At 40.2% G+C, this 72,089-nt stretch overlaps 1 protein-coding gene across 1 annotated transcript; it reads left to right on the top strand.

The window, feature by feature from the left end:
• The first annotated feature begins 11,136 nt into the window (after positions 1 to 11,136).
• On the top strand, positions 11,137 to 46,754 carry slc7a11 (solute carrier family 7 member 11). Its single transcript, XM_030739871.1, has 12 exons — positions 11,137 to 11,528; positions 15,505 to 15,631; positions 22,259 to 22,374; positions 28,306 to 28,431; positions 30,155 to 30,254; positions 30,485 to 30,529; positions 32,770 to 32,893; positions 40,918 to 41,021; positions 41,279 to 41,375; positions 43,285 to 43,434; positions 43,621 to 43,798; positions 45,814 to 46,754. Exons 1-12 carry the CDS (start codon positions 11,249 to 11,251, stop codon positions 45,867 to 45,869), a joined length of 1,503 nt encoding a protein of 500 aa, XP_030595731.1. The 5' UTR covers positions 11,137 to 11,248; the 3' UTR covers positions 45,870 to 46,754.
• Positions 46,755 to 72,089: the final 25,335 nt, after the last annotated feature.

The following is a 72,089-nucleotide window of genomic DNA, read 5'->3' on the forward strand; positions in this document are numbered from 1 at the left end:
TTGAATTACCGTAATTATGCAACAGTTTGTCCTATCGGAAAAATCCAGACGGTTCCTGAAAGCTGAGAAATTACACTTCCCACCAACATAGGGTTATTATGATAGTTGTTGCAGAAAATCTGTGAATGGTGAGACATTTGAAACACATGTCAGCAACAACATGTTCAGCTTTAAATTAAGGGAGACTGAGCAGCTTGTGTTTCGATGGGTCTCCAGCAAATCCAATGTTGGTATTTGGATTTGTCTGTTGTGTGGCGTTAGGCTCAATGTATTTTGCATCAAGCGTCCAAAAGTGTCCTGAATGTCTGCAAGATTGACCACCAAAGAGTTTATAACAGCGAAAAACAGCAATAATAACAGCACTCAGAAGTACAGATTTAATTAATTTCTTACCAACAAAGCGAGGAGTCACTGTGAGTCACTGCGGATGGTAATAAATTGAGTTCAATCTGATGATGTTACTAGTTACTGTGTATCAGCTAATGTCAGGCTCCAGAGTGCTAAAAAAAATCACACTTTTTCTCTGATAAACAGGTTGATATTACATTCTCATGTCATATAAAAGTTTATTCGCTCAGTGTCTGAGTCGTTGATAACGTTAGATCCACCTCGAAGAAAGTTTCAGCAACGCTGGTTAACCGTAACTAACTGGGTAAAAACAGAAGTGGTTACTGATGGAGGACCAATTTTTCAGCAGACTGTTCATTTTTTTTTTTAACAACTTTATCAATTGTACAAACATTAAGACATATGAAATGACTTGATGATTTTACAGTTAAAAGCTCTGGTACAGTGGAACAACAACAACAACAACAAATAAACAAAATCGCATTCAATTAGCTAAAAAATAAATAAATAAAACAAAATAATTAACATTAAAGGGCAACTTAGAGTTTAGCAATGTCAGGGCTTTTCTCGTAACTTATATTCTTCAATAATATTGAATAGCATTTTAGCTCTTGTATTTTCCATCTTTTTAAGAGCTTTTATATATGACAGAAAGCCATTGAAAAAAGCATAGAAATTAGGGGTAACTTTCATAAACTTGGACTTATGTAAAAATGCTTTCCCTAGAATCAGAATGGTGTTTACTAAAAAGTCATCGTTTTCATTGTCCATAATAAGACCGTAAATTAAGTCCTTTTGACAAAATATTTGTAACCGAGGTAGGAAACAGCCAATCATAACTGTCGAACCACAAAGCTTCAGAAAACATACAACGAACAAACAGATGATCAGAAGATTCAATATCATTTTCACAGAATATACAGCAGTTCATTCATGCAAAAAGTCATTAGATGGGTAGATTCCATTCAAAATCTTAAAATGAATTTCTTTTGCCTTTGGAGCAACAGGGAATTTTAAGTATTTAGTACTTAAAGTATAAATTGAGTTTTTGGGAAACATTTGAGAAACTGAGTTCTTATAGGTCTGAGTAGGATATAAAGTGTAGCAGAATAAGTTTCTAAGTATTTTGTTTGGGATTGAAATTTCAGTAAAGTCACAGTTTCCAGTTAGTGTTAATGGAAGTTGAGGAGAGACCGGAGTGGAGGCTGTTAATAATCCAATAATCAAACTCCAATCAGGAATTGCTTTGATTATAGTTCTAAATATCTCAGCATTACAAAGATTGCAATATTTAAGACAGAAATCATTATAGGATAGAATGCTTCCAGAATTGTCTGCTAAATGAATTGGTGACCAAACACCTTTATCCAACTTTATCTTGTTGCACAGCGATTTACCTCTGACAGTGACACAACTGTTATTCCAAATCGGTGTATTGTGGGGAGTGAAATTATGATTATAGAGAAGTTTCCAGTACAAAAGGACCTGCTGGTGAAACAGAGATAGTCTCTGGATTGAGAAATCACATTTAAGTGGAAATTCAATGCCACCTAGCTTCTTAAAGATTTCTCTGGGAATGTGAAACCAAAGATTATCAGAAGTTAAGAAGGATTTTAACCAATTAATTTTCAGAGTCCCATTCATAAAATCAAAGTCAATGGCTTGGAGGCCTCCTATCTTATATTCTTTGATTAAAAGTGCTTTTTGATATAGTGGGCTTTCCTTCTCCAGATATAATCAAAGTTAACCTGATTGATTTTTCTAATTGCATATTTAGAGATTGCCATTGAATATGCTGGGTAGATGCATCTTGAAATACTTTCCATTCTGGTTAAAAATATTCTACCCATCAGGCTAATATCCCGCAATAACCAAGAGTTAAATTTAGATTGCAATTATCTATTATTTTCCATATGTTCATATTTTCCATTTCAATAGAGCCATTGGATATATGAATTCCTAAATATTTCACTGTTGACTTTATGAGTGTACTGAATGCTTCTGTTAAATGAGTTGGATGAATAGACATTAACTCGCACTTATTCAGTTTGAGTTTTAAGCCAGAGGCTTTAAAGAATATATCAATTAGTTTCAAAATCTTTGGGACTTCTATTATATGTTTCATAAAGATTGTTGTATCATCAGTAAGCTGGCTAATAATTATTGGCATCCCAATGACATCCAGAGGAGCCACATTTGAGTTTTTGATAAATATTGAGAGCATTTCCACAGCAAAGGTGACATCGGATAGACATTCTACAGCTTTATCTAATTCATTATAAAATCAGCATCACATTGTTTTTGGAAAATCATCATCAATGCGAGGAATAAGGTTATGTATATGACTGAAGAAGGCCAAACAATTTTCATTAGAGAAAGATGAGGAATAAAGTTGACTGTAAAAAGCTAAGAACTGCCTTAGTGATCAGAGCAGGATCTGTCACTACCTGTCCTTGTATAGTCAAGGCTTTAATTAAGTTTCTTTCCTGTCTTCTCTTTTCCAACCGACAAAAGTAAGAGGAGCTTTTGTCCCCATCTTCTATCCATCTTGCTCGAGATCTAACATAGGCCCCTTCAGCTTTTTCAATATTAAAATATGTTTAAAATACGAGAGTACTCTATTCAATTTGGGAAAATCCTCAGCAAGAACAGTAAATTAGAAGAAGGTAGGATAATCAAAGAAATAGACACATTGTAACAAGATGACACCCTCTGAAGAAGATAAGCAGAAATTACAAGCTCTCCAAAGTAAACTGGATGAAATCTATATTACAAATGGCGGATGCTGGTTTCGATCTGGTATGCTTTTGGTGACATCAGAGGTCCAGTTGTGTCTCTGTTCTGCTCCAGCTGCTGCTCCGGTTTCCTCCTGTAGCTGTCCTCGCCTTGCCTTATTCTCCTTTTCACTTCTTTTGGACTCTCAGATCTTCTTCGCCCCCTGTTCTAAAAACCCTCTTCTTTAATCTTAGCAGGACTTTTAGCTCAGGGGTCACCCAAGGCTTGTTGATGGGAAATGCCCGTACTTTGATGGAGGGAACAGTGCTCTCTATAGAGAAACTGATGGAATCCGTGGTGCAGTGGGTCAGCCTGTGAGCGTCCCGCAGAGTGATTCCCAATGTGTGGCTTTGAAGCCATCCCTCACCTGGCCTCCTCTGACCTGATCTTCACAGATTTCACTGCTGGTGGTTGTTTATTCACCGTGGGGTGTAGTTTGGAAGTAGATGTAAAAGGTTGTGATCAGAATGGCTGAGTGGGGGGGTATGAATCCTTAATGTTTGCATACAGTAACTCCAAAGTTTTATTGTCTCTGTGTGGCATTTCATGTAGTTGGTGGGGAGGACAGAGGACAGGGAAGCATGACTGAAGTTCCCAGAAATGACAAAAAGTGACTGTGGGTGGCGAGTCTAACTGAGACCGGGCCACGAGCTCACATGCAGCTTTTGCATCTGCTGAGAGAAGAATAAGCACAGTTATTGTGATAATTTGTGCTACTGTAGCTGCTTAGAAAGGTAAATGCTAACAGCTAGCACTTCTTGTTCACAAACATATCCTCCTTCCCTTCCTCTTACAACCGTAATGCTGTCCTATCCAGTCGAACAAGCTGAAAGCCATGCAGAGTGATGAGTGGGTCTCTAATAATAATGTTTTACCAAAAATAATCAGTAGAGCTTTGTTTAGGTTTTTAAATTGAAATAACCTGCTAATGTGAAATTTGTGGGTCTCTTAAACTAGATTGTTTATCAAAGCATCAACTCCCAAGGGCATCTTAACAGATATGCAGACAGCATTATACACTCACCAGCCGTACACCTGTTTAACTGCTTGTCTATGCAAATATCTAATCAGCTGGTCACATGGCAGCAACCCAATAGATTTAGGCATGTAGAAATGATCAAGATGACCTGCTGAAGTTCAAACCAAGCATCAGAATGGGGAAGAAAGGTGTTTTATGTGACCGTGAGTACGGCGTGTGTTAGAATCAAATGGGAAAATGTATAAGGACAGCTTTGGCTGGGCTCAGCAGGCCAAGAGATAATTAACTGCTTGTTTGAGTGTTTTTATTACAGCTTCACACACAACCTTGAAAAAAGAACAACTCATGCTAGAGGAGCCAGCAACATGTGAACTTTTTTTCAACAACTATGAGCTGCCAAGAGATGAAGACAATGATTCACAGAAGGAGGGTGTGCAGGGCGATGCAGGAAGACATCTTCCTAACCATGTGTGGACTGATGATTATGTGAAATCACACATGAATAAGAGCAATCAGTGGGACTGCCCTAAACTTTCTCTCTGATTATAAAACTTTATCAGTGGATCAATCAGAGTCTCCGGTGTAGTCATTTTCTTTAAAAGTGATGTCAGTGGATTTATCTGACAACATGGTTGTTGTTGCCTGACAGGCTGGTATGAGTATTTCAGAAACGGCTTATGTAATGGGATTTTGCTGCTCAGCCATCTCTAGGGTTTACAAAGAATGGTCCACTACAAAGAAAACATCTGGTGAGCAGCTGTTCAGCAAATCGTTTTAGTTCAGAATGCCTTGCCGATGCCAGAAGTCAGAAGAGAATGGCCAGTTAGCTGTGAGTGAATAGGGGAGCAATAGTAATCCGAATAACTATTCATTACAACCAGCGTATGCAGAAGAGCTAAAGCAGGTGAAAACAACACTGGATACAATTCCCAGTAAAGCTGTTTTGACACTTTACCTGCTTCTGTTGTCAAATGCAGCCATGAATTCATATGAAAGTCCTGATCCCTGTCTCCTCTGCTATTCGTTGAATAAAGTTGAATAATCTCTGGGAAACTTTTGTTGCACTTCTAGTAACATAATGAGTTATTGGCAACATTTGTCTGTCTCACTAAGCAAACTGAAAGTGAGGAGTGTAGAGAACCCAGTGGGAACAGAGAACAGCAGAGACTCTTACATTTAGCTGAAATTAAAGTACAAATGGATGAGATGAGCCCTCGAGGTATTGTTGCTAATGTCACAGGACTGATTTCTTGTTTTTTTTTGTTTTCTATCAAACCCTGGCTGCCGGAGTTTTCTGCTTTGTGCCCGCACGATAAGCACCTTGAGGCGACTGTTGTGATTTGGCACTATTATTTTAGCACGTTAAACACCCTATACATAAGTAGGCAAGTTTTTTTTTTTATTTCTCAGAGTAGGGAGTCTTTAAACTTATTTCTGTTCATCATTCACATTTTTGTGGCAGTACGATTTAAAAGGCATGCTGGACGCTGACACAGTTACAAATGTTTGCACCTTTCAGAATGCTCAGAAAATGCTGATTAACTCTCTGCGGTCTGGGGTATAACCCGCCATTTTTCTCTACTTTTGATGTTACCTTTCTATTTCACCTTAAAAACTGTTTGCCTGCCTTGTTTGGTACAGTTATTTTCAGCACAACCTCACATGTGTGAGTGTACAGTTATTTCTTTCATTTTGACATACTGTATTCACACGCTGGACCGAAAATCACAGAGAAACATAAAATCCAATAGAGAAAAGTTGAAAACCACAAACAGTTTTCACAAACTATTTTTGCAACTTGTAATTTTTAAAAACGTATGTACAAATTTAGAAAACAAAAGAGTTTTATAGAACTATTTACATTAAAACGCAGGAAATGCCACAGGTGTTTTTTTTTGGTACTATTTACTGAACAATCAGGTGTCACAATAAGATGCCACACAAATTATATGTGCCACTCTGAAAAACAGTTCCTGTCTTTTTGGCCTATAATCTGTTAAAATGAATGATATCAATGCGGCAGAAGTTGCAACAAATATAACATCACAGCTCTATAAAGATAGCTGATGTGGCCAAAAGGACCAGGTTGATTTTAATGTAGATACAGTAACGCAGTCATAAGGATACTTGTACAGGTCATTTCTTTATTTTATTTATAATGCCTTTATAAATCCTGTTGACTACAGTCTACTTACTAATATAAGCAGAGACATTACACATCAGAAACACATAAAAACAATCAGTTTTTCTTTTTCTGAAATCACCTTTTGGCACAACACCATCAGAGATGAACATTTGCAAAAGAAAATGTTCAGTTTGTTTGGCTCCACATGTTTGTGTGTGCAGATTTTTCTGAACCTAATCAAGAACTGCTTGAGATCAAGACTGACTCCCACCATTTTACGCACTTCTACAACTGCTCTGGAGCCAGACCTGCCCTGTGTGTCCTTCACATTAGTGTCAGTAGCTCATCTGTTGCTCTGTTATTAGAATTACAGAGCGGGATTTTACAGTATCTACATGTTACAAGTTTCAGTTGGAAATTCAGAGCTTCATTTGGTTACTTCATGTTTGTTTGCTGCATGGAAATGAAAGTATTAAATAACAATATTTATATGCATATTTTATTCATTAAAATAATATCATCAGGGACTGTTGCCCCTCAGGGACGTTCACATTGTCAAATCTGTCCCTCCTTGAAAAAAGTTTGGACACCTCTGCTGTAGAGGGAATGGCGTCTCTCTAACTTAGAAGATGCTCATTTAGCCTGGAAAAAAGTTTGTTTCTTTATAAAAAAAAGCCCTCCGTAAAGCTAGGACATCTTACTACTCATCATTAATTAAAGAAAATAAGAACAACCCCAGGTTTCTTTTCAGCACTGTAGCTGACAAAGAGTCAGAGCTCTTTAACTAGTGATGACCTCATGGATTTCTTCACAAATAAAATTTTAACCAGTAGAGAAAGAAATGATTCATAACCATCAACAGATATATCTTTGTGTACAGCTACTTTCAGTACTGCTGATATTTATTTGACTCTTTCTCTCTCATTGATGTTTCTGAGATAACTTCAATAGTTACTTCACCCACACCATCAATGTGTCTATTACTGTCGATCCCATTGCTACAAGACTTCTCAAAGAAGTCCTGCCATTAATAATGCTTTGATCTTTAATTTGATCAATCAGTCTTTATTAATGGGCTACATACCACAGGCCTTCAAGGTGGCTGTAATTAAACCTTTACTTAAAAAGCCATCACTTGACGCAGCTGTCTTAGCTAATTATAGGCCAATCTCCAACCTTCCTTTTCTCTCAAAGATTCTTGAAAGAGTAGTTGTAAAACAGCTAACTGATCATCTGCAGAGGAACGGTTTATTTGAAGAGTTTCAGTCAGGTTTCAGAATTCATCACAGTACAGAAACAGCATTAGTGAAGGTTACAAATGATCTTCTTAGAGCCTCTGACAGTGGACTCATCTCTGTTCTTGTCCTGTTGGACCTCAGTGCAGCTTTTGATACTGTTGACCATAACATTTTATTACAGAGATTAGAGCATGCCGCAGGTATTAGAGGTCAGATGACACATGCCGATTAGTTAAAATGCAGGAATATCTTAAAGACATAAAGACCTGGATGACCTCTAATTTTGTGCTTTTAAATTCAGATAAAATGGAAGTTATTGTACTCGGCTCTCAAGGGCTGGATCAGGTAACCATGAACCCTTAATCATTTATGCTGCAGTAGGCCTAGGCTCACCTCTTTGCACTCTCTATGAGTTTATACACCACTGTGCATTTAATCATTAGTTAATATTAATCTCTGTCTCTCTTCCACAGTGTATCTTTTGTCCTGTCTCTCTCCCCTCAGCCCAACCAGTCACAGCAGATGACTGCCCCTCCCTGAGCCTGGTTCTGCTGGAGGTTTCTTTTTGTTAAAAGAGTTTTTCCTTCCACTGTCACCAAGTGCTGCTCATAGGGGGTCATCTGATTTTTGGGCTTCTCTTTCTATTACTGTATGGTCTTTATCTTACAATATAAAGACTGCCGTTGTGATTTGGTGCTATATGAATAAAATTGAATTGAATTGAATGTCTGCTTGCTCGCAGTATTTTTTGCCAAAATGCATCACATACAAAAATGCCCTTGCTCAGCAAAACCTGAAAACCACAGAGGACAAAACAGGAAATACATTTTAAAAACCAGGGCAGAAGAAAAAAAAAATTAAATTGTATCATTTAATATTCATACGTCCTCATATGACAACTTGCTAATCAGGTGAAAGTGGGGTTTTCAATAATGGCCAGTTCAGTATGATTGATAGGTACTGCTACTGTATCCGACAAATGATTCTAAATGAAGGCTGTGATAATAAATCAAGGCTGTTTGTCCATGTTTTGGTTGAAGTGGTTTGCTGGTGACCTTGTGGATGTTTAAATTTTGCTTAATCATGTCTTTTTGTCTTGTCCACAACAGGCTGAACCTGTTCTTTCTGGCATCGAAGAAACAAGTGGGAAAAACTACCCTGCACTGAAAATATTCCCCAACAAGTGCTCCAGTTCTTCCTGTTTGATAAGCTAACTCTTTTAGAAAGTTACTAAGACATTTTTAAATGAACATATGTATTGACATTGCTGGAAAGAGTCCAATAAAGAAGTAGAGTTTTTTTTTTTTTTTATTGCATGACTAACTAAATGTAAAAGTACTGGTGTTAAAATAATGAAGTATTTTCAGATTATTGGTTAACATTGCCAGTAATTAACTTTGATGTTTAAAGCGTTTTAGACTGCAGACATTAGCAAGCTGACCGTGTGGTGTGTAGAGTGAGGACCCATTTGCAGGACTTCAGTTGTAGCTTGTGTTGTAGCTTGAGGAGCATATAAACTGCATTTGTAATATTTATATCTGCATATGTAATGACTGAACTAAGCAGTCATGCTTAAGCATCATCATACTGTATATTGTAGAATGGCTGTTTATCTGTCTGTGATTTTAGTAGAAAACCATTGCACTGAGGACATTTCTGCCCTGCAAGAACATTTTGGCCAGTGTTAGAATGCTGTGCAAAAGTCTTGAGCCAGCCTTCATTTCTTTATATTTTGGCTGGAAAATGGGAACTGGTGGCAGCAGTTTAGTGAAACATATGCAAACATGCATGGAAATAAAGTATACAGTCAATATCCGAGTTTGCACAATTCTGATGAGCTTGAAAGTCAACATGTTGCATGACCACCTTCAACACAGCCTGAACTCTATTAAGCAATTTTTTAAAGTAGTCTTCAGGAATCGTTCTCCAGGCTCCCTGAAGGACATCCAAAGCGCTTCTTTGGATGTCGGCTGCTTTTTGTTCCAGTCTCTGTCAAGATGATCCTGCACTGCTTCAATAATGTTGACGGCCAATCCATGACTGATAGTGTTCCACTGTGTGTTTTTCAATCCGGGTCATCTTTTACTGTACTGGCAGTGTGTTGGGGATCACTGTCATGCATGCCTTTCAGATGGTGGATCAAAATCTGATGGTAGTTTTCTGTGTTCATAATTCCATCAGATCTCCAACACCACTGGCTAAAATGCAGCGCCAAACCACGACAGAGCCTCCACAATGTTTTACAGATTGCTGTAAAAACTCACTGCTGTACTGCTCTCTTTACCTCCTCCATATATACTGAACCTATATTGGTACCTAAATTCTATATTTGGATTCATCACACCATCAGACCTGTTGCCACTGAGGTTCAGTCCAGTTCTTGTGCAATGTGGCATACCTCAGCCTTTCCTCCCTGTTTCCCTTCCACTGAGAACATTTCTCTAGTAAACAGTAGATCTCTCAGGTCCTGTGTCAGGTTTGTGCTAAAATGTTTTCTCTATTCCTTGAGGACCTTTTTAAGCACACACTGCACACCCTGCTGAGATATGTTTTATGAGCTTTTTGGAAATCACCTTGTTGGTGCAAAAATCACATTTTATGTGTGTCAAACTGTGTTAGCTTTGGCATTTGTCATGGATTAAACCGAAGAAACTGGAGCAAATAATGTGCTTGTGCAACCAGTTGCTAGTAACAAAGTGCTTAAAGATACAATTTAAAATGGCATCATTGCTAAGTTGTCTGTTATGTGTAGAAACAACGCTGGTTCATCCTTTAAGTTAAGTGCATTTTTATGCTTGAATGATTCATAACTCAGAGCTAAGTGGTTGAAAATGGTCAGGTACAAAGACCGGACTAAAAATGAGTGAAATGTCCAAAGATCTGTCAAAGACAAGCAAACTGGTGCTCAAATTTTAGACAGTCTGGCTCCTCTCTGGGAAAATATAAAGAAATGAGAGTTGGCTCAATACTTTTGCACAAAACTGTAGTTTTAGAGTTGAGGTTAGAATTAGGATTAGGTTAAAGGTAAGAGCCTTCACAGCAGCCGTATGTGTTCAGAGACCTGTGTGTGTGTGTATGTGTGTATGCACACAGTGGATCAGGTTTTCTGATACCTCCCTAGTTTCTGTTCCTTGGAGTACCACACCCGCCTCCACACAAAGCTGTTTGTATAGTGTTGCAAAGTTGCTGTTGTTACGTGTAAGCTTGTTTCACCTACTTGCCTTGAATGAAATTATCCCAGGACAAATTAGAGAGGTTTGTTGTCACGTTAAAGCTCAAAAATCTGACCACACAAACAGAGCAAGGAGTTGAATTAAAGGAGGAAAACTGACAATAGAGAAATTAGATAAGGAGCAGAGATCAGGAAATAGGTGAGGTTGCACTGAAAACAGGATACTGCGTTGTGATTACATTGCACCAAACAGAGTAACACGTCATTATAGTGAACCACAGCTTGGAAGAGAGAAGGAGGGAGTACAGGAATCCACACACAGGGTGAGACAGCAACCACAGCCAGAATGAAAAGAGAAAAAAAGTTTAGTGATTTCAGAGAGTTGAACAGTAGAGGGTGGGGAGGCAGGTGGGAGGGGTGGAAGGGGTTGGTGGGTGGGAGGAGAGAGAGAGAGAGAAGCTTCTCTGGCCTTTAGTTTTAAATCTGAGTTTTGTAACTTTATCAGTCACAGAGGCTGAGGAAATCTAAACTCAGCCAAAGGGATAGCTCTAAAGTCAAACACAATCCACTGCATAAACAAAAAGGAAGCGTGGTGGGCACTGTGTAAAAAGATGACTGCAAGATCTACCTCTGCTCACATAGATGGAGAAGCTGTAGCAAATGGACACAAAGGTTCCTCAAATGGGACAGATACTGGGAAACTGAAGGATGAGAACGGCAGGAAGGTGGAACTGGGGAAGAAGGTGACCCTGCTCCGAGGTATCTCCATGATTGTCGGGACCATCATCGGAGCCGGCATCTTCATCTCACCAAAGGGAATCCTGAAGCACTCGGGCAGCGTGGGAATGTCCCTGTTAGTGTGGATTGCGTGCGGCTTGCTGTCCCTCTTTGGTGAGTTGCTTTAGAGGTAAATCAGCAGTGCAGTTCTGAGAGCAGCTTCACTGAGTCAGTAAGATGCTGCTGGAGGTTCAGAAAAGTGTTTTCTGTCTGTACACAGATTTACTGAGACACAAAAACAAATTAAGAGAAATAATAACATAAAAAGTCAAATGAAAAATGATAAAGTTGAAATGTAACACTCACTGCCAAAAATACTCTTTCATTAGTCAAATGCTAGGATAACTGGTTTTGTGTTAAACTTGGTATTTCACAGTGTAAGTTCAGCCTGTGACGTGTGATGCTGCAGTAATGTAAATATTAGCTGTAGTTAAGGTCTTAGTGAAGTTCCCATATTTGCTTCCTTCAGTACTACTACCAGTAAGTGGCAAAAACAAAATTACAAAATGTACAAGAAAAACAAATATGATGAAATCATGTATTTTAGAACATTACAACACATTCATTGCAACATCACTTTTTAGATCATTGCAACACACACACATTATCTCTTTATACAACATTAGGCCATTTCTTCAAGACCACATATAATAAGAACCATGCTATGGCTTTTAATCAACTAAATTATACAAGACATGTGCAAGAAAGACATCCTGATATATTTGAGTCACTTTTCAATTCAATTCAGTTTTATTTATATAGCTCCAAATCACAACAAACAGTCGCCTCAAGGTGCTTTGTATTGTGGGTAAAGACCCTAAAATAATACAGAGAAAACCCAGCAGCCTAGGCCTATAGCAGCATAACTAAGGATGGTTCAGGGTCACCTGATCCAGCCCTAACTATAAGCTTGATCAAAAAGGAAAGTTTTAAGCCTAATCTTAAAAATAGAGAGGGTGTCTGTCTCCCGAATCCAAGCTGGAAGCTGGTTCCACAGAAGAGGGGCCTGAAAGCTGAAGGCTCTGCCTCCCATTCTACTCTTAAGTATCCTAGGAACCACAAATAAGCCAGCAGTCTGAGAGCAAAGTGCTCTGTTGGGGTGATACGGTACTATGAGGTCTTTGAGATAAGATGGGGCCTGATTATTCAAGACCTTGTATGTGAGGAGAAGGATTTTAAATTCTATTCTAGATTTAAAAGGGAGCCAATGAAGAGAAGCCAATATGGGAGAAATATGCTCTCTCTTTCTAGTCCCTGTCAGTACTCTAGCTGCAGCATTTTGGATCAGCTGAAGGCTTTTCAGGGAGCTTTTAGGACAGCCTGATAATAATGAATTACAATAGTCCACCCTAGAAGTAATAAATGCACGAATTAGCTTTTCAGCATCACTCTGAGAAAGGATGTTTCTAATTTTAGAAATATTGCGCAAATGCAAAAAAGTGGTTCTACATATTTGTTTAATATGTGCATTGAAGGACATATCCTGGCCAAAAATGACTCCAAGATTTCTCACAGTGTTACTGGAGGCCAAAGTAATACCATCCAGAGTAAGTATCTGGTTTGACACCATGTTTCTAAGATTTGTGGGGCCGAGTACAAGAATTTCAGTTTTATCTGAATTTAGAAGCAGGAAATTAGAGGTCATCCAGGCCTTAATGTCTTTAAGACATTCCTGCAGTTTAACTAACTGATGTGTGCCATCTGGCTTCATTGATAGGCAAAGCTGAGTATCATCTGCATAACAATGAAAATTGATGCAGTGCTTTCTAATAATACTGCCTAAGGGAAGCATGTATAATGTAAATAGTATTGGTCCTAGCACAGAACCCTGTGGAACTCCATAATTAACCTTAGTGTGTGAAGAAGACTCCCCATTTACATGAACAAATTGGAGTCTATTAGATAAATATGATTCAAACCACTGCAGTGCAGTACCTTTAATACCTATAGCAAGCTCTAATATCTGTAATAAAATGTTATGGTCAACAGTATCAAAAGCTGCACTGAGGTCCAACAGGACAAGAACAGAGATGAGTCCACTGTCAGAGGCTCTAAGAAGATCATTTGTAACCTTCACTAATGCTGTTTCTGTACTGTGATGAATTCTGAAACCTGACTGAAACTCTTCAAATAAACCGTTCCTCTGCAGATGATCAGTTAGCTGTTTTACAACTACTCTTTCAAGAATCTTTGAGAGAAAAGGAAGGTTGGAGATTGGCCTATAATTAGCTAAGACAGCTGCGTCAAGTGATGGCTTTTTAAGTAGAGGTTTAATTACAGCCACCTTGAAGGTCTGTGGTACATAGCCAACTAATAAAGACTGATTGATCATTTTTAAGATTGAAGCATCAATAATTGCAAAGACTTCTTTGAACAGTCTAGTAGGAATGGGATCTAACAAACATGTTGCTGGTTTGGAGGAAGTAACTATTGAAGTTAACTCTGAAAGATCAACTGGAGCAAAAGAGTCTAAACAAATACCAGCAGTGCTGAAAGCAGCCGAACATGAAGAATAATCTTTGAGATGGTTATGAAAATTTTTTTCTCTAATGTCTAAAATTTTATTTGTAAAGAAATCCATGAAGTCACTACTAGTTAACTTGAAAGGAATACTCGGCTGTACAGAGCTCTGACTCTTTGTCAGCCTGGCTACAGTGCTGAAAAGAAACCTGGGGTTGTTCTTATTTTCTTCAATTAATGATGAATAGTAAGATGTCCTAGCTTTACGGAGGGCTTTTTTATAGAGCAACAAACTCTTTTTCCAGGCTAAATGAGCATCTTCTAATTTAGTGAGACGCCATTCCCTCTCCAGCTTTCGGGTTATCTGCTTTAAGCTGTGCGTTTGTGAATTATACCACGGAGTCAGGCACTTCTGATTTGAAGCTTTCCTTTTCAGAGGAGCCACAGTATCCAAAGTTATACGCAGTGAGGATGTAAAACTATTGACGAGATAATCGACCTCACTGGGAGCAGAGTTTAGGTAGCTGCTCTGCACTGTGTTGGCACATGGCACTGAAGAGCATAACAATGAAGGAATTAGATCCTTAAACTTAGTTACAGCACTTTCAGAAAGACTTCTACTGTAATAAAACTTATTCCCCACTGCTGTGTAATCCATTAAAGTAAATGTAAATGTTACTAAGAAATGATCAGACAGGAGGGGGCTTTCAGGGAATACTGTTAAGTCTTCAGTTTCTATGCCATATGTTAGGACAAGATCCAGAGTATGATTAAAGTGGTGGGTGGGCTCCTTTACATTTTGAGAGAAGCCAATTGAATCTAACAATAGATTAAATGCAGTGTTGAGGCTGTCATTCTCAGCATCTACATGGATGTTAAAATCACCCACTATAATTATTTTATCTGAACTTTTGTAAAGCACAGTTTTGCAAAGGTTTTGCAAAGGTTTTGCAAAGGTTTTGCAAAGGTTTTGCGCGTCACTTCAGTGACTCTTCTGCTTCTTGGCTGAAGCCACCGAATCATCAGCAATACATGTGAAGGGTGATGAGCACGCTCAGATTATGAACCAACTCCCCCCGAGGCACAGAACTACAAGGTCTGCAACAGCCCCCGATTCACTGGGTCACTTGGTAATCTGATGGTCCTACTTACAATAATACATCTGGTTCAACACCATTATTATGTAACCTTGTGTAGACATGGAATGGGAGAAAACCTTATTCTAATAAATAAATATAAAATATAAATATTCTAATAATTGAAGGACACACCTGGATCAAAAAAGACTCCAAGGTTGCTCACGAGGCGACTGTTGTTGTGATTCGGTTCTATATAAATAAAATTGAACTGCATTCAAAGAGTCTGCAAATCTTTTAGATTTCATGCTGTAATTAAATCTCCAATCACTTCATCCTTAATACCCTTACTTAACTACTTCATACACCCCTTATTTCCTATTGCCTGAACTTGTAATTAAAATTTGCCCACCTATATGTTAATTTAAGTTATGGACTGGGACACAGAGAGTGTACATTTCTTGAGACTGAGACAGTCTAACAGGCCTGGAGCTGTCATGTGTCTTCCTTCTTGTTTCAGAGCTAATACTAACATGTCACCTCTGTCACTGCAGGAGCCCTGTCCTACGCTGAACTGGGGACTTGTATTCAGAAGTCTGGTGGCCATTACACATATATAATGGAAGCATTTGGACCTCAGATGGCTTTTATAAGACTATGGGCTGATCTCATTGCTATAAGGTAACACTTTTCACCTTAAATCAATTCTATTGAACCTTTAATTCTACAAATTATTATTTTTATATTATACTGGCTCATGTCACAATATGCAATGACACAGATGTTGCTTGTGGTGACAAGAAACATGGTTTGCTGTTCTAATAAAGCCTCAGTGCATTACGTACTCAGCAGCAAACAGAGAGACTGACAAAACCAGGCGCAGGTCGAGAGTTGGTGGAGACGAAAAAAAAAAAAGCTAAACAAGAGGAAATATTGGATTTAGGTGAACATTAACGTGACGGTCGTTCCATCGCAAATCAGCACGGGCCTTCTGCTCAACCATATGATTTGCATTAAAATTTTAATGGTACAGACTTTGAACGTACAGTCATTTCAGAGAAATTTTAACCTGATATATCAAATACAAATATATATATATATATATATATATATATATATATATATATATATATATGTGTGTGTGTGTGTGTGTGTGTGTGTTTGTTTGTTTTTGAAAAATGGTCCATCCACACATTTTCAGGGCCTTTTCCCAAAACTTTCATCAATCATTTAGAAAATGTCAGATAATTAGTTGACTAATATATGAAAAAAGGTCCAGCACACCTACAAAGTCTCACATTTCAGCGCACATTAGTAAAAAAAACTTCACATTGCAAAAGAAAACTCAATTAGAATACCTGCATGATCTCCAAGGCAGGGATATGCAAAATGAAGTCTCTTTCTGTGCTGTGCAGCTCTACTGAAAACCCTCACAGGACCAGTGGCCTGTGGTGACTTTTACAGAAAGGCAAGCAGAGACTATACTGCTTTGCAGTGAGATTTCTGATTGGTATAGTGCTGAATTTCTCTACTTATAACTCCGTACTCTCATTATAACTCAGAAGATAATTTTGTTAAGGACGTGCATATTTTTCATTTTTGAGACCTACTGCTCTGGCGGAGTCTGATAATTCGGGAAAATTTAAAAGATGCTGTGGAGCTTGAACTGTAGTGATAAATGAAGGGTTCAGTGGGGTGGCTACCCACAGAACTGTCAGAGAAAGCAGCAGAGGGGCACGCTTGAGAAATATTTAGTTTTAAATAATATTCCAGACATTATAAAATACTCATTAAAGCAGCCAAGCGTGTCCACTTTGTCATAAATTTGACTTTGATAGTGGGCTAAGCTCTGTGTCAGTTTTATCACCATATAAGAATTTTATTGTCTTCCAGAGTTTAAAGAGGTTGCTGAGATTGTTTGAAGTCTCCATAAGAAAATGATCAGCTTTGGCTTTTCTGTGCATGCACTGCACAGCTGCCTGAATAGGGGGGTTTTTGGTTGGTTGGGGTGATCGGTTTTTGCCCAAGCCTGATGGTGCTCACGGAGTAGGTCAGATCACAGGTAAACCATGCAATTCCACAACCTTTAATCCTACATTGTTTCAGGAGTGTGAGCTTCATTAAAGAGGGTGATGCACTGCTGACAGCTGAGGGTGTTCTATAGCAAACACCAACTCAACTGTGATGTGTGAAGGGTTTCAGAGAGCGCGAGATCAAGTGCTAAAATCTCAGATTGCGTACTCACTGATTCAGACAGCAGCACATTTACATGGAACTTGTTTTTGGCAAATACAGCCACACCCCTGCTTCTTCTAGGTTGGTCAGTTTTATATATATTATACCCATACTAACACCTGAACTTGTAATTGATTTGTTTAACCAGATTTCAGATAAAAGAGTAACAACTACGTCAGTACAATGTGCCTAAACACAATCATATCCACCTCAGCACATAAACTTTAAAACAGGCCTGCCAATTTTAAAAAAATGAAATCATCTGAGGTGTTAAAACATCAGTGGAATTGGGGTCTGGATTGGGATTAACATTCCCAAAAATAAGAAGTAACAGAAAAATTAAACACTTCTGCTTAAAAGATTCTCTTTAGCATTTTTAAAGAGTTTTGGCTATCATAAAATCATGAAGTCTGCTTAAAGAAAAAGTAAATTTGTCCTGAAGGACCATGATGCAAATCATATAAGTCAAATCCATAAAGAGGAAGACTATAGACACAGGCAATGACTTAATGCCCCGAGCTCCATTAGATGTGAATGATACATGTGATGCAGCATTAAAATTTAAAAGTGCTGCACAGGAGTCAGAAGTTCTGCGGCTTTCTGTCAGGGCAAGCAAGGCAAGCACTGCTTATCTAGGGAAATCAGAAAAAAATAACAGACATCAATTAAAAGTAAGTTGATCTCTCTCTTTTCATCTCAGACAACGTTCTGTCATTTGCCTCTGGAAGCAGAATTAACACAGCCTGACACCAGAGCAGCTGAATCTGTGTGGGGCAGGCGACCCATTAACAAGCTGTCAGGCTGAGAGGCCAGCAGGCTGCAGCAGGTTGTTTGCATACGGCCATTGTAGATAAACCTCCGCTTTTTGATGGGAGACTAGCGTACTAGACAAGCTGCCGCCAGCTCTGCTTTCACTGCTCTGAGATCAGTTACAAGCTGTGCTTGCTGTGGGAACAGAGGTAGCATTAGCAAGTAAGCTCAATAAACTCCCATTTATCGTCAGAACTGATGAGTTTTCAGGACACCATGTGCGATGTCAGAAACTTTTAATAACTTGTTCAGCGAGTTTTAAAGATGGAGAAGGGAACTCCTGCCATGTTTAAGAAAACAGGCAAGTTGAGCTGGTGTAGGCTCCAACAATCTGATTTTAGGTGAGAAATCACCTGCTTGAACAAATGTGCAGCTTAACCAGTTGCTTTGTTAGTACACCACCTTCAGTTTTCACTCATATTTAATCCCACTGTACATACTGGCAGTTAACCACATCACACAGTGCTCAAACCTTTTACTCAATATACTTTTTAAAATCAAGATGTAGGCCTGTGTTTCTGAGCTGATTAAAAGCTGCTGGGGTCTTCGCAGGACAGACACGACAAACCTATGATTTCATAGAATATGATGAATTACTGGAGATTAAATTACTGTCAGGGAGTTTTAATCTAGTCCAATTTGTCTTCAGAGGGGTGTAGTAACTGCTTGCCTTTCTGTAAAAGTCACCACAGACCGATCCACAGAAAGAGACAACATCATCTTGCATATTCCTGCCTTGGAGATCATGCAGGTATTCTAATTGAATCCAGGTCAGTTCCTTCAAAATCTAGCCTGTGCTTTCGATCCTCCCCTTTGAATGATGGCATCACAAGTAAACAGGAAATCACCTAGTGAAGAGCTGTAAAATAAAAAGCTAGAATTCTGGGCTTGTCTGATATAAAACATGTAAAATGATAAAATAAAATAAAATGAATAAAAATAAAAACTCCAGACAGTGTTGGAGCAAGAAGAGAGCACTTTTCCTTTATCATATAGGCCATTCAAACATGTTTGGCGCCCAGAAAGCAGGGAGGCTTCATGGCCAAAAAGTGACAGCAGAGCAGCTTTCTGGGCTCATCTGATATTTACGTCCAGCTTTTTTTATGAGGACTCACAGATAGAAAGGATTTTTTAGATGGATAAAATCGGATTGTCAGACAGTGGTTATTGAGGCGCGGCTGGAGAACTCGTCAGCTTGATCCAGCATGACCATAATCTAAGTTTCAGTCCAGCACGGGGATTTTGGTTTAAACCAAGGACAAGTATCAAGTGATGGCATCATGCAGACTTGTTGTATCTCCAGATTTCAAATCTGCCTGAAATGATCTGAATACAAAAACCAGACATTTGAGTCAGCACAGTTTGCAAACAGTACAAGCAGTGAAGTAAAATCATTCATTTATTCTAATGGCAGGTTCAGACTAGCAGTGTCACATGGAACTGTGTAAATGTGACAATTGTGCATTCGTACTTTATAAATTGTGTATTTTTTCTTCATGTACTGTTTTTGTGCACTTATGATTGCAGATTTTCCATGGAGCACCTTATATTTAGTATTTAATAAATTAATAAATGTTAAAAAAAGTGAACTTACAATAAAAAAAAGGTATAGATGAATTTAAATGACAATATTATTTCTATTATTCACTTTGAAATTTTCTGGTAATAGGCAGTTGTATCATTATTATGTCAGATAATATCATTATTATTTGACATTATGATTAGCCTATCCCAGCTAACATAGTGCGAGGGTACACACTGTACAGGTCGCCAGCCTGTTGCAGAGCCAACACAGAGAGACAGACAACCATTCACACGTATGGGCAATTTAGAGTAGCCAATAACCTAAGTAAGTGCATGCCTTTGGACCACGCAGACATGAGAACATGCAAGCTCCACACAGAGGGAGAGAGAGAAAGGCAGGGGGCAAGGTGGAATCGAACCCAGGCCTTCTAGATGTTATTCTAACTGTGAGCCAGCAGCGCTAACCACCACCCCACCTGGCCTGCTTTGCCCCTGTGCAACAAATCAAAGTGAAATCTAATAGTAAAGACTGGATAAGCAACAAAGTTTCCAGTCTGTCTGAAATTAACTAATTAGCAGCCCTAATTGGCAGCTAATTGGCATGAAAGAAGAGACAACCAGACGACTTTTCTTGGTTCAATCAACTGATGCTTCTTCAATAAGCTGTTTTTTTTTTTTCTTATTCTTAATTTGACCAAGTGACCGTTTTATCTGATGCAAATATTGTGTAGTCTCTATCTACCAAAATACATGATGTGTACATAAGCTCTGTTAGACTGTGTCTGGTGATGCGCACCAGGGGGATAAAAGTTGTACGGCCGCATGTGATCCTAAGTTTACTTTGTGCCACAGAGGTGAGAAAAAGCTCTTTTGAAGAGCATGTGTACACAGCCAGGGTGAAGCAGTACAAACAGTCTACTGGCTATTTGGAGCTGCCCAATTTTATGCTGGCCCCAGGCGAGCAGGACTGAATGAAAACCATGGGAAATGAACAGAGACAGAGGCAGAAAATGAAAACAAGAATGAGTGGGACAAAGAGCGATTTCCCTGGCTGCAGCAGCTCAGTGGCTGCTGTGGGAAATGAAGAGGGAAATACAGATGAGCCGTAAGATGAGCCTGTGGGACTGTCCAGCATTATTTCATTCTTATTAAAGCCAAGCCCGTAGATAGCCACTGCTTTCCACCACATGACGACGTGATTATGGGAATGTTTGTCTGGGAAGCTGCCTATCCAATATTACAAACAAACTCATATCTGCTGCATTATACCTGCTACAATGGGACCTACGTGGGGATATGAGAGCCAAATGCAAATCACAGTGGTCTAATACATCATGTACCACTACCAAGTAATTTGTTCTGAGAGGTCATGTTCATTTCACAAATTTATATGAGATCATGTTGGTACCCAGGGTGAAAACAGGGGTTCACAAATATATATTTTAAAACTTAAATGTAAAAATGAACAAATGTAGCAATTCAGAGTACTTTTCTTGAGATTAGTTTTCTTTATTTTCTGTCTCTCATCTCTGGTTTTTCTCTTGCATCGACGTGTTTGTCTCTTCGTCTTATCGTTCAGCAAAAAAAAAAAAAAATTATGCTTTTTTTTTCGTCCCCACTTGCACTGTTTCAGTGTTTATCCTACAAAATGAAAACAAATAAATAAGAAATACCTGGTGATGTGTGCCTTAGCCCTCAAAAAAGGACTTCAGTAACGCAAAAGGTGATGTCACTGTGATATCCAACGTTTAAGGACTGAACAATAAAGACAACTGAAAAGTTTTACCTTGCTAATGAAACAATAATGAATTTAATGACAATCTTTCAGCATCAGTTATATTATTCTGAGCTATTTGAAATGAGAAAAACAGCAAACTGAGAACATTTCTTTTTTGTGAATAATGTGTAAATTATTCACTTGTTTCTAAAAAATATAAACTGCAAAAACAAAAATGTGTGTTGGCATCTGGCAGGTGCCTGTTAACTCATATAAATTAACTTGGAGTTATATTCATGTCCAGCTGCATTGAATGCAAGTCATTTATGATATTTGGTTTCTGCTGGTCAAGTGATGGTGTGACAGTGGACCCAAAGGCACACACACACTGGGACTAGGAAACATGGAGGCAAGGTGAACAGACATACTGACCAAGACTAAGGCGAAAACAGCAACTATGAATACACAGCGGGGTAGTTTGGACCCTGGCTGCTCATGTCAGCATGCTCAATTATCCTTGGGCAAAATACAGAACCCCAAATTGCTCTCCAAGGCACTCATCAGAGTGTGAATATGTGTGAATGTTAGATAGAAAGCACTTAGGCGTAGAAAAAAAGTGGTTGTGTGAATGGGTGAATGAGGTGTGTTGTATAAAGTGCTTTGAGTGCTCATGTAGAGTAGAAAAACGTCCAGGGTTCATGACGATACTAGCTTTGACTTTGGCCTTCACCAACTCCTCTTCAATGCTAAGTCCTCCACTGTGCTCACCACCAGGTCTCTACATCCATCTGCTGTGTACGGTACTGCTGGGAATCTAGTGCACACTGGGGTTAACACTGCCTTTTGCCAACATTGAATGTGCAGAAAATGAAACAAATCTGCAGCTGAAGGTGACTAAAAAGCTCTGTGAAGCTGGAGAGATTAATGAGAATCTTTTGTGCGTTTAAGACCTATGAGTGTTGCATGTGATTATGTGAATTAATGCTGTTCTGAAAACTGATGTGTTTGGTTGCATCCTGCAGGCCTGCAGCAATGGCAGTCATTTCCCTGGCCTTTGGTCAGCACATCCTGGAACCTCTGTTCATGCCATGCAACATCCCCCCCTTGGCTGTCAAACTGGTTACTGCCGTCGGCATAAGTACATACCTGTCCTACTGTAATGATAAATGAATGTTATTATTGTTTTGACCTGTTGTAACCTGTGCTGTAAAAGGCAGAAGAAGGAAGTGTGCAAGATAACAGGAATGTGACTATGCAGTTAGAGGCAGAGAGGGAAGAGAATGGTGACAAAAAGACCCAGGACTATCTTTACCTTATCAACCTTCCACACAAACACACAGAACACAACTGATACTGTACAGTTATAGCTGAGCTGGGCTATTCAGCTCAGAGAAAAGCAAAAAGCAGCTGACAGTGCTGCCTGTATACTAACACAATCTCTTGTATTACTGTATCACATTAATCAGCATTTTTTAGCATTTTAAACTGTGCAACTAATGATGGATAATTTTGTGCTCATCCCATCATATTCAGTCAAATTTTCCTAAATTCAGCACAGTAAATAACTTAGTTTGAATTCTATGCAAAGTGCATTTTGTTTCTTTTTTTAAATGTTTGAAAGTATTATGTAATTTCTTTTTTCAAAACAAGAAATGATCAATGTAAGAAATAACCTCATAGTGATCTTTCAACTTTAGTTAATCAGTTAGTCCTCCTTATTTGGCTGCCATTCAGGAAGTAGAGCAGGTTGTCTACCAATAAAAAGGTTTGTTGGTTTGATCCTGAGCTCCTCCAGCCCACATGTTCAAGCTGGGCAAGATACTGAGCTCCAAATTACCTTGAAATGTGCAAATGTGAGGGTGAAACGTGTCAAATATATATGTTATGAAGGATATCAGGTCATTTTGAGTGAGAAAAACATTTCTGTCACAAGGTAGAAGCTGCAATCAGTTTTTGGCAAAGTGATTTTTATATATTCATTTTTTTATCTGGCTCAGAAGGCTGCAGAAATCACAACAAATATAACATCACAGTTCTATAAATATATTTGAAGTGGCCAAAAAGCACTGGATTGATTATAAATATTGTTGAAAAACAAGTTATTTCTTCATTTTATATATAAGCCCTTCATAAATCATGCTGACTGCACTCTGTTTACCAGTATAAGCAAAGACATTACACATGAAAGCACATAGAAACATCGGAATCACTTTATGGCACAACACCAGCAGCACCCCCCCCGCCGCCTCAACATAAAAATGACAACCATGAAACGAAGGCGAGTCAACCGTGTTTAAGGGCAGCATTTCCTCTACATACTGTCTGACCAGCTTCTTCAGCTCTCCCCCACTTACTGGTTTTGCCCCAAAGTCCAGGTTTTGTTGTTTGGGTGCTGGGGGGGCCTCCTGCATTAGCTGCAGCTCTCTTCTTCGCACCACCTGGTAGGACTCGCTCTGTAAGTGTGACTGTGCCATTCTGCGACTCCAAATGTTTCCTCAAATCTGACGTAGTGTTTTTGAAGCTAGATAACACTTTGTCACCAGCACTTTGTCACAACTAACCTTGATATTGTCATCTTTAGCTGACACAAACTCACATTAGTGCCTGTATTTCCAGGTAGAAAACACGCATCTCTCTCCTCCCTCCACGTTTTACGTTTGTGTTGCTGTGCTGTTATTGTCCTCGTGCTGAAAACAGCACTTAATTGTTCCATCGGCCAGACGTCACTCGCTGAGACGCAAGAACAAAGCAAAAATATATCTTTGTACTGAGGAAAATGACAAAAATAGTAACGCACAGTTACTTGGATAAGTAACTTTAATCTGATTAGAAGATTGCAAATAGTAACGCATTAGATTCATTGCTACTGAAAAAAGTGATCAGATTAGAGTAACGCATCTGACCAGTTTTTTTCAATACCAATTAATTTAACAAGTTACTATTTGCTCTGGGTTCTCTGGTTTGGAAGGAACGTTTCTGTTGCTCCAGCGCGGTCTGCTGGCATTGGGCACAGAGCCAAGGATGGGCATCGCTTCCATTAGTGCTTCAATTCTCTGCTTCCATCTGCAATAGACACCATTACCTGCAGCTGTTTCTGGAGCTCCTGGGCCTGCTGAGTCGGACTCTGTAGCCGCTTCTAATTTTGCTGCATACGACCATTCCTCTTGAGATCCAGTCAGCTCTCGTGTAGGTCAGGCAGCAACTGAAAGATCCTTGCTTCAGGATGTCCAGCTACTAACTCCTAGGCTTTGGTCCAGTCTGCCTGATGCTACTGCAGTATCGCTGATGCAGAGGGAGTCCCAGACAAGATGGAGACTCAAACAGGAACCAGGACAAACCATACAGAATACTGAATACAATAACCTGCTGCCTCACAGTTAGAATACCATCTGGAAGGCCTGGGTTCGATTCCACCTTGGCCCAGGCCTCTCCCTCTCTCTGTGTGGAGTTTGCATGTTCTTCCTGTGCTTGCATGGGTTTCCCCCGGGTACTCTGGTTTCCTCTCACATTCCAAAGACACTTACTGGGGTTAGGTTAATTGGCTACACTAAATTGCCCATAGGTGTGAATGGGAGTGTGAAAGGTTGTTTGTTTCTCTGTGTTGGTCCTGCAACAGGCTGGCGACCTGTTCAGGGTGTACCCTGCCTCTCGCCCTATGACAGCTGGGATAGGCTCCAGCCCCCCCCCCCCCAAATGGATGGATGGAAGTTACTATTACTATCCAATAATTGGGTGGTGGCCTCCAAATTGCACTGGAGCACTTCATAGATGAATGTTAAGCAGTGACAATGAGAATTAGTACCTCCAAGTCTGAGGCCATGGTTCTCAGTTGGAAAAGACCTCTGTGGGTCTTGAAAGAGTTGCTAGTAATGTGTCAGCAACGTGTTACTAAGTAATGCGCTACTGACATCACAGTAGAAAAAGGCTCAGAAGTCCATCCTTTAAACCATCCATCCATTATCTATTGCTTATCCGGGGTCAGGTCACAGAGGCAGCAGCCAAGACACCCCCCCCCCCCCCCCGCCCCCCCCCTCCTGAGTCAACTCCTCAAGCTCATCCAGGGGAACACCGAGGTGTTCCCAGGCCACTACTCAGACTTTGTGACAACAGGTGGGGGTAAGGTCATAGATCAACTGGTAAATCGACAGCTTCACTTTTACGCTCAAGACTCTCTTCACCACAGCAGTCTGGTACAGCATCCATATCAGTGCAGACAGAGCCCAGTCGGTCTGTTAATCTCCTGCATCCCTCTCATTTCACTTATGACCAAGACCCCAAAATACTTGTGGCAACAACTTGTTCATGACCCACCAAGGGCATTTCGCCCTTTTCCGACTGAGAACCATAGCCTCAGACTTGGAGGTGCTAATTCTCATTGCCACTGCTTAACATTCATTTATGAAGTCCTCCAGTGTGATTTGGAGGCCACCACCCAATGAAGCCAACAGCATTTGATCATCTGCAGAAAGCAGAGTTGAGATCCTCATCCACCATAAGAAGCCTTCTGCCACTTGGCTATGCCTAGAAATTCTATCCCGAGAAATTATGACAAAATTACCTCTAATGTCCTTCTTCTAAATTCACACATCAAACACATCGTAGAGCAACTTGGGGTTCAGTATCTTGCCCAAGGATACTTTGGCATGCACACTGAAGCAACCAGGGATCAAACCACCAACTTTCTGATTAATATGTGACCTGGTCTATTTTCTGAGCTACAGACCAGATACTTACTCTGGATGGCATTACCAAGATTCTTGCGAAGAGTCTTGGAGCCAATTTTGACCAGGATATGTCCTTCAGTCCACATATTAAACAAATATGTAGGACCACTTTTTTGCATTTGCACAATTTTTCTAAAATTAGAAACATCCTTTCTCAGAGTGATGCTGAAAAGGTAATTCATGCATTTATTACTTCTAGGCTGGATTATTGTAATCCAAAAATCTTCCTGAAAAGACTTCAGTTGATCCAAAATGTGGCAGCAAGTGTACTCATGGGGACTAGAAAGAGAGAGCAGATTTCTCCTATATTGGCTTCTCTTCATTGGCTCCCTGTTAAATCCAGAATTGAATTTAAAATCCTTCTCCTCACATGCAAGACCTTGAATAATCAGACCCTATCTTATCTTATAGACCTCATAGTACCATATCACCACAACAGAGCCCTTCGCTCTCAGACTGCTGGCTTACTTGTGGTTTCTAGGATACTTAAGAGTAGAATGGGAGGCAGAGCCTTCAGCTTTCAGGCCCCTCTTCTGTGGAACCAGCTTCCAGTTTGGATTCAGGACACAGACACCCTCTGATTAGGCTTAAAACTTACCTTCTTGATCAAGCTAATAGTTAGGGCTGGATCAGGTGACTCTGAACCATCCCTTATATATGCTGCAATAGCCCTAGTCTGCTGAGGCGGTTCCCATGATGAACTGAGTGTTTCTTTTTCATTCACCTCTTTTCACTCTCTATGTGTTTATACATCACTCTGCATTTAATCATGAGTTATTATTAATCTCTGTCTCTCTTCCACAGCATGTCTTTTGTCCTGTCTCTCGCCCCTCAGCCCAACCGGTCTCGGTCCTCCCTGAGCCTGGTTCTGCTGGAGGTTTCTTCCTGTTAAAAGGGAGTTTTTCCTTCCCACTGTCACCAAATGCTTGCTCAAAGGCGGTCATTTTGACTGTAATTATTGTACGGTTTTTAACTTTATAATATAAAGCACCTTGATATGACTGTTTCTTGTGATTTGGTGCTATATAAATAAATAAATTAATTACAATTGAATTGAAATTGATACCAAAGATAATAGTTTACCGTTCCTGGGCTGTGAGTGCTTATTTAGGAAAATGGAATCCTCAACACTGAAGTTTACTGGAAGTCCACACACAAACATATTTGACTCCCGTCACCCACTGGAACGGAAACTTGGGGTGATCAGGACCCTGCAACCCCGGGTAGAAAATATTTCCTTTAAGGCAGAAGGAAAAGAAAAGGAACACACACAAGCTCTTAAAACATGGGTATTCAGCATAAGAAAGAAGGTCAGACACCAACTAGGGAGAAAGAGAATGACAAATGACAAAATCCCTGATGTAACAGTTTTGTCAGAGAAATTCAGGAGAATTTTCTCCATGCATGACATCCCAGTGGACTTCAGACCCAGCCACACTCCAAGACGAGAACTGGTTCATCTCAAGAACAAAATGCCCAAACACAAGCTAACCAACACAGTGTATGCTGTGCTTGGACCGCTACATTAGATAAACCACACTGCCTCTTCACAAACGCATGGCACAGTGTTGAAGAGCCTCCTTGATAGGACAAGACTCAGCTGTACTTCTGCACCAAAGGTCAAAGGTCTAAAGATCTCTTTTGAGCATACCATTGTTCACAGTTTGGACCAGGAAGACAGATGTTTGAAAGAGGAGTAAAACAGGTCATCTATGTCCACTGTGAATGAATCATTGACCAGAGGCAGTGGCTTATTAACCCCAACTGTCAGCCACCTACACTGCTATCTTGAGATCCCTTCTCAGGCACCTTAACCCCCACTCACACCTTACTTCAGGTGACCTCAATAGATTGCATGAAAGGATAAGGCAAGGTCTCTCAGTGGTTTCACCTAAAACCCCTGGTGGTAATGGCCAACGCCATTTTTCACACCTTGACTCATGTGATGATGCACATGATTAATAGTGGGTTAACGACCACCTCCAAAGGGGACGACCCACACTAGGGTTTAAATACCTGGGACTCTCCACCTTTTGGTTTTAGGACTGAAGAAGCCTCTTGGATAAGAGCTGAAATGTCTTCCAAAAAATACTTAAAGAGGTCCAATCACCTTCTTTTTCAAGCTCTTAACACTACCATGACCTGGGTGACTGATGTCCACAGAAATCCAGGGACGTTTGATGTTTAGATTGATAATTTTAAGTCACTACATAGAAAGCAATCACATTTACTGAATGTAATGTAATATGATTAACTTAGAATTTGCTGTTCATTGTGACTGTTGACATGTTGATATGGTCCCAATAAAATGCATGACCGCTTGATACAGTTTCCTGTCCTTGCAGCTTCTGCCATGTACCTGAACAGCATGAGTGTAACATGGACAGCCAGGATTCAAATCTTCCTCACCGCTAGCAAGCTGCTGGCCATTGCCATCATAATAGTGCCAGGGATGTACCAACTCTTTAAAGGTATCATCATTATCACCTCACATGTTCCTCTTTAGCACTCTACTGGAACTCCTACCATCCTTAAGACATTGAGTGTTCCATCTATGTAACAGTTGATCATGAACATATAGCTGCACAAGGTTCTTTTGTGTCCTAAAGCAACATGTACTGTTAATTTAATCTTTGAAACTGTGATACACAGCGGCTCAGGTTGAGCATTACATGGTGTCCTCACAGCAGGTTTTTAAGAGGTGAAGTTGCTGTCTTCCTCCTAACTGCAGCCCTTACTGCACTTTAAAATATTATTAATCTAATTTTTCTCTGAAACATTACTGTATGTGTTTGCTACAGCCATTCACTGGAACAGTAACAATATATACTGTAGAACATATTCATTCTGAAGATTTAAATGCTTCTCATAAATTTGACCTTTAAATTAATTATACTTTTAATGACTTGATTACACTTTTGGGCTGTTTAACACAACATTGTCCCAATGCGAAAAAGTTATTAATTTAAAGAAATTTCTTAATTAACTTCAGAAAACTAATTACTCGTCAACGCACAAAAGTTAATTACTCGTTTTTCTTTGTGTGCCCAACTGAGTCATCTGTGCACAGAGATAATGAACGACCGCTGCAGAAAGCAGAGTCCAACTTGATTTTAACATTAATGAAACTACACATTTATACAGCTGATGCTGAATTACTTCTATTATTGTAATAACTCAGCCATGGATCACAGTTTCATGTATACCATGTAGAGAGGCAAGTTTCTCCTCTGGGGCATCTAACCCTCGCTTACACAGAGAACCTTATAGTCATTTATCTGATTTCAAATGTTTGAGACTTTAAACTGATTAAAAAATTCACACGTGCCTCATATAGAAATGGCCCACACATACCCATGTATGCAATGAAATAATCCGTAAATACCCATTAGTATTTTTGCTAGAAAAATAGGAAATGGGTCCAGCATTTAACTGAATATATATTTAAATAGTATTTCTATGTATGTTTGCACATGATACAATTAATTGCTGGACCCATTTCCCACTTTTTTCCTTCTATATATTTACTGTTATTGTACTGTTATAATGGCTCCTAGTCGCGCATATGAATGAATGAATGAATGAATGAATGAATGAATGAAGTTTTATTGCCATGTGGGTGAACAAGTTCACACATTGGAAATTGCAGTTACAGAACACCATCCAAATACACAAACACAACACACATAGGGGGATATGTGTCCTTGGGTCATGCAGCCGTTTCTTACGGCGCTACCTTTGGCAGGAGGAGAAAACAACACATCATGGGGAAGTTAGGTTAAAAAAAAAGTCATCTGGTACAGAGCTCAAAAAGAGCACTATACCAGGGTCCAAAAAAATCACCTTAGCAAAGCATTTGCACATGTAAAGCAAGGACAGCAGCGGTAGGTGAGGTCAGGGCGGGAGGGGATGCAGAAGGAGACGAGAGGTCGGGGCATTGTGGAGCCAGATGCCAGGTTCCAGCCAAAACAGTTTGCTGATAGTGGTGGAATTTCATCAGCGGCCGTGATACACCAGACCCAGCTTCACAAATCACAACGCGGAGTGGGGGGGAGAGCAGCCTCACACAGTGCCCTGGAGAGAGATATGGTTGCCAACCCAAGGCCGGCATATAAGTATGATATCACATCATTCCACAGCTGCAACAATCCCTCTTCATTTAGGGCCAGTTATGTTGTGTGTGCATGTTTGCAGGAGAGACCAGACACTTTGAGAATGCCTTCGAGCTGAGTAAAGTGCAGCTGTCTGGGATGCCACTGGCTTTCTACTCTGGGATGTACGCATATGCTGGGTGGTAGGTATAGTCCTCCTCTCTCTCTCTCTTTCTCACACACACACACACACACACACACACACACACACACACACACACACACACACACACACACACACACACACACACACACACACACACAAACACACAAACACACACACACACAGCCAAAGTTGGACATACTCATTTTACATGTACCGTTACCAGTTGTTAATTATTGAAGGTTATAAACACGCCGTTTCCTCCCTTAGGTTCTACCTGAACTTTGTGACAGAGGAGGTGGATAACCCTGCAAGGTACGTTTAATCCATGTGCTTAATGCTCTGGTAATGAACTGATATGTCACTTATTAATTATGGAATTTACAATCTAAAGGAAAATATTTCCTCTGTTGTTGGTCAAATGGAAATGAGCTCCTTTCACAGGGAAAGATACTTGAAGCATTTTTAATGAACAGCAGTTGTATGTGAAATGGTGGAATCAAAGTGATCATCCTACAAAGAATTTTTGCCAGCTCTGCAGTTCACCTGAGCCTTACAGAGCGTTACTATGGTTTTACAGCCAAAACTTACTATCTGGTATCCAGAAGCAGGACACTGGTCTCAGTCAGCTGCTAACAGTAGGCAGACAGCGGTAGGGGTGGAGACCAAAAGCAGAGCTAATAGAGAGGGAAGCTAGTTGGTGATGATGCTCATGAGCACCAAATCAGGAACTCCAATGCCAATCAAGATGGTGGAAATGCACCAACTTGTAATAAATGTATACAAATAATATTTGTTAATTGTCATGGATGCTGTGCCGCTGGTGAGGTAGGACCAGAATGCAGGACTCTCAGGACAAAAATGGAACTTAAACATAGTTTTATTGAGGAAATTTTTCTTAGAAAAATCTAAAGTACAGCCTTGGTGTCAGAAACTAGTACTGCCTTGTTCCTTTAGGCATTTTACACAATTGTTGACCCAGACTTTGACACTGGGTTGCTGATTTTTTTCCCCCTATGCATGCATGATTCCCTCAGGTGACAGCTGTATGAGGGTTTGCATGTGTTGCCTGTGATCTAAATCTGAGCTTCAGCTCAGCCATTTTGTAACAATCCATTTCTTTTTTTGGAGCTGAATTTGCTGCAGTCATTTGAAATCCTTATGACTTATAATGGACCACTTATAATGGAAGAATCTGCTTCAAATATTCTGAAGCTCCACAACCTTTTTCTGTACAGATTAAAATGTCTCTTTAGATGTTTGCAATGATTACAACCCACATCTTAGTCACAGAGATCCTGTATGTCAGATGTTTGCGCTCCACCCCTGATCCTGATATCCTGGGATTTACAGATGTGGAATGAACTGGAGTCTGTTTAAAAAAAAGAAAAATCCACAGGAAGTGCAGAGTCTCACCGTCACCAGTCCAAAAGCAGGAAAGTGGAAGTTACTGGAGGTAGTTATTGACTGAACCTTGTAGTGGTGTTAAATTCTAAAGTGAGAGCAGCAGAGCGGTGAATACGAGGTGCTTGGGTTGTTTTTAGCATGTAATACACCAGAGTGCAAGCTCCTTCTCAGGATTTTTTTCAAGTCTTGTTTGAATAACAGTTTTGATATTTGAATTCTTGGCCTGAAGAGTGTTAATTCTGTAAAGGAATGCAGAAAATAAAAAAAGATGAAGCCCCAGGAAGTTGATTCAGTTCAATGTTTTCTGTGGGAGAAATGTTTCATCACTCACCCGAGTGATTGCTTCAATCTCAGCTAACTGCTGCTTCCCCAGCCTTATAAAAAGCACAGTTGCGTAACAATCAGTGCCATTGCATAACAATGAGCCACATGATGAGTTCACAATCACTGATAAGCAAATAGCCATTAATCACAATGGTCCTGTCTACTATTCACAGAGAACTAGGGAAAGGCTGTAATCACAGCACTGAGAGATGGTTGTGACCTTTTTATATAAATGGTTTCCTTGATGCTTCAGCCAGCGTTCCTCCCCGTCTATGACACACATCTTAATTGTTGAAAGAGTGGCTTCTGGAGTGACTACACTGCAGGGTCCTGACCTGATGAAGTAGCTCTTTTGTGTCGTGCCATCGGCTTAGATAAAATAGCACCACTATCTCAGCTTCTCTTCTGGGAAACACTTCGCATTACATTCAAAACTGCACTGACTTCACCAGCAAAGTCTGCAAACGGAAACTGGCTCCACATGAAACCGTAGCGTCTGCTCACTCCTCCTTTGTACATCTACAACCGAAGCAGTGGAGACGATGTTTTACACTGCGCTGTAGAGCCGAGTCATCATGTTTGGTTCTGCCTACCAACGGGTTGAGGACCAAAGCCAGAAGCGTAGAGATGTTGTAGGTAACAGAATTGATCTTACTGACGATGGGCCTCAAAGGTACATCCTGTTTATGTACCTGTACATAAGCAGGATAAACAGGTAGCATATTGAGCATGAATCAAGACTTTATGAGAGGTTAGAACGTGAAGGTGAGTCATACAAATGACTAACAGTGCACTTCCTCTGTTATTATCCCTCTGGCCCTCAGGACTGTCCCATTAGCGATCTGTATCTCCATGGCAATTGTGACTTCCTGCTATGTGCTGACCAATGTGGCATATTACACTGTGATGTCAGCTGAGGAGCTCCTGGCCTCACCGGCTGTTGCTGTGGTAAGTTATTGGAAAAACAATACAAATATTGAACCTTGACTTTATCTGCTGCATTAGGAGTGTGTGACAGGTGACTCGACCCATGTCAGCAACAGAGCTGACCGCTTTTACCGTGATAGACAAAAACACAAACACAAAAAACAAAACCAAAAACCACCACTTTAGTGTCTCCACATACACCGGGCACCAGCTATACACATTACTGGCTGTAATGTGTATATATTTAATAATATTGTAATAGTATATATTTTTACACAAGGTACAAAATCATGTGAACTCTTGTCATATGTGAACAAATCATGAATCAAGTGAAATTATCAGAAAACAATGTATGAAATTCTACTTTGCAAAGATTTTACATGGAGTATAATACAGAAATGAATCATTTTATATCTATAATTGAAATAACCATACCTGTGATAGACACACACACACACACAAAAAACTCACACCACTTTAGTGTCTTCAAATAAAAACTAAAATTGCTGCTTTATTAGCATCACAGTAGCAGCCACACATGCTATTTGCACCAGCAAGCTAACTGAAATCAAAAAAGAGGCTGAATAAAAACATCCTTAAAACTCGTGTCAGCACACCAAAGTAATCAAAAACTACACAAATACATCTCGACAACATTAATGTGAGAATGAAGTTAGCACATTGATTAAGTTAAAAAAAAATAACAATATTGGCGAGATGAAACCTTCCCTCAGTGGTTAATGAAGTACTGTGTGAGGGAGGAAGTAAAGCGACCCAAAATAACAGCTGTGGGAGTGTAGTGCACTTCTGGGTTTTCAAAATAAAATAGTAGTTAGTCTGCCCTGCACAATCTGGACAGTCTGGACAACCAGACTGGATCAGTAGATATCTGTTCTGCACATGTTCCAAAATGCCTATAACCAGAGAAGGGTTTTATGGGTAATAATGAGTTTAACATACCTCAGTTGTGTATTGTTTAGAGTTTTGCAAAACAACCTGATTGGCTAATAATCTGACTGGCTAATGAGAAATAAACTAATGGGAATGCTGCTCGTTTTGTAGATATTCGTTTATAAATTGAATACTGGACACAAAAAGATATTCACCTTATGATGGTCCAGAGAACAAAGTAAATGTGAGGATAAAATCATGAATTCCTGAACAAAATGTAATGATTCATATATGTAAAAATATATGAAAGAATGAAGTTCATAACTGACTGGAATCCTCGAGGTCAGCATTAAAGTTTGCGCCATTATTTTGGGTAAAAATAAATGAATATCAATCACAATTTTAGAGCTGTTTAACCAAATGTTGTAAAGTCATATGACCAAATGCCAGTCAGCACCAAGGCGGCAGAAAGACTCCAGTAATTTCCCACTGCAGAACCATCATAACAAACTATAAACTTTCTAAGGCTAAGTGTTTAAAGTAGGGCTCTCAAACCTGTGACTCCTTGATTCCTGCTGACAGTGGTGTCAGAAAAAAAAGACAGAGGAAAAGACCGAATGTGTTTACTGCCAAAAGATCAGGAAGTCAGAGTGTCCTGAATGGCTTTATAACAGCTGTAATTCAAAGCAGACACTTAGATTTTGTTTTGTTCCATAAATGTTTTGTGCTGTTTTATTTCATAAATAATGCCGTTATTGAAGCAACAATGCAAAGTTAAAGTCCAGATAATCAGTAACACCGCCTTACAGTGCGGTCACATGTGGTAAAAGATTTTAATTGTTTACGCCTATCAGTAACAGGTGTAAAGAATTAACCCTCTGCGGTCTGCGGTGTAATTGGCCATTTTTCACTACTTTTGATGTTACCTTTATATTACACCTCTCAAACTGTTTGGTATCATTGATTTCAGCACAACCACACATATGTGACTGTACAGATATTTTTTCATTTTGACCTGCATTGGACCTAAAAACCACACAAAAACATGAAATCCGAGTAGCTGTGAAAAGCACAAACATGCTTAACACACTATTTTTACAACTTTAAATGTGAATATAAGTTGTAATTTTCAAAAACGTATGTACAAACAGCAACGTTTTATACAACTATTTACATTAACATGCAGGAGATGTCTCAGGGGCTTTTTGTACAACTATTTACAGAAGAATCAGGTGTCACACACAGAGGGCCCCCTCACAGCCAAAGCTCACTCTCAGTATCGCTGTCTTTCACCACCTCAGCAACCAAATGCAACATGTTGCCGTATATATTTTTTATTGGTTGATGTGCATTTTTCCACCAATAGGATGTCATGATTTCTTTTGTTGTTACTTTACTCGCAAGTTTTTCCTTCTCGCGAATATCCAATTTTTACCGTTTCTACCTGCATCAAATGTGAGGATAATATACAGGAAAAAGCACAGCGTAAATTATTGATCATAACTCTAGTTTTACTTGGTCTGTCAACACCATTGAAAAACTGGTGCGTAGTTTGAAGCCTGAATCCTGCTGAAACAGAGACTCAGCGAGGCAGCGTCCTGCTGCTATGTCATCTTAAATCGGCGATGTCATTTGGATGCAGTGGCGTGTCCGTCAACCCCAGAGGGTTAAAAATGCTTATTTGTGCTTAACAGACTGTGTCACAATCATCATAATACTCAAATATGTTTTGTGGTTCTATAAATACTTTTTGGGTCAAAAATGGCTCTTTTGCTCATAAAGGTTTCTGACCCCTGATCTGAAGTCAGTGGATTTCTATTGGATCCCATTAATGTCTGAACCAAATTTTAATGTGTTTATCTTTTACACCCAAGATCAGGAACCTAAATAAGGAAATAACTGGTAGAAAGAAAAGGAGGCTAACATTTATTTCTGCTAATTCAGAAGCAAAAATGGTCAAAAAAACTGACCATTAATCAGTTCTTGGAAAAGAAATGCCGGCACTTCTTTTTGGACTGACTGCATAGATTCTCTAATATGGAAACATGCATTAGAAAATTATAGTGTATTATGTATAATGTATTAGTCTCTTATGGCAATCTTTACCCAAACCCTAATCAGAACAGCTCATCTGAAAGCTTTTTGCAGCTGTCATTAAATTAATCTATCAAGAAATCTGAAGCGTCCACCCACCCTGAACGGACTGTATCAAAAAGAAACTTGTCACAGACAGAGTGGGCGTGGGAAGAGGGAAAGTTTAATAAAGCCATGTTTATTGAAGTCATGTTATTTGGTAGTAAAACATATCACGTTGAGCATTTTTCACCTTAAGGACCGGCCTCGGCTCTCTGCAGTAAAAAGTTGTGCGTGGTAGTCTCACCTCTGTGGTGTTTACTCCTGGCTCGTGCACTGCGGTTGCCTTCCTGCACTTAGCATGTCATTATCAGCAAAGTGTCTCTGACAGCTTGGCTTCCCAGCAGCTGTTAATGTGATTGTTCCATCCCAGCCCTGTTAATGTTAATCACATCACAGACATTCCCCAATAATAGCCACCGCTGCTTATTAGACTGAGGATGGCTATCAGAGATCACTGCTCTTTTGTAATGCAGTTAGTTTTATTGCCCTGTGCGCACTGAGTGATAAAAGCACCTTAAGACAGGTGTTAAGAGCATTTATCTGTTCTTAAAAGGCTGTGATGGGATAAAAGAATTAAACTGCGTTCTTCCTTTCTCACAGACAGTGGGCAGAAGTTTACATCTCAAACTTAATTACAGAATTTAACTGGTGTCTACAGCTTGTCTCAAAGAGGCTTGCCTCAGGGCGTGATTAGTCATTTTAGACTTCTTGAATTAGAGGCGTGTTCACATAATGGAAGAGCTTGGAAGAGTGATTAATAGAAGAGTCTGAAGAATTATATGAAGATCATTTTCATTTAGTGTTTACCTCAATAAACCACTGTAAAAGATTGGGACACAGAGAAAAACAAGCTGGACATTATCAAATGTACACCTAAGGGTCCTGAAATGTTGGAGTAGGTAAGTAAGTAAGTGCAGCAAATGTTTTGATATGAAAATGTACCAATGTGGACACTGTGTGAAAGGGCTGTGAGTCCTTTAAAACCCAAAGTTTTTAATCTGCAAACTGATTATTTAGGCTCTCTCTAGAATAATGTAGGATCTGTAGAAAACAATATGAAATACAATAAAACAACAGTTTTTGTTTAGTGATTTTATATAAATAAAACTGAACTAAACTGACTTAGATTAGAGGGCAGCAGGGGTCAGGGAGCCTGTACCAGCCGTGCAAGTGCCAAAATCTCTAACAGAGCTAAAACAGAGGTAGATAACCACAGAGTTACACCAAATATCAATGCAGAATCACCAGTTAACCTAAACTAACCTGTAAGACTCTTTTTTATAACTCACCAATTTGGGTTTTGCTAAGTCCTAAAGTTAGCGGTTAGGACCTGTAGCTGCTGCTGCTTCAATTCTGTTCTGCTACAGAACCAAATCTCTCAAAAGTATTGCTGATGTTGCCGCCTTTTTGCATTTTTAATGGAATTTTTTGACAAGTAAAATGGACCGAAGCACTGCCGGTGAGTGAAATTCTAGCATTTTATTATTGTGTTATTAATCGGCAGGTAAGCATGCTAATATTAGCTGATTCGTTAGCATTTTACTTTTGGCTCCAAAAAAAAAAAAAAAAAAAAAGAAAGAGTTCAGAAAGTGTGGGTCATGTGACAGCGGCTGAAACAGGAAGCTATTTGTTCTGGTTTTCTTTGGCTGCTTTCTTCATGTGTGCCCAGTATTAAGAAAGTTACTTGTTATGGAATTAAAAAAAAAAAAAAAAAGCAGACTTAGCTAAATTTTCCTGTATTTGCCTCGGGAGACCAAACACAAAGGGTGTCCTCAGTCCACTTTGAGAGCATAAATCAGTCATTATAACCATAAACGATCAGTTTTATGTCTCTGCTGAAATACAGGAGGTGGAATTCTGTTAATCATGTTGTTAAAGATGTTTTCCAGTAGCTCATTTCTGTATTCAGAATTATTAAATACAGCTCCAGCATGCTAAATAGCTAATACCGTGTGTTGCTGGATTACAGAGCAGGTACCTCCAAACGATCTTAAGTGACATCATTTCAGTGTCCATTTGTGCAAAACTGCATATGCACATGATAAATTCAAATTCCCCCCTTAAAGGCCGTGTTTGTCCATGCAAGATTAGATTATGACTCACTGGCACCGAAGGCTTCATGAATAATAGCTTTTGCTCCCACTTCTGCACAACCCATTTATAACAATTATTAGCAGCTGCCCCGTCAGTGGGTTTTATTCCCATCCCGCTAACCACATCTAATGTAATAAGACAAACCAAAATTCAGTAAGAGCCTCTGATATTTAGCATCAGTTAGCTGGCTGCCTATTTTTAAGGAATAGTTCAAAATTTTGAAACTGCATGTTTTTCTTTCTGAGAGTAAACTGTTAAGCTAATTTGACAGGTGTGAAACTGCTGCTTTAAGGTGTGGTGTGTTGATTATTGATCCCCCAGCAGTGAAAACAGGATAACTGTTTTGAACGATTGAGAACGAAATCATTCATCAGCTCAAGCTTTTAGTTTGGTTTTCACTTTAACATAAAATCTTTTCTTTCCGATGACGATCATCGTATTAATTTTAGTGAAAAATCACATCTGTGAAAAACAATAATGATCCACGTATCTCTGAATATCAGTTCCCTTTTTTTTTTTCTTTCTTTTTTTGGCTGAAATTACAGCACAACTCACGGTGTGTGAACAGTCTGTTCAAACTTGATACTTCTTGATATTCTCACACACACAGAGAGCTTTTTGTCACATAAAGAGTGTTTGGACAAATCTCTACAAATATTGAAACACTGTTATATTGAAATATTGCTATGAAGAGATAACTGCAGAGGAAAATCCATGACAATCAGCACTCCTCTTCAAGTAGTTCTTCAGAGCTTTGAGATGTGTTTGGTGTCATTATCGTGCTGCTGCTGCTGCATGGATCCCTCAGCACAGGGTGAAGCATGTCTCTGAAGGGTGGCGTGCTCTTTCTGCTTGGACAGTGTTTCCTGTGCTGGAAAAAACAAGTTGAGCTCTGAAACCAAACAGATTCTCTGATATTTATTAAAGGAAACCTTTGCAAAGGGATCCATGCAGCAGGAACAGCCTTCGCATCAGCACTGACCAAAGAACAAAATAACAGCTCCTTTATACTCACTGTGTGGATGCAATCTTGCTGTGTTAGCTGTGGGGAGTTCCAGTTCCCACCACCGTGTAGGCATCAGCATGATAATATCCTGCATCATGACCTTGGACACGGCTTACATTTTAGTTGTACAATTGCATACCCAAGAGGTACACAGAGGTTATTAGAGTTGAAACACAAATTTTCCATCACATTTTGTTGATTCAGTGCGCAGCTCCAGTGTAACCATCAGACGTGGGAAGTAATGAAGTACAAAATGTTTCTGAATCTGAGTAGAATTTTCAGGTATCTTGCGGATTTATTAACACTTTTACTCCCTACATTTGAACACAAAAATTTGTACTTTCTATTCTTGTGTTTTCCAAACAGGCTCGTTACTTTAGGTGTAACACATCAGAGGGTAGTTTTTGTTTCCTATCACTGTGTGCATTCAAACACCAACTGATCTGAATGTACACGGACGAGCAGCAACACAAAAAACAATCCTATTGGTGTATCCTCCATCATTGGGGCTTAAAGGGATGAAAGACACAAAACCACATAATTATGCATTATTTATAGAGCTACAGTCAGGGGTTTAAGTGGATGAGACGGTGTAGCTAGCACTACAGAAGAGGAGCATAAAGGCAGTAATGTTTTTTAAGTGGCAGGTAATTTCAAATCCAACATTTCTATCAGCTCAACAAATATCAGCAAACACACAAACTGGTTGTATGCAGTTTGTCACACGGAGTGTCTGCAAGCTGAAGGTCCAGCTGCTGTATGAGTGAGAGAGACGTTCACTCAGAGATGGAGAAAGGCGTAAGAAAGAGGACAGGAGAGTTAGATTTAAAGGTAGGAACCGCTCAGGGACATTTGACTAACTGGAAATTTAAAGCTTACATGTCCTCATTTATAAAATCTGTATATGATGTGAAGTTATGATTCATCATACTGTGAAACATCCTGCAAAACAAATGGCTTACTTTGTGTTCTTCAAAGGTTGCATGTCGTGCTGTGGTGAGTTTACAGCACAGCACTGCGTTGGAGTGGCGCAGAGCAGCTGTGGTGTTCATGGTCAGAGTTACAGGTTACATCAGTGTAACAGAGATGAGTCTGAATTTAAGCTGACGATGCAACAACAACGTCCGTGTAGAGAGTGGAAATCAGCCGAAACAGCTTTTGAAACATCTGCACACATCATGTTGAATTCAGTTGTGTAAAATCCACAAAGAGCATCAGCAGCACAGGTCAGCTGATCACAGCTACACACAAAGAAAATCTGCTGGAGCGCACAATAGAAATGATTGTGAGTTGTAATTCTTTCCCCACGCTGAGCCACTGCAACTGATCTTCCTCCACCTGCCAAATCCCACCTTAAGCCCTGGCTGTGCTCATTTTTTTGCTGAGGTGCAGACGCAAAGTTAAAAAAAAAAAAAAAGTATTCCCATGTACTAATATTATTTTATTATCTATAAAATACCTCATGCTGTTCAGTTAGCTTTGCACAAAAACAGCTGGTAGAAACGTGCTTCAAAGAGCTGCTTTTACTTTCTTACTTTGAGTACATTTCATTTTTAACACAAGTATCTGTACGTCTACTTAAGTACACAACATCTGTACTTCTGCCATCTCTGGCAACCACAGATCCGACTGAGTGTTCAGTTTCTGTCTGCCTGATCATGCTTCAGAAACAACAGATCCATTTTCCACAGTCTGTTTTCACCTCTGATGCGTTCACATGGTTCTGATGGCTTGTTTCCCACGATCACTTAATCTGCTGGAAACTTAGACTTAGAACATTCATTTGAGCCAGCCTCTGATGAACTGATCAAATACACCAGTCACCTGAATACCACTTCAGTGTAAGGATACAGTGTGACATTTTACACAAAGAAATTCTCAACAAATGTTCATTTGTCCCTTTCTGTGGGATTCTCAGACATTTGCAGAAAGGCTTCTGGGGAACTTCTCGATAGTCGTCCCAGTGTTTGTGGCCTTGTCCTGCTATGGCTCCATGAATGGCTCCCTCTTTGCTCTGTCAAGGTACAGATTCGACCTCTATGTGGAAGTTTGTTGAATATGGATATGCATGCTCATGTACTAGTGAAAAACTCTGTATTGTTTAAATAAACAAACATCCATTCATTGTTTTTAAGTCTTTTTGAAAGGCCATTAGAAGAATAATGATTAGTTTGTAGTATTAAATGAAAACAGGTGAAAAGAGCTGGTTGTAGTCATGTCAGGATTCATTAAGTGAATGCCATTGCCCTCATTTCTGTCTGTCTTGATGTGTTCACTAGAATGTTCTACGTAGCTTCACGTGAAGGCCAGCTCCCTGAGGTTCTGTCCATGATCCATGTCCGCAGACACACGCCACTGGCAGCCGTCCTCATAATGGTCAGTTTACTGGAGTATAATGTTTTATTAGACAGTACACTAAAGATCACTAAAACTATACTTTGTTACTGACAACAACGTTAGCGCACAGGATTTTCTCTGCGCATTATATTGTATGGTCTGTACCATACAATATAATGTGCTTGGAGGCGCCTTGAGGCAACTGCTTGTTGTGATTTGGTGCTATATAAATAAAATTAAATTGAATAGGATTGGCCAAAATGTTCTTATCACAGATGTTATGAGTCCTGAAATGAAATCTGAGACTTTTCTGCAGAAGCAAATATGCTGATAGAAGCAGAACTTTAAAACTTTAATTTGGGAAAAGTAAGCTTTTTTTTTTTTTTTTTTTTTAATGAGGTTTGAGTGTTGATTCCATACATGGAGTTTTCAGGTCCCTGTAAACATGAAAGTTCATTTAAATAAATAACTTCAAAATAAATAACCAAATAAATATCTAGAGACATTTTAAGCTGACTGCTGAGTATCCAGACTTGCTTCTAGAACAGCTTTGGTATTTGTTATGTGTTCTTTTTTGTGAAAGAAGGCATCACTTTAGTTCACAATTAGAACATTTAAAACATTTAATATTAAAGAATCAGCAGATTTAGACATGTGCATCTGGGTTCAGGAAATCACAGCCCATAAAAGCAGCTGGCTGTGACTCTCCTCACGAGAAGGGCAGAGATTCTAGGCTAAGCATAACACTTCATACTACCACCATCTACAAGCAAGAACGATACAGAGAGCCATGGTTTGGCCTTCGTCATTGGTCAGTCCAGTGGCGGCTCTCATGGCTCAGATTTCTTCCCTCAGCGATAAAAGCTCTGCAAAAGAAATACACGACTTCCTGCCCTCACATGTCATGACATGGCAGCTTTACTCTACTTAGTAACAGGGTGCGGTGACATGTACTCACCCTCCTTAGACAGAGGTGTGCATGTTTTGGCAAAACTTTTTTTGGGGGGGTGGGGTTGGAAAACCCAACAGTCAAAACAACCCCCTATGAGCAGCATTTGGTGACAGTGGGAAGGAAAAACTCCCTTTTAACAGGAAGAAACCTCCAGCAGAACCAGGCTCAGGGAGGGGCAGTCATCTGCTGAGACTGGTTGGGGCTGAGGGGAGAGAGACAGGACAAAAGACACACTGTGGAAGAGAGACAGAGATTAATAATAGCTAATGATTAAATGCAAAAGTTCCACAGAAGAGGGGCCTGAAAGCTGAAGGCTCTGCCTCCCATTCTACTCTTAAGTATCCTAGGAACCACAAGTAAGCCAGCAGTCTGAGAGTGCTCTGTTGGGGTGATATGGGACTATGAGGTCTTTAAGATAATTATTTAAGGCCTGATTATTCAAGACCTGGTATGTGAGGAGCAGGATTTTAAATTCAAATCACAATGTAACAGGAAGCCAGCTGTCGTTCAACAAGTGTCCTGATCGTGTAATTTAATGAACATCTGAAAGAAACAGAGGAACAAAGAATCTTCCCTGCAGTCACATAAACCACAGGGCATCACAGACCTTTCAACACCGTCTGCAGTAGCTGTTTTGGATCTATTTAAAGTTAATGCTTATTTAATTAATGCTTATGCAACCATCATAGCACCATAGTTAATGGCTGAAGAAACCGCTTTTTTATCACTACACATGTATGCATAAATTACTTCAGTAATGTATCTGTATTAAGACAGTCTGGTAACACACACACACACACACACACATATATTTTAAACAATTAACTTGGTTCACACAGTAGCAGGTGCTGCAGAAGGACTTCTAGAGGTCATGTGTGAACTTGTATTCCTCATATTATCGGTACATGCTATAAATGTGTTTACACAGTATGCCATCTGGAGTCATGAAAACACAACCGTGTGTGTGTGTGTGTGTGTGTGTTTGTGTTTGTGCAGTACCCTATGACCATGCTCCAGCTGTTCGTGGGGGACATCTACAGCCTGTTGAACTTCATGAGCTTCCTGCGATGGCTGTTCATCGGTGTGGTGGTGCTGGGTTTAATCTACCTCCGATACACAAAGCCTGACCTCCCTCGCCCTTTTAAAGTCAGTATCTCCACACCTCTGTGCAGTTGTTACTGCCCCAAAACCTGCCTGGATCTGGGCTACATCGTTCTTACATTTGAATTTTTAAAAACAAAAATGTTAACGATTCACTTCTGCAAAATGTTGACTTTTCATCAAACATGCATGTTTGTGTATATCATCATGTCACTGCTGACTGGTCCACAGGTCCCACTCTTATTCCCAGTGGTGTTCTGCATCACGTGTTTCTTCATGGTCTTCCTGTCTCTGTACTCGGACCCCATCAACACAGGAATTGGATTTGCCATTTCCCTCACGGGCATCCCAGCATACTACATCTTTATTTACTTCAACCACAGACCAAAGTGGCTTCAGAGGACTTTAGGTAACACATCATTAACAGTTATTATGGATCTTTTGATTCAACTGCAAACATGAAATTAATACAGCACTAATTCTTTAATCAATAACAGCCAATAAGCAGTCAACTCTTTATTTAATAATGAATGTGGCTCTGCAGTGTAGTGGTTAATGCATTCGCTCAACGTGAAAGAGCTCTGGTGTGAGAGCGTGACGAGGCACAATTCCTTGGGAGGGTTGCATCATCCAGTGGAAAAATCTGCCAGCTCAAATATGCAGATCCATCCGCTCTGGCAGCCCCTGTGAACAAGGGAGCAGCTAAAAGAAGCATTGCTTTTTGCTCATTTAATAATGAAGGAATTCATAAAACTAACATACACATAATTAATGATTATTTATTTTTTTTACATTTTTCTTCTGCTTTTCACAACTCATCTGGTGACCTGTGATGGACATTTTTCATTTTATTGTGACATTTTATAAATTAATCATTCAATCCAAAATTAAGGCTATCAATGATTAGAAAAGATCATTGATCCAATCACTGATTTTCATCAGCTAAACTTGGCCTGATTATTGAAGACCTTGTACGTGAGGAGAAGGATTTTAAATTCTATTCTAGATTTAACAGGGAGCCAATGAAGAGAAGCCAATATGGGAGAAATCTGCTCTCTCTTTCTAGTCCCTGTCAGGACTCTAGCTGCAGCATTTTGGATCAGCTGAAGGCTTTTCAGGGAGATTTTAGCCTGATAATAATGAATTACAATAGTCCAGCCTTGAAGTAATAAATGTATGAATTAGCTTTTCAGGATCAGTCTGAGAAAGAGTGTTTCTAATTGCACAAATGGAAGAAAGCAGTTAAACATATCTGTATAATACGTGCACTGATGGACATATGCTGATCAAAAATAACTCCAAGATTCCTCACGGTGTTACTGGAGGCCAAGGTAATGCCATCCAGAGTATCCGCTTAGACACCATTTTTCTAAAGAATTTTTGGGCCGAGCACAAAAACTTGAGTTTTATTTGAATTTAAAAGTAGGAAATTAGAGGTCATCCAGGCCTTTATCAAAACATTTCATACCACGTTTTATATGGCACTTGGTGAGATATTTCATCTATGCATTCATTCATTTTCTTCCATTTTTCCAGTTCACGGCTGTGGGGGGCTGGAATCTATCCCACTTCTCAAAGGCCAAAAAAGCAGAGTACACCCTGGTTAGGTTTCCAATCTGTCACAGACTTCTGTGACTTTTTTCATTTTTATGTTGCAAATCTCAGGCTTCCTCCCACAGTCCAAGACATGCAGTTAGTGGGGTTAGGTTAACTGGAGATTCTACGTTGCCCATAGGTGTGAATGCACTCTGTCTCTCTGTTAGCCCTGTGACAGGCTGGCGACTTGTCCACAGTGTACCTGTGTCTTGCTCTATGGCAGCTGGGATAGGCAGCAGTCCCCCCACCCACAGAACTGAACAGGATAAGCAGAAGAAAATGGATGGAAAACATATGTGCATGTACATCAATATCTGAAGAAATATTTTCGGTTGTTTAAAGACAGATGTTGATTTTCTTTATTTACTAAAAGAGCATTTTTTGGTTTGTTGTTCAGGGCAATAACAGTGAAGCAGTGCTTTTTGTTTTTTTGAGTTCATGATATCACACCTGTGAAGCAGCCTGATCTCCTGATTGGCTGGGGAAAAGCAGTGTGGTTCTACAACCTCATGCAGACTGGATAGAGGCCAATTTGGATGTGTATTGAAGTCACCAAATCTAGTTTCTCACCCCATAAAGTGTTAACTATAACATGTGTTACTGCAGCAGCACCATAAGGTACCCACAATATAGCCATCAAAGCATGTTCACTTTGCAGATTAATAAGCTCCTGCTATTGCAGTAAATTGAACTTTTTTTTACTAATTGGCCTTTTCCAGTTGTTGCAACCTTGTCAGTGTTCTTTGTGATTTAGTTTTGAAACTGTGATTTTGTCTCATTCGAATGTTATCTTGACGGAGCTTTACGTGGTTTTATTACTGTCCTCAGATTCCTTCAACCGAACCTTGCAGATCATCCTGGAGGTCGTTCCGGCGGACCAGTAACAGCACACAAAACTACAGAACCAGCACACTCAGATGAACTCTGACTGAGAAAGGAAACACATGCTGTGCCGTCTTTGAATTGAACTAAAAAGGATTGTGTTGGAAATATGGAAAATAATTTTATTTTTTACTTGCCATTCATTTTTGGGAACATTGTGATTATTTATGTAAAAGGAGAGGACCTCTTGGCATCCAGCACTGATACGTACAACCTGTACATAACACATACATGACACTGATGTTTTTAATTGACTAATTAGTCCTTGAATGCTAAACAATCATATGAACGTTTCATCAAATGGTATCTTTTCTTCATACAGCTAACCCTACACTTGAACATAGGAGCCCCACCCACCGGACCTCCTAACATGTTGTTTAATGAAGGGCAGCCAATCAGAAGAAGCGGGGAGTCAGAGAGTGAGGAAATGTCTTGTTTCAACAAAGGATAATGCACTAAGGCCTAGTGTATAATAAATAAGGATTGTTTTTAGCTGTTAATCATGTATAGCTACTGCAGTCCAACCTCATGGAGACAGAAATGAGCATCGTAGGTCCCCTTTAAACTCCAGGCATTCGCAGATGCAAATGTGGTATTTAGGTACCAAGTGACACTGATCTGTAATGAGTGATTTTATTATAAATGAGTTATTATTTGAAACAGCATTACAAGGTGTGGAGCCAGAGTTTGTGATCATTCTCTGTGGAATTTTTCAGTGTTTGACCTTCACGTAACTTATATGATTTGATCATCAGTATTGATCAGTATTGTTACCCTATTAGAAAAGTTTAATTACTTCATCAACTTAAATGTAATGTATGACATTTAATTATGTTTTTAAATGTATATTTTCAACTCATAAAGCAGAAACCTCCTCTGTAGACTGTAGATGTTTAATGTTTTGCTTTGGACGCTTTCAATTCAATTCAATTTTATTTTTATAGCCCCAAATCACAGCAACAGTTGCCTCAAGGTGTTTTATATTGTACGGTAAAGATCGTACATTAATTGTAGAGAAAACCCAGCAATCAAAATGACCCCCTATGAACAAGCACCTGGCAACAGTGGGGAGGAAAATCTCCCTTTAAACAGGAAGAAACCTTCGACAGAACCAGGCTCAGGGAGGGGCAGCCATCTGCTGTGACCGGTTGGGGGTAAAGGCAGCATGTACACTGTTAATAAGCCAGCTTAACTCTTCAGTTATGTTAGTGCACATTCCTGATTCTTCCAGCCACCTCCCATGGCCCCCTCAGCTGGTCACAAGCATGGCATACTCAAGTTGCTTTTAGAAATGAGCACCGAACCCTGATGCTCAGAAATCAGCTTACTGCAATTAAACTTAAACCATTCAGCCACTGACTAGTGAGGAAGATAAAAATGATGATCTCATTAAAATTCAGGGCTCTACTAGGAAACTTGAGGTCCTGGCATTTACTGGACCAGCCTAAGTGTTACTGGAAACCTCATACACCGTTCATGTCAGCAAGTCTCCTTTCTGACAGGCGCATCCCCCAGTAGGACAGTGCACCATGCCACGAAAACCTCAAAGCTTTAAAGTTTTTATGTTGTAGCTGATTTTGTAATTTTGTCACATTGCTTCATGACTCTCTAATAGTACTGATAATCATGACAGTGTGGCTTTAATAAGTTTTGTGATGCAGCTTGAATATGAGAGAATAACAGTCTGGCTTTTCAGTCAGGTTTAGCATGCATATGGTTCAGCCTACACTTGGACCTTTGCCATTTGACTCTATCATTCCATTACTTCTCTGACCTTATGTACCTCTCTGCTCCCCTGGTAGTGCGCTCACATTTTCACATTTGCCAGTCAGAGTGCATCAGCATCGAGCACTTTCCTCCTCCTGCAGAAATGAAGTGGATTGGCCCAGTGTGTCCTGGTGTTATAATCTTATTCCAAGAGGTGTGTGTGTGTGCGTGTGTGTGTGCGCACGTGTGTGTGTGCGCGCGTGTGTGTGCGTGCAGTCTGCACATGTGGCTGATCTCTGCGTCCCCTGGGTGGGATTTGCAGGTAATCTGTCTGTGTAACTGCTACCCTGTGGCACACTGCATTCCCTCTCAGCTCTGTGTCCTGTAAATGGAGGGCTTTTACTGCTGATGAGAGGATGACAGCATGGAGACAAAATGCCCAGGAGCTTTTACTTTAGCTTTGAACCATAAAAAATCTGGCTTAAACTCAACTAACATCAGCCTTTGTGCGATCTAGAGCAGCTAGATGTGGACACAGCACATGCGTTTGGATATTCACAGCTTCAGGAGCTGCTAGTGCTTCACCTGGACTGTTAGTTTAACAATGAAATGGTTTAAATCAGAGTTAATGAGGACCATGAAGGTAACCCAATCTAATACACTACCTGTAACAAATGAGATTGGGTCACCTCTGCACCAAGGACCACCACTACCACCACCTGCTGTTGTATAGAGAATAAAAAAGGAAAACATAATTTTACATAGTTATGAAGACAAATGCTATGTTCATTGACATTACAAGTTGTCCTTGTAGCTGCTTATATTACAGTGCGTTCAGTATTGTACATCTAAATGTGTAAAAGTGTTTATTAGATAAATTCAAATCTATTTTAATGGCAGAAAGCTTTAATAAAGAACATTTTAAAACAGGATAAAGTGACTTGATGTCCATAAAAATAATTGTGGTTTCAGAGGAAACATAAGTGCACCAAAGAACTTTAGCCTTCAGTTTCATATTTTTGCAGAGACAAGCGAGTTATCCAGTCAAAGACCAGTGAAGCCTTATGGGAGGCTTGTGATCAGGATGTGATCAGTTCTCTTTTAACTGTCCATCTCGAGTCCCACAGTGCTGATCAGTTACTAAAGCACTCAAGTTTTTTGGCTGTTAATGAGGAAAATCCTTAACAACTTAAACTTGCTGCTGTTTCCCAAACTGCATACTTCCATATTTACAATCACTACTTTGAGTTCATAAGTGTGTATTCACACTATCAGGTATGGCTAAATAAATATACAAGCACAAATGCTGTACTCATAATGGTCAAAAATTAAAATGTGGAATGATTCAGACTTCTTGCCGTCTTGGCTACCAAGCAGGAAGGACATAATTTCAGGCAGTAGAAGAAGAACAGAGTCAGCACTGAGCACAATACCAATGCTAGCTAGCTAACAGGGGCAAGTTTTTTTTTTCTTTTTGTTTGCAGGTAAAACATCACATTATTATGTGTTGAGGTGACCTTAAGGGCACTCAGTTATTATCATTACATAAAAGCATAGCTGTGTCTTCAGATGCACGTAGCAAACAAATGCGTCACCTGGCTGAATGTTCATGCTTTTGAATGACATACAACACACACATGCACACTGAGGCAAAGAAAATGCTAGGAGTGGGCACAGTACTGCCAGCATAAACCGGCCATCACATGCTGTGTCCACCTGAGACAGATCTGCCAACACATTCCTCCAGCTAAAGGACGTGGATGCCCTGAACTCACTCTTTCTTAGCATGGAGGTACAGAGGACAGGAAGCAGATGACCCTCCTAAAGTTTTTAGGAGGCAGTGTAACTATTATCCAGGTGGAATGGACCAGTTCCTGTACAGCAAAGGATAAGATAGCACTGCCTTATTGTGGGACATCATACAGCCTATATTGAGCCTTTGTTGTGCATGCTGAGAGGGTGCTGCAGGTCAGTTAGGTAAAGGCTTAAACTTTCCTTTTGGTGAAGCTTATGGGCTGGATCAGGTGATCCTGAACCATCCCTTAGCCATGCTGCTATAGATTTAGGCTGCTGGGGACATGATGCCAGAGGTGGGATGTACCAAACTATAAATGCTTCATTATTGTGCTTGAATAGATTTTTATTTCTACTCCTTACATTTTCAAAACAGGCTCCTTACTTTAGGTTTGAGGGAAGTGTTTGTTTCCCATCACTGCGCGCATTTAATCACCAACTGATCTGAGCCTAAATAGAGGAACAATCTTATTGGTGCATCCATCACTGGGGCTCATTGGAGCTTCTCACATACAAAGGAAAGAAAGAGCCATAATTCTGTATAATTTACAGAGCTATACTCCGTGGAGGAGACGGTGTTTGTGGTGCAGATGTCCATAAGTTTTGGTTGCGGTACTTCAGCATCTAGCTAGCACTACAGAAGAGGAGCACAAAGGCAGTAACGTGTTGTGGCAGGTCATTTCAAATGCAACGTTTCTATCAGTAAACACACAAACTGGTTGTGTGCAGTTTGTCACACAGTGTGTCTGTGAGCTGAAAGTGCAGCTGCTGTATGACAGGAGAGGAAGTAGAGAGGTTAGATTTAAAGGTAAAAAGGGACATTTGATATGGAGGAAGTTTAAAGCTTACATGCAATGTTCTCACTTTTAAATCTGATATTAGATCTGTATATGAGGTTATGAGTTTTCCTGTACACTAACTTTGTGTTCATTAAAGATTGCATGACAATACTGCAGTTTAGTGCAGGATAAACTTTATCGCTCACTATGAAAATGTACAAATCCTGGAATATGTTTCCTTATTAATAATTAGCATTGATTATTACTAGATACCACTAAAGAGCTGCCACATTATCCCATTAAATACCCCCCTTTTTATCCAAATTATTGTGATAGAGAATTTTTTTTATATGTGCCTGAACTCAAAACCTTTTAACGCCGTCACACTGCTGCCGATGACGGTCTGCAGCCCTCCACAGAGAGAATGTTCACCGTGTCTGAGGTTTTCCTTGTATAGCCTTTCTGTGACCATCCGGATCATTTTTGGTGCGGACGAGCGGCAGACGCCGTGTTCACTCCGCCACATCCTACCAACACAGCGATGCACCGCCATCCGCAACACACGTGTTAAGCACGACAACTCTTGGCAAATGACCATCACCACTCTGCAGATTATAGATGTGTATTTACATATATATATATATATATATATATATATATATATATATATACACATATATATATATATATATATATATATATATATATATATTTCACCTTGGCTCAGGCCCCTCCCTCTCTCTCTGTGTGGAGTTTGCATGTTCTCCCCGTGCTTGTGTGGGTTTTCTCCGGGTACACCGCTTTCCTCCCACAGTCCAAAGACATGCACTTAAATAAATAAAAAATGTGCTATATTAAAAAACAAACCAGTAGATCCAGAAATTATGGATACAGCAAACTGCAGTTTTCCTAGGAAAGAAAATAGTGATTGGACAAAGTTAAAGAAATCCAAAGGAATGCTGGTTCAAACAGTTAAATTCCCCGTTCAGATCACAGCCTAAAAAACAATTAGAGGTTTTGATAGTTCTCAGTTAAACTAGTAATACTCACATAAGCCTTTATTCTCCATAGCCACAGGATAAAGCAAATGAACTAATGAATCCATGCAGGAAACTCCAAAGCCTTCTTCTGATTGAAACAGCTGACTGAAATAATATAATGCTGATTTGTCCACATTCACTGAAGCCAAAAGACTTGTCACATGTGATAAACAGAATTAAAAGGGAAATAATTAATACAAAACCTAGAAATAAACACCTGGCTGAGTACCTGACTATAATCTCTAAACATTTTAGAGCCACAAACAAATCAGTTTAATTAAGAAGGAATTATAAACACAGTATCTCACCTGTCCTCCATCAGACTCATCATTCAGCTGGATTTAAGGAGCAGCCTGGGCACCCACAGTCTGCACGTTAGTCAGACTGTTTGGAGTATTACTCCCTTTGCTAAATGAACTCATGGGTCACTGCTTAACCGCCGCTGCCTTTTTGGACTCCACAGTCCACCCCTGCAGAACTTTCCTGTCCTCAGTTCATACTATCTGTCCTCCCTGCCCTCCTGGAAAACCACTGGACCAGCCTCTCTCTCCCTAAGGAATTGCTGCTTCCTGCAACAGACTTTTCCTCAGATCACCGCCCCATTCTCCTCCAGCAGAAAACCAAGAAATTCTGTTTTTTTTTTATCTCTTTGTCTGTATATAAAGAAACAGAATCTGTTTTTGCTGTCTGTTCTCGAGTCCACCCTTTTTTCCCAGGTGGCCTTTGCTGCCTAACGCAATCTTATCTTAAAGACCTCATAGTACTGTATGACCCCAACAGAGCACTTCTCTCTCAGACTGCTGGCTTACCTGTGGTTCCTCGGATACTTAAGAGTAGAATGGGAGGCAGAGCCTTCATCTTTCAGGCTGCTGGGGGGGTTCCCATGATGCTGGTGTTTATTTTTCACCTCTTTTCACTTTGTTTATACCCCACTCTGCATTTAATCATTAGTTATTATTAACCTCTGGCTCTCTTCCACTGCATGTCTTTTGTCCTGTCTCCCTCCCCTCACCCCTGCCCCTCCCTGAGCCTGGTTCTGCTGGAAGTTTCTTCCTGGTAAAAGGGAGTTTTTCTTTCCCACTGTCACCAAGTGCTGCTCATACAAGGTCATTTTGATTGTTGGGGTTTTCTCTGTATTATTGTAGGCTCTTCACATTACAGTATAAAGCACCTCGAGGTGACTGATGTTGTAATTTGATGCTATATAAATAAAACCGAACTGCATTGAATTCTTTGCTCTTTTCTCTGCCTCTTCTTCCTTTCTGCCCTTTGCTTTCTCAGCTTCTCCCATCTATTGCACATCATTATGGACACCCACCCTTGGAACTGGATGACCTTTAATTGCATTGTCCAACACACACACACACACACACACTCACACACACACACACACACCCTCCCATTTTACAGAGAAAACATTTAACTGCAGTTCTCTGGATAGACACACGGGGGTGCTGCAGTGCTTTGTAACTGCTGGATGTTTCCAGTTTCACAGTTTGAACCACAATTCCCTTGTAAACAGTGAGACACACCCCAGAAACATTGAAATTATAATTTTGAACATACTGTTAAGAGAAGATATGAGGAGAAAGACTTAAAGAAGATTTGTACTGTCAACAATTAGGAACCAGAAATTAGAGAGAGGAAATTAGAATCTTGACATTTGTACACCAAAGCCTCACAAATAGATGCTATTAAACTTGCACTAGAATAAATACATTGGTTTTTTTCAGACTCAGTGTTGAGAAACACTTTAGGAATATGTTTCCAGCAGTTGCACTGTAGGCAGCGTTCTTCCATCAGACAGTAGTGCAGGCTTTTCACCTTAAATGATGCTAATACTTTCTGCAAGCCAAGGTTACTAAATGTTTGAAAGAGGGATTCTTTTCAATCCAAGGAAGGAATCCATGTGTCATTGTCTCCTCCCTTTAACAGCAGCAGCCTTTGTGTCTGAATTCTACTGTATCTTAATTATCACTCTTTCACCAAGTTCATTGATTCACTGATTTGCTTTTGTTCCTCAATGCTTTAATATATTTATTGACTTGTTTTTCATTTACTGCCTTTCCCAACACACAGTTTATTTATATGCCTTATGTGCTAAAGCATTCTAGGAATGACTCACAATATCCTGACATGCATCATAAAAACTGAACATTTAACAGTATTTCCTTAAAATCTTCTCTTGCTCTCTCTCTCTCACCTGACCATTTTTTGATAACATGTCATTTTACAACAATGGATTACACAATCCTGGACAATAAATTTAATTACAGTTGCCTTTCTGAAAGTGCTGTAGCTAATTTTCAGGAAATAATAAAGCTTGTAGTTAGGACAGGATCAGGTGACCCTGAACCATCCCTTAGCTATGCTGGTATAGACTAGAATATTATGAACTCTGGCGTGCTCACTCTCTCTCTCTTTGCGCTCTTCTCTCTCCCCTCACTCCCGACCGGTCGTGGTAGATGGCTGCCCCTCCCTGAGCCTGGTTCTGCTGGAGGTTTCTTCCTGTTCAAAGGGAGTGTGATCTCAGCTGAAGCTGGCTATTTCTCGCTGTGTGGTGTGCAGGTGTCAACATGACACTCGCTCGCTGTGAATGCATATATTACCCCATTCACACACATGCCATTTGACATTACATTGAATTTGTAGAAGGGAGCGGCCAAGTTAAAGACCAAATAGTGACTGTTCTGGCTGTGACATTTTTGTCTTCACATGCACCTTTGTCAGGCGGTGTCTAGAAAAGTTCAGGGCTGCAGTGCATGTGTGGAAAAAGGTGTATTTCACTTTGAGTCCCTAACCTTTGGCTCAGGACCCCTCAAGGGATGGCCATACTCAAGACTGTAGGGTCTTTACCTTACAATATAAAGTGCCTTGAGGTGACCGTTTGTTGTGATTTGGCCTTATATAAATAAAATTAAATTGAACTGAAGATGGAGTAAAATACCAGTCATACCCATTTTGCTATGACTGGTAACACAGCTTTATGATGAAAATAAAGGACTATATTTTTTCAAATCCAGGGAAGAGAGTAAAACTGTTGAGTTATCAGATAATGCTATTGCTGAACGCTGCCACTGGTTAATGAAGATAGTCAGGTACAAAGTGCAATCCACTGTGATTTTAAATGGGATGCTAATTTTATCTAATAAGAGATCAGGTTTAAAAAATGCAAATGCATTTTCAAAATGAAAACTTACTGCTGCTTGACAAAGTGGCAAACAGTTGCCGTGCTGTTAATTATACACTGCTTAAAAAAATTAAAAGAACACTTAAATATAGCATCGTATAGCACTGAGACATTTAAACTTCTGGGATATTGATCCGGTCAGTTAAGTAGCAGAGGGGGGGTTGAGCTCAGTGATGCCCTGGTCCATATCTGGGAGGAGACCCCCAAGATCCATCATCTCTTTAGGAGCATGTCCCCACATTATAAAAGCATGTGGGGCAATACAAACTCCTGACCAGTGAAATGAAATTTTGGTAAAATGAATAGCCGGCTGCATCATTTTTTTTTCACTTTGATTTTCAGGGTGTCTTTGAATTCAGCCCTCTGTAGGCTGATAACTTTAATTTCTATTGAATGATGTGGCATCCTTTTGTTTCTAACACATTATCCAGTCCATATCAGGATATATATCCAGCATGAATTTACCCTACTGAGATCTGAGTGTTTTCAAAGTGGCTTTTTTTTTTTTTTTTTTTTTTGGGCAGTGTATATAACTTTGTTATATAGGGAAACAGGGAGAAAAGGTATGCCAAATTACAGAAGAAGTGGACTGGAAGTCTGTGGCAAAGGCCTTATGGAGCAATTAATCCAAATTTGAAGGCAGTCAGGAGACACAAGCAACAGTGAGTGTCTACAGCCATCTGCAAAGCACGGTGAAGCCTCTGTCATGATTTGGGGCTGAATTCCAGCCAGTGGTGTTGGGATCTTGTCAAAATTGTTGGAATTATGAACACTGAAAAGTACCATCATCCACCATGCCATACCATCCGGAAAGCATCTGAGTGACTTCATTTGTCACCATGACAATAATCCAAAACACACTGCCAATGCAGTAAACCACACCTGAATAAAAAAAACAATACGCTATTGCCATGGGTGGATACTCACATGGATTGGCCTCCCAAGAGTGCAGACATCAACATTATTAAAGCAAAGTGTGAGATCATCTTGAGAGAGAAGAGAACAAAAGGCAGTCAACATCCAAAGAAGGCTCTTCAAGAAACCTGGGGAACTGTTCCTGAAGGCTAAAGAAATTACAAGAAAGCTGCCTCTGAGTTCAGGCTGTGTTGCAGAATAAAGGTGATCATACAAAATATTGATCTTCAAGGTTATTAGAATTTTACAAACTGTCTTATATACTGCATTTCAGTGTATGTATATATGTTAGTGCGTATTTCAATAAATCATTGTACTTATTTCCCATTTTCCTACCAAAATATACGGAAATGAGGGGTGGCTTAGGACTATATTTAAACTAAATATGGGGAAAAAAATCAAAAACCTAAATGTGAATTGTGGAAATTTTTCTCTCCACAGCCCCAAAAGATGGATGAAAAATAAACCAAATAGACCAAAAGTCTCAAAACTGACCACTGCATGCTTTTCCCTGGCCAGCCACAACATTATAATAGTATTCACATAGTAATGCAGCAGTCAGCAGTCTTTAGTTCAGCATGCATGCATTCCTGTCTGTGTATTTGTGAGTGTTATGAGGTAAATTGGGAGGATCTGCCAGCAAAGCACAAACGACCTGAATAGGTCTAGCCTGATGCCAAGAATGAGGTGTTCTTTGGAAGAGTGTGAGGTCAAAGGTTGCATCCAACAGGAAATTAGACAAAATCAAAAGTTAGTAAGAAGGTCATACCTATATAGAAATGTTTTCATAAGTGTGTTTATGTGTCCGAGTTCTCTATACTGTCAGTGAGTCATCCTTGTACTCGGGGTTTCCTTAGGCAAACAGTGATTAATGGGTCACGTATGTGTGTGTGTGTGTGTGTGTGTGTGTGTGTGTGTGTGTGTGTGTGTGTGTGTGTGTGTGTGTCTGTGAGAGAGAGAGTGATGTTGGGGGAAGGGAGGGTGGGACCTTGAAGCTGCAGGGTCATCCCCATTACCAGGAAGCAGCAGGCCCCCCTCACCCAGGTAAGAAGTGTCTACCCATGGGGTGACTCATGGCCCAAATAGAAATGACAAGACTGTGTGTGTGTGTGTGTGTGTGTTTCTTTTCTTTTCTCCTAAAAAGAGGCAGATGAATGCACGTTCCAAAGAACTCTGGATGCTGCTTGTTTTTGCATGTAAATGTGAAGCTGAGTGGCCAGAGGCTGCTGTCATAGATGCTGACTGACAGACATGGACATAAATACACACTGACACAAAGAATGACACTATGCTATGAGAGTGTGTGTGACTCAGGTCTAGTGAGCAGTATTCCACATAGGAGTTAGGTACTGAGGACGGCCAATCAGACAAATCTACTAAATCAAACTGGCCACAGCCTGGAGAGACTGCCCAGTAAACACACACACACACACACACACACACACACACACACACACACACACACACACACACACACACACACACACACACACACACACACACACACACTACTCTGTGCAGATCATTACTTTTAGTTTTTATCCATCCATCCATCTATTCATCAGTTTTCTGCTGCTGGATCTGGTTCTGCTTACTTTATGAATGGCATATCAGTGGGATTGAGGAAATCCTCCACTTATGAACACCCTTATGTTACTGTATATACACTCAGACACTTTATTAGGAACACATGCCAAAGGTGGTCTATTGGATCAAGAACTGGCAACCTCTGGCATCAACAAGGCATTTTTGCCTGCTCAATGGATAGTTTCTCTTTTTTGGACCATTCTCTGTAAACCCTAGAGATGGTAGTGTGTCAACATCCCAGCAGATCAGCAGTTTCTGAAATACTCAGACCAGCCCATCTCGCACCAGCAATCATGCCTCTTTTCAGATTCACAGATATAGCTACTTAAAATTGCTGCTCCCAGCAGTCCAGCTGGCAGTGATGGGACACCTCCAACACAGGTGTCAGTGGACCCTCGGACTCGGTTTTGGGCTCTGGGCAGTCAGGCAGAGTGGAATGCTGCAACTCTGGGTCTGACTCTGGACCCTCAGGTCGCTGTAACTCTGGAGCCTCGGGACCCTTGGCTTGGGCTTAGGTGAAGTGGGACTGCTCTGATGACTAGGACCCAGACAGCTCCTGCTCAGATGCAGGTGACTCATCCGTCTCCTCTGATGACTGGGACTGTGCAGGGCTCATAGCTAACTTTGGAGGCTGAAGCTGAGGCTGGAACCTGGCCACCCCCATCCTGGGAGCAAGGGCAGGTGCAGGGTGTTCATTTTCTTGGGAGAGCAGCTCAGGAGAACTAGCAGTCTCGAGCAGAGCTGGTTTAAAAATACAAGCAGTCTGTGCTGGAAACACAACAGTCTCTGACTTTTTAGCAATACAAAATGCAGTCTCAGGCAGGGCAGACTAAGTCATATGATAAGCACTCTTTGTTTTAGCTGGCTTAGCAACATATGGCAGTCTTAGAAGAGTCTAGCTCAGAATCATCATTAGTTTTTCATTGAACTGGTTCAGGTAGACAATATACAGTCTTTTCCAGCTGTGAAGCACCATATTCAATTTCTCACAAGGCAGGCCAAGAAGCACAGCCCTCAGTTTTTGATTCAGTTGAGTGAAACACACAATATTCATTGTGTGAGTGAGCCAGATCAGCAACACCAAACACATTCTCTATTTCTGCTGGCGTAACATCACACAGAGCAATCTTTAATTTTAAGGAACTAGGGTTAACAGCCTTAGTTTTTGTTCCTTTGGGTTCAGAAACGACACCTTCAAATTTAACAGTGGCTGGCTCAAAAGCAATGTACAGTGATCCCTCACCTATGGCGGGGGTTACGTTCCAGAGACCCCCCGCGATAGGTGAAAATCCGCAAAGTAGCGGAGTTATATTTATTTTATTATTTATATATATTTTAAGGTTTTATAAACCCTTCCCACACTCATATAAACCTTTCCCACTCTCTTACTACAACTTGAATGAACAGAATTAGTAATATATATTTTTTTTAATCCGCGATACAGTGAAGCTGCAATAAGTGAACCGCGATATAAGGAGGGACGACTGTATCAGTTATGACCGGCTCTGAAACACACACATCTGTATAAATCGCTGATTCGGAAACCACATTTACAGTCTTGGAATTTTGGGGACCAGAATCAAAAGTCATTCTTTTTAATTTCTCAGGCCTGGAGTAAGCATAAAGAAAAAGTCAATCTCGCTCAATATTTTTGTGCCCAACATGTCAACATATTTGCAGCATATGTTTAAGAGTTAAAACGCTTCAGACATGATGGAAACTTGCTATATATACACCTATACACGTTAATAAATTAATGCATGGATTTTTATTTTCATTATACCGAAAGTCGTATGAAATCATGGCAAAGGTAAACACTTGCAGTATAGCACAGTGCCACTGGCAGCACCCCTATAAAGTTATCTTTGCATTGACTCCAGACTGGTGCTATAAAACAGTGCTGACACTTAGTGTCAAGAATTGCAGGTAAGGCAGACCTAAATGGAGACTCATAAACATGTTGAAGGAAACCAAAAGCAAACCTTTAATTCTAGCCTAATGCAAAATCCACAGGAAAAAATACAAAAGTCTATAGAAAACAGCCAACAGACTCCACATCCAACAGCAACCACACCAGGGAGCAACAACTGGGAGGGTAATAGACACTGAGGCAAAGACTAAGGGGAAGACCCCCTTTAGAGGGCAGTTAAGGAAAGCAAACACACCTGGGTAACACGACCCAGGTATGGAAGCTTGTTTTCACCACTAAAAAAAAAAAAAAAAAAAATAACCATCTTGAAATTTTGAGAAAATAACTTGTTTCCAGTTATTATTGCCAATTAGAAAGCTCTGTGAAAGAGGTCATTTCCTTGTTACCTGGAACCAGATGATGCCAACGCATGTGCACTCAAAATGGGATAGTGTCAGTATCAGTGAGCTAGCAATGTCTAGCAAACGAACAAATTGTTGACAGCTTTTCGACCGTCAGTGGTCAAAAAGCCTTCTAGCAAAAAACAGCTGCATGAAAGGTAAGGAATTGATGTTTTCATGTCAATCTGTTGGGCAGCTGATGCCTTCAGCCTCCCGCTTCCGGTTAACAAGGAAATGACGTACAATCAATGAGCTTCCTGATTGGCAGAGCGAACTCAAAATTTCACATTATTAACACCAAATCTTGAGATACAGTATATAACTCGAAAGAACTTTTGTGTTCTTTTCTCTAAATTTCGAGTTCTATTCTCAAAAATTTTAGTTATTTTCTTGAAATTTTGACTTATTAACTCGGGTTACGGATGGTGATTTTTTTATTCATTTATTTTTAGCGGCGGAAATAAGCTTCCATACCCAGGTGCTAATAATGGAAGAAAAAAGAAAAAGAAAATTAAAAATGACGCAGAAAATATTTAATAAACAGAACTTGAACATCTATAAACTCAATACACTGAGTCAAATACCTAGGACCACAGCACTTAGTCCTCTATGTTAATTGACGAATCAAGTCTTTAAATTTGGAAAATATAAAAAGAAAGCAGGTCTGTGTGTAATTGCTATCATTCACTCTTAAAATATAGTGAAACACATACTTTATTGAATTTGTTTTATCATGGCATTGACCTAGCTCAGCTAGTTTTATAACTTCACAACTCAGAGATGACTCTGAGCTAACTGAGCAACCGAAAAACCCTGAAAAACTGCAGTTCCTTCAGTGGACACTTGGCTCCAAAAGTGTGAAAATGTTCAAATTTACAACATTAATGAACATGTTTACAGGCTGCTCCAAAAACAGATTGGACCTCTATGGATAGGTTTCCCTTTCACATTTTTCATCTGGGCACTAGCTTTTCACAGCACACTGTGAATTATGCTTTGGTGTAGCCTATCATCACTGCCAGCCAGGGAATACACGTGATCTTTCCAGTGTTTCCTTTCTCAGATACACAGTAGCTGCTGGAACTGCTTGTTGCCTGGCAAACGTGACAGTATTTATTTATTTTTTTACTAAAGACCCTCTGACCAGCCTCTCTATTGGCTGCACATATCCCACAATGGGACTCACTGTTGCCATAGCGTTGTTCCTTTGATACAGACAAGATGGGATGAAAGTGACTGAGAGGAACAAGAGGTGATAAAGAGCCCGAGAGAAAGATGGAGATGGAGACACAAAGACAGACGCAGTATTTCTCTCTGCAGTGCAATCACAAAGAGTCAAACACACATTTATCTTCACCATTTTGTAATGACCCAGTGATCATTGAGCCATCTCACTTCAATATTCCTGCATCATAAAAATGAGTGGCTTTACACAGATGTTACACTAAAGCAGATCAGTAACTGTTTAGCCTGAATCATAAAGCATCATCACATATTTGAAAGTGCACACTTATTGCCTTTATGGTTAGAAAATACAAGGCAGGTAAAGGAAAAGTAGACAAAAAAGGCAACAAACAGAGATTAATCACAGCATTAAAACTACTGACATGTGACAGTGATAACACTGATCATCTGGTTACATTGAAATGTCCTGCTAGGAAACCTTGGGGCTTGGCATTCATTTCTTTGACATGTGGGCTAATAGCATCATACAACATCTTCCTGCATGAAACCAAACGTGGACAGCCGATCTCAACACGAAAAAACAAAAATTTGCCTTTGTTTTCATTAGTGAGTTCATTGTGACTGAAGAATGGCAATCTTAGAGAATTCCTGAAATCTGTCCTCAGCAATGACCCTGGTTCACAGGATAAGTGAAATGGGCAGAGAATCAGCTGTGGAACTCTCCATCCAGCCTGAGACTCTCTTGTACTCATGGCCCAAGTTCACTACAAGGCCTCCAACAGTCAGGATTTTTTTCTTTTCCTCTTGTTTTTCTTTTGGCTGCTCTCTTTGGGGGCGCCACAGCAGATCATCTGCCTCCATCTCACCCTATCCCTAGCATCCTCCTGTCACACCAACCCTTTGCATGTACTCCTTCACAAAATCTATGAATCTCCTCTGAGGTCTTCCTCTTTTCCTCCTGCCTGGTAGCTCCATATTCAACATACTTTGCCACTGTCTCCAAACCATACCTCACAGGAGGTCTCACTGTAAACCTTCCCTTTCACACTTCTTATCCTTCTATCTTAAATCACTCCAGACACTTGTCTCCACCCATTCAATCCTGCCTGCACTCTCTTCTTTACCTCTCTTGTGCATTGTCTGTTGTGTTGGTTGACCCCAGGTATTTAATCTCATCCATCTTCACTACCTCTCCTCCTTGCACCTTCACTGGTACACATGTATACCCTCTCATTCACACTCATTATCTTGCTTTTACTCTCCACTTTGTGCTTCTTGCTTTCAATCCTGTTCTTTCCACGGAGACTCCTGCTTGACCTCATCTGTCAGCCTGTCCACCACCATCACAAACAAGAAGGGGTTCAGAGCAGATCCCTGATGTAATCCCACTCTCACCTTGAACCCATCTGTCACTCCTACCTCACCACTGTCTCACTCTCCTCATACTGTTCTGCATCACCCTCACATACTTCTTTGCCACTGCCGACTTCCTCATCCAGTATCACAGCACCCTATCATACATTTTCTCTAGGTCTACAAAGAGAGTAACAGCAACTCCTGACCACTATACTTTCCCATCGACACTCTCAAAGCAAATATATCAGTAGTGCTCTCTGCATAAAGACAACCCCCCCCAACCCCATAGTTACTACAGCTCTGCACATCACCCTTGTTTGACAAAATCAATTCAATTTTTTTCTGTAGCGCCAAATCACAACATCAGTCACCTTAAGGCACTTTATATGCAATAACACAGAGAAAACCCCAACAATCAGATGACCCCCTATAAGCAAACACTTGGTGACAGTGGGAAGGAAAAACTCTCTTTTAACAGGAAGAAACTTCTAGCAGAACCAGGCTCAGGGAGGGGCAGTCATCTGCTGCGACCGGTTGTGGGTGAGGAGAGGGAGACAGGAAAATACACACTGTGGAAGAGAGCCAGAGATCAATTAAGACTGACTAAATGCTACTGGCATACCAAATTGCACAAATATGTACATAGCCGATTGCAGCTCAGATGCTTATTTGTATAGCACTCAGTTCCACTGTTAGCAGGTTAAACTCGGTCACCTACAACATTTCCAAGCACTTTGTCACCAACAAAGTCCGCAAACTTACTCTGAATCCAGATAGAACATAGTGTCCTTTGATGTGGTTGACCTTTTATTTGTATACCTACAACTGAGGCAGCGGAGATAGTTGGAAAACAACTACAGAAAGACAGCTCCTTACAAAACAGAACCAGCTTTTTATGTCTGTGTAGATTCTCAGTCATCCAGGTCATAGTAGTCTCTGGAGCTTGAAAAAGGCGACTGGACTTCTTTTTGTTTCTTGAAGACGTTTCACCTCTCATCCGAAAGGCTTCTTCAGTTCTCAACCAAATGGTGGAGAGACCCAGGTATTTAAACCCCTGTGGGCGTAGTCCCCTGGAGGTGGTTATGACCCTCTATTGATCATGTGCGTGAACACATGTGCCCAGGTGTGAAGGGGGCGTGGGTCATATTTAATCAGTGGTTTCAGTTGAAACCAATTTAGGACTCCGCTCCATTGTTTCCTGTGGCCTATTGAGGTCACTGGAACAAAGGTGTGAATGGGGGTTGAGACGTCTGGGAAGGGAGCTCAGGACAGCACTGTAAGCGGGGGAAAGTTGGTGACGTAATCCACCTCCTCTGTTCAATGATGGTTGTTCACAGTGGACATAGATGGCTTCTTTCACTCCTCTTTCAAACCATCTGTTTTCCCTGTCCAAAATGTGGACATTGGCATCCTCAAAAGAGTGCCCTTTTTCCTTCAGATGCAGATGTACTGCTGAATCTTGTCCTGTCGAGGTGGCTCTTCTATGTTGTGCCATTCGTTTGTGAAGAGGCTGTTTGGTTTCACCAATGTAGAGGTCCGAGCACTCTTCACTGCACTGAACAGCATACACTACATCGCTGATCTTGTGTTTGGCGGGTTTGTCCTTGGGATGAACCAGTTTTTGCCTTAGGGTGTGACTTGGTTTGAAGTATACTGAGATGTCATGCTTGGAGAAAATTCTTCTGAGTTTCTCTGACAAGCCTGACACATATGGGATGACAATGTTGTTCCTCTTGTCCTTCCTATTCTCTGTAGTTTGTCTTTGGCCTTCATTCCTGTGCATCTTAGCTGATTTGATGAAGGCCCAGTTGGGGTAACCACATGTTTTGAGGGCTTTCTCAATGTGTGTGTGTTCCTTATGCTTCCCTTCTGCCTTAGAGGGAACACTTTCCGCACGGTGTTGTAGGGTCCTGATCACCCCAAGTTTGTGTTCCAGAGGGTGGTGGGAGTCAAAGAGGAGATACTGGTCTGTGTGTGTGGGCTTCCGGTAAACTTCAATGTTGAGGCTTCCATCTTCCTCGATAAGCACCGCACAGTCCAGGAATGGTAACTTTGGTGTTGCGAAAAACATACCTCTTAAACACATTTCAACACTATGAGATCCGAACGGTTGATATATCGTTGTAACAGGTTATCTTTATTCGGTTCACATAACACTGTTGAATATCTATGGGCCCAATATTGATGATCTAGCATTTTTCAGAAAAACCTTTGAGAAGTTGTCTGACTTTTCAACCACAAACTTAAAGTCCCTGGGGACCATAATGTAATACGTGACTCCCATCTTGACAGGTCAGCTAGTAAAATACTCAGCCCCTCCAATGCTTCTGTGGTTCTAAATAATCTTATCACCACTAATTTGGTTGACTAGTAATTTCCCTTTGGGATCAATAAAGTATTCTGACTGACTGACTGACTGACATTTGGCAGCCCCAACACCCAACAGATAGCGAATACCCTTTTTTTTTTTTTCTTCAAAAAAACACAAATCATATTCTCGGTCACCATATCGCGACTGTATGAGACAGATAATCTGTCAAAAAAATCAAGCTTCTCCACCTCCTCCCTGACCCACTCTCGGTCAAAAACAACCGAGCCAGGAGGAGGGTCTTAGCACTGTCCATCACTCATTGCACTAATGGCAGAGAAACAACTTACTTATCTGCTGTCATTGGTGGCCGTGCTAATTACAGGGTTCTAGCCAGAAATTTTTTCAGCCCAGCGCTATGCTAAATAGTAAGCTAATGCTAACCACTAAATGCTGCTCCTGCTTGTTAATTGAGTGACGGGGCCTATCTATGTAACTGGAAAGCACCTCTAAAGCCTAGGCAGTAGTCACAGTCTTGGTGGACGTGTAGTTACATTTCTCGAGGTGCCTGTCAGGTTCAGGATTTTCAGTTATGTACGAAGGACCGACACAAAACTCTAAATCAGGTCTTATGAGATTGATAGTGATAATTTTTGCATATGTGGCCAGGTGAGGCTTTAGTCGGTGGTCATTCCCTTCCGGCGGTTTCCGCCTGTTGCGACACGCCTGTGGCTGATTACGGAGTGGTGTCGTGGCAGCATAAGAGGGCTGGGATTCAGCCTTGCAGCAGTCCTCTTTTTCCTCTGCCATTCTGGGTGTTTGGCAGTGACTGTAGCTGGATTTCCTTTAACATAGAATGTCTCATAGCTAGAGTTGCCACCTGTCTCGTAAAATACAGAACCCCATATGTTTACGGGACTCCGTGGAATACGGCTCCGTAACATGCGGGGTTCCGTACTTTACAGGACTGGGGGCAACTCTCGCTGACATGCATTTCCACGCCTCCACTGCTCTCTGTGTGTCTGTGTGTGTTGTGCTCGCTGAGAATTTCAGCTGCTATTTTTGACTTTACTTCAGCTGTAGCTACCAGAACTGGTTTGCTAGCGAGCGCGGGCCATTAGCACTAGCAATGGTTCAGTACCGGAAGGCCCGCCCCCCAGGACTGAGGGGCTCCGTCAAAATATTTTTTATACTTTAATCCCTTATTAGTGATTAAATATAGACCTGCAGTAGAAATGTATTTTCGAGAATGCTTGTGAATACAAAGCATTACAACATTACTCACACATGCGCCATGGCTCCCGCAGCCACTAGTTTTTCAAAACACTCATAGCAGGCAGCGGTTTTAACTGTGCAAGCGCAAAGAGGCAAAGCTGTTATAGAGACAGTGAGCTCAAGTAGTGCAAAAGGAAACGTTTTTCCAGCGTCCAAAACAGCAGCTTTTTCTATTACCCACCATTAAATCTGTGAAACAGCTGGAGGTCCTTCATCAAGCACCTGATCAGCAAGTGTTAAGGTGAAGAAAAGAGAACTTTGTAGCTGCTCCATCCATCGCCGTTTGTTCACAGGCGAAAAACTGCAGTACGTAAGTTAAAATATGCAGATAAACTATTAGTAAAAAAAGTATTTCTTATCCGATTACTCGATTAATCGATGGAATAAACGATAGAATACTCGATTACTAAAATAATCGTTTTATGCAGCCCTGTGTCTCTGGGTTGAGTGCGTCTTCTCCGCTCTCAAGCTAAGTCAATTGGTGGCTACCACTATTGTGGGATTTCTTCCCCACCAGTCAGCTGTTTTGCCTATGGGGGCTTGTTTTGCTGGTAGAAAAACGTTTCCTTTCGCTCCACCTGAGCTCACTGTCCCAGTAACGGCTCCGCCTCTTTGTGCTTGCTGCACATGTGCAGACAGACTACACATAAAACAGCTGCTGTTGTGTTTTTGTTGAAAAACTGGGGGCTGAATGAGCTTAACGCTGTAATGCTTTTTATTCACAAGCATCCTCCAAATTACTTTTCTACTGCAGGTCTATTTTTAGTCGCTAATCAGGGATTAAAGCATAAAAGGAGAGTGTATACACTTATAGAGTGTAATGTTATATATGTTGTGAGTTCTGCTGCCCTCTTGGCCAGATTTCTCTTTATAAGACATTTTTAAGATCAATCACAGTTTTTACTCTGATAAATAAAGAATATATTAAAGTCACTGCCAAAAACTGATTGCAGCTTCTACCTTGTGACAGAAATGTTGTTTCTCACTCAAAATGACTTATTTACAAAGATATGTTTGACATATTTTCCACAGATTATAGATCAGCAACTCATTTACAACAGTTTAAATACAGGCAATCATTTTCTGGCAAATAACGGAAATCCCATTTTGGCACAACACGGCACCAAACAATCGCTAGTGTTAATGGCAGCCCCGCTAGCAAATGTTCTGCACAGCACATGCACGCACACAAAAAAATACACATGCACACTCACAGCACAGAGCAATGGGGGCATGGACAAACTTGTTTGCGATGATCCACTCTCGTTATAGGGTTGTTTTTTTTCTAAATGATGTAAATCAGTCCCAGCAACAAAGAATTTTAATGCCACTAATGTGGATGAAATGCTTCGCTTACCAGAGCTGCAGAGTTAAAACGAAACATTGAAGCAACGTATTTGTGTTACCCAAGGAATCGTTGCAGCCCTATAATTTACATTAAATTTTCAGTTTGTGTAAATATAATATATGAAGGTTGTTATTCACCTTTCATGCTGGGATTTTTTTGTTGAATTGGAAGCCTGAAATTTTCATTTGATCTTCATTTTTCCTCTTCTCGCATTCATGCCAGTTGGCATTTCAATTTCTGTAGACTGCAAAATCAAGCGCAGGCACGACCGTAGTGGGATCAAACGTGCACATTATGAATGAAACTGCCTACTGTGGTAGATTGCAAATTGCAGTGACATGATACAGGCGCAAGCGGCAATAATAGTAGCGACCTAGCAGGATGTTCTCCCAGGAGAGGGCAGAGGAGTGCAATCTTTTTTGTGGTCTTGAAATAAAATCCAGAGTCCTCAATATCCGAGACCGAGACAAAACTGAGTACAAATGTGGTCGAGACCATGCCAAGACCGAGACTATCAAAAAGTGGTCTTGAGACCAAGATCGAACTTGAGTACTACAACACTGGTATAAGGTAGTTCATAGATTACAGTACTCTAAAATGAGATTAAATAAAATTTTCACTGTGCAATAGATGTCTAAAAGATGTCAAAAAAGATGTGCTAGGTACTCTAGCACATCTTTTTTGGTTTTACCCAAAATTACATTTTTTTGGGTCTCTCATCTTTCAATGGTTTTTGTCTGTCTTTAACATCATTGTCACACCTGACCCTGGAACTGCTCTGTTGGGATACTCCATTACTCTGAAAAACCTGGATTGTAACATACATACTGCTCTGACTCTTTGTATGATGATTGCGAAGAGGTGTATTCTGAAACTGTGGAAGTATGATCTATCCCCCAAGTTCGAGACCTGGCTGACTGAACTCATAAGTGTCCTACGTGTGGACAGTCTGAGATACGAACTTTCTGGTAACATTCTGAAGTTTTCTAGGATATGGAACCCAGTGTTAGAACATGTGAATGACCAATGATGCTCCCTTTATTTGACCACCTTAAATGTCTTCCAGATAAGGTGCACAGGTGAGCAGGTAACATAGACATGATATTTTTACCCCAGCCCTTTATTTATCTTTTATTATTATTTGATAATTTTCATGCTTGTGTAACATTGTGGGTTTTTATTTGTTTTTGGGTTCATAGGAGGATACAGGGAACACAGGGGAGATAAAGTCAACTGAAAACTCAAGGACTTAAATATTAACTATAACCATGAGCAGACTTCAAATAGGTATACTGAGAAGGCATGAGAATATAAACATAGAGAAACCAACCAAGAATAACTGTGGAAAGTCAAAGATACAAAACTCAAATTCGGGCACAAAATCTTCTAATTTGTGCATTTATTACGTCTAGACTGGACTAAAAGTTCCCTGAAAAGCCTTCAGCTGATTCAAAATGCTGCAGCTAGAGTACTGACAGGGACTAGAAAGAGAGAGCATATTTCTCCCATATTGGCATCTCTTCATTGGCTCCCTGTTAAATCCAAAATAGAATTTAAAATCTTTCTCCTCACATACAAGGTCTTGAATAATCAGGCACCATCGTATCTCAAAGACCTCATAGTACCGTATCACCCCAATAGAGCACTTTGCTTTCAGACTGCTGGCTTACCGTATTTTTTTGGACCATAAGGCGCACCACATTATAAGGCGCAATATCAATGAACAGGTCTATTTTCATACATAAGGCCCACCGGGTTATAAGGCGCATGATAAAACATATGTAGAGCGAAACAAAAGCGTCAGGTAAGTCGAACTTTATTCAACTCACACACTCTAAAGGCCCTTTCACACCGGACGCGTAAATTCCGTGCGAATGTTTCGTGCGTTAAAAATATTTTTCAAACTCTCCTGTTCTTAATGCAGCCGTTCACACTGACCGCGTCATTTCACAGGACGAATTTGCGGCATTTATTTTTTTGGATCAAGTTCGATTTTTCTGACTTTCGCAAGCGAACAAACAGGACTGACCAATCAGAGTGCTGCATTTAGCAGCATGCGAGGTCACAGCTCAAAACACGAACCGATGTACTGAATATACAGTGATGTGGGAACAATAAAATCATAATATTTTACCTCAGACACACAGCTACACGCTGCTCCGGGTCAGTCGGCTCTCTGATATTATCCTCTGCCTCCTCACGTGATCCCAACTCTGCCAACAAGAGCTCAAACTGTCCCACTGACATCCAGAAATTTGAGTGAAAGCATCCGTGATGCAGCTTCAGCTCCGTGATCAAACCATGAAACTCTCCCTGCTGCTGCTTTCTGATGAGTTGGATGAACCCATAAACTCTGTTTCTTCCTTCTCTTGTTTAGAAACATCAGGACCATTACATCATCACTTGATGTCGACTGCATTTTTTTTTCCACGTGCGTTATATAGGGAGGATTTAGTCGCAAAAACGCAATGCGTCCAATGTGTTTAAAGGTTACACGACAGGTTCGCATCCGAAAGATTCGGAATTTCGTGTCGTTTTTACGCAACGCATCCGGTGTGAAAGGGCCTTAACTCAGAGTATTGTTCAGTTTTAACAAATGCAGAAAAATACAAACATTTTAAATTGTTCATCTTCCACAAATCCATCAAATTCCTCATCTTCAGTGTCTGAGTTGAACAGTTGGGCGATTTTTGGCATCAAGCATGCCGGTTTTGTGCGAAATTCTGTTCTCCTGTGAAAATCTGTTACCCCTGTGTCAGCAGCGCGCACTGCAGCCAGAGACGTGGGTTCGACTGTCTTCACGGCACTTCTGATCGATTTCTCGGTAAAAGACTTGCTGGTAAATTAATTTATTTCCAAGTTATGGAGGGGGAACAGAATATTTGGGATGGCTGAAATATTTGGTTCCCCCCGTGTAACTTTGGCAAATAAAGAGCAAATATTTTTCATATTCACAGGAGTTGTTGTCCTTGATGAGAGGAATAAACACTGTAAAAGACTTTAACTGAGAAATCGATCAGAAGCGCCATGAATACTGTTGGATAAGCCTCTCTGGCTGCTCGCTGCCGACTAGGGGGAACAGATTTTCACAGGGGAACAGAATATCGCACAAGACCCGGCCGCCAATCGCCAGATTATGCACAAATATACAGGCCAGCATAGATGAAAATAGACCAAATCCATCATAGTTTTCTGCGGTTTACTGCGTACGGTTTCCATTTTTGGAACAATGCAAAACCAAACTGCAAAACCAAACTGTTGCCTCAAAACAGTTCAAACAGTGCTCAAAAGCAAACAGTGTTTTCAGATCAGACCCCGAGTCAATCAAAATGAAAACACTCCTGAACATTCATTACACACAACATAGAAAAAAAGAAAACACTACGACCAGAACATAAAGTCTTTAGAGATAATCTTTACTGTTCACAAAAATGCTTTTTCAAAACAAAACTCCTGTTTAGCAATTGTAGTGTATATATATATATATATATATAAACTTTACAACAACAAATGTGCATACAGTATCTACTCCTCTTCCTCTCTGATTGTTTCTGTCCGTAGTGAAACCTCAACAACCAAGCTCCTTGTACTGGCTTATATTGGTTTCTTCACATCATTAGCCACATGTGTGATCAATTTTGAGTTGCTGTGTTTAAGTTGAGACACCTGTGCTTTCATTGAGTTTCAATTTTGCTACTGGTGCCTACCATTATGCAACCCAAGTGCATCACAGTGCAAAATGTGTTTTAGTGAGTGAAAATATGTTTGCAAGTTGTGTCTAACAAGGTGAAAAGTGCTTAAGGTTCTGTCAAAAATGTGACCATTTCAATAAATGGGTTCAGGGCACTGAGCATTTGGTTCAGACCGGGGTTATAATTGTCACAGCTGGCGCAGGCAAGGCGGGGAACCTCCATACGGGACTCCAGACGGGACCGCAGCCATTACTTTGCGGACCAGCGCGGTGAGCGCACGCACATGCGTACGCACTCACACAGTTGTCCTGTGGCGCTCCCAGCTTAAACTCGGAGAGCGGAAAAAATGATTTCATATCAATCCACAAGGCTTAAAAAAAAAAAAAAAAAAAAAAGGAAATGAAAGTCAGCTTATCGATAATTTCAGTTAGTTTTAGTTAGTTTTGTAAACTCACAATTCAGTTTTAATTAGTTATCGTTTTTTCCTTTTAATTATAGTTTTTATTTATTTCAGTTAACGACAATGTTTTTTCAATTTCAGTTTTCGTTATTTCGTTCGTTTTCGTTAACTATAATAACCCTGGTTCAGACAAGATACTGGATGTATGTGTTATATTTTTTCATACTGTGAAACATCTGGACGTGCAGGATAATTAGGTTAGTTTGTAGTACTGTGGTGAGTTTACAGTAAAACTCTGTGTTGGACTGGTGCACAGCAGCTGTGGTGTTCATGGTCAGAGTTTGAATTGAAGCTGATGCTTCGGTTCATTCACTGAATTCCACCTCGATACAACTGTATGCTGTCAGTATAAAGTACAAAGAGCAGCACGTCAGCTGATCACAGCTATACACAAAGAAAATCTACCGGAGAACACAATAGAAATGATTGTGATGCTGAACTACTCCAGCTGATCTCAGGATTCCTCCACCTGAATCCCACTTCAACCCCTGACTCATTTTTCTGTTGAGGTGCAGATGCAAAGTAAAAAAAAATGTATTCCCATGTACTACAGTAATATTATTTTATTATCATATTAATATAGCATGATGATGTGCTTCAAAGAGGTACTTCTAGTTTATTACTTTGAGTACATTTCAGAGCTTGTACTCTTTCACTTTTACTTGAGTAAAGAAGTTGATTCAGTTCTTCACCTTTTACCACAGTATTTTTACCACGAGTATCTGTACTTCTACCACCTCTGGTTAAAGGCACTGTTTGTGGCAACCAAGTGATGGTCAGATGAAGCAGAAGAAAGTTGGCTTAAATGGAGGTTACATGAATAAAGGAATAAAGCCAATAATGAAGGCAATAATAACCCACTGTTTAACAGCTGGGCGTCCGCTTGTACAACCAGTGTACCACTCTATCGTATCCTAACCAGGAAGATAAATAAATAATGCACTTATGCACGCCAGGCTTTGGTTGATTGGATTCTGTCACTGGCCAATGCACTGCTGTCACAACATCAAACAAGTGGGACTGAGTTTTAATGTGATCAACTGATTTCCATACTTGCCCACTGACTCTTGTTGGCTCTCTCGCCTGAATGTTATTTGACAAAAGCTTGCTCTTGTCTCAGTTTAATTGGTTCAAAAATCAAAGCAGAGAATGAAGCGAGTTGAAGGTTGAAAAAAGAAGCTTCGAGGAAAGCTCTGCCTCTGATCCTGAGCTTGTAATTATTTCAGACTTTTTGGCGGAGAAATCAGAGGAGGCTCTTTCAATGATGTTTTTCGGG

This window comes from Archocentrus centrarchus, chromosome 10 (assembly GCF_007364275.1).
Source record: "Archocentrus centrarchus isolate MPI-CPG fArcCen1 chromosome 10, fArcCen1, whole genome shotgun sequence".
In the NCBI taxonomy this organism is placed as follows: Eukaryota; Metazoa; Chordata; class Actinopteri; order Cichliformes; family Cichlidae; genus Archocentrus; species Archocentrus centrarchus.

Coding starts and splice junctions, on each gene's coding strand:
- slc7a11 (XM_030739871.1), top strand. CDS start 11,249: ATGACTGCAAGATCTACCTCTGCTCACATAGATGGAGAAGCTGTAGCA. Junction 30,255..30,484: donor ATGTACGCATATGCTGGGTG/GTAGGTATAGTC, acceptor TTCCTCCCTTAG/GTTCTACCTGAACTTTGTGA. Junction 41,376..43,284: donor TGGCAGCCGTCCTCATAATG/GTCAGTTTACTG, acceptor GTGTTTGTGCAG/TACCCTATGACCATGCTCCA.